At 38.9% G+C, this 72089-nt stretch overlaps 1 protein-coding gene, 1 long non-coding RNA gene and 1 other non-coding gene across 3 annotated transcripts; 2 read left to right on the top strand and 1 right to left on the bottom strand.

Annotated features, from left to right (window-relative positions):
• Nucleotides 1-22747: 22747 nt before the first annotated feature.
• Nucleotides 22748-38328, bottom strand: CLDN1 (claudin 1). The gene is made up of 4 exons (NM_001001854.2): nucleotides 37885-38328; nucleotides 27878-28042; nucleotides 24986-25070; nucleotides 22748-23281 (listed from the first exon to the last, which is right to left on the bottom strand). The coding sequence occupies exons 1-4, from the start codon at nucleotides 38105-38107 to the stop codon at nucleotides 23119-23121; spliced, it is 636 nt and encodes a 211-aa protein (NP_001001854.1). The 5' UTR covers nucleotides 38108-38328; the 3' UTR covers nucleotides 22748-23118.
• On the top strand, nucleotides 35646-35718 carry TRNAG-CCC (transfer RNA glycine (anticodon CCC)). Its single transcript has one exon. It is a non-coding gene; the product is annotated as a tRNA-Gly (tRNA).
• Nucleotides 38329-49973: 11645 nt separating the features above from the next.
• LOC104970909 (uncharacterized) lies at nucleotides 49974-63154 on the top strand. The gene is made up of 3 exons (XR_003035020.2): nucleotides 49974-50311; nucleotides 57616-57699; nucleotides 63107-63154. It is a non-coding gene; the product is annotated as an uncharacterized lncRNA (long non-coding RNA).
• The last annotated feature ends 8935 nt before the right edge of the window (nucleotides 63155-72089 follow it).

The raw sequence follows: 72089 nt of genomic DNA, 5'->3' as shown, positions 1-72089 counted from the left end.
ATAGAAATCTTGATTTTAATTTTTTGTCTGGTGGTTGAAGGAGGAATATATTTGATGTTGAGGGGAGACATTTTCTAATAAAAGTTATACAATATAAGTAGACATATTATGAATAAAAATAATAATATTAGTATAGCTAGCATCTATCAAACTCAAGTGTCAAACATTGTAGTAAGGTTTTCACACAAATATGTCATTAATTCTCATAATAATTCTATTCTATTCCTACTGTAGAGAGGAAGAAACTGAGGTACTGGGAATTCAACTTACCCAGGGCTCTCAAGCTTAGAGGTGATGCTCTAACCACTCACTTTCTGGCATTACCTCACCAGAGGCAACACTGAGATGAATTTACTTTTACCTAGAAAAGTTATGGTGAAAATACTTCTTGGAAAAAACATTTCTTTCTCTGAAAAACCCAGCTTCAAATGAAGGTAGTTAGTAGTAGAATCAGAGCCCAAGTTAAAAAAGACTGTTTTCCCCTCTTAAGTATCAAATTATAAACATTATGGTAAATCTAATTGAATACAGTTCAGGGCCTTTTTGCTTCTTTCCAATTTAGTTGTAATGAGCGTACATCAAATTAAATCTATAAGGAAAGGAGACCTAGCCAGACCCAAAGTATGGTTTCCACAGGATATAATACAAAAACCTGTATATTTTAAAATTATGCTGTGGTTCAAAGTATTTGAACTGTACGTAGATTTTTGACCACCAGCATTGTTGAGAAATTGCTAAGACTGCAGAAAGGGAATTGTGTGTACTGCAGAGAAATCTGGCAATTAAAGATGAAGTACATACTGGGACCCATTGCTCAGTGATTGCACAATCACAGAACAGAAAAGGAGTCCTCTCCCAAGAGACTTTCATCTTAACAGCATTTGCTGTATCTGCACCTACCCTTACATCATCTGTCTAGCCAGTGCAGATGTTCCCACCCATCAACATATTCAAAAAGAAAGAGTTAAACAGCCAGAGAGAATCCACATGATAAACAATCATTAGTGGTCTATGTGGGTAGGGAACATTCATAGTCAGAGTTTTTATTTGTTTGTTTTTGGTGTATGTTGCTGATTTTCCTTCGAAACACGCCTTATTCAGTTTCAGTGGTATGCTTGTCTTCTTAGCTCTTGCCAAAAAACATTAAGCAGCAAATGTATAATAATAGTTTTGTTCTTTTGTGCCCCTGGAATGGATCTTGGTCTTAAGTAGGAGAGCAGTGCTGGGCCCTAAAATTCTTTGATTATAGTGGCATAATTTTTCTCCCTGGCAATTTCCAGTCTGGGAAGAGTCAGCTGACAGTTAACAGTAGATGAAGTGGACTGCAAAAGTCAACAGATAACAGCAAGGTAACCCAGAGTTAAAAACAGCTGGGGTTCTCTAATGCACCTAGGCTGGAGGGGCCAAGGAAGAAGGTGGTAAACTGGTGCCCGGGGTTCAGGGTCTCCTAGCAGAAGCTGGAATCACGAGGGAGGGGAGCGAGATCAGCGAAGAGATGCAGACAGAGCCAGAGATGGTTTACAGGGTAAGGAAGGAAGAGGGAAATAGCTGGCTTTATTCTTGCATCTCCTGTCACTATCTCCCATTAGCAAAAAGCCAGCAGACACGTAACCTGGTTATTACAGTCTGCAAGCGTTAGCCTTGTTTCAATGTCAAACAGCCCATGGGAAGAGTGAGGGACTGATCAGAGGATAAGAAACCCAGAATTGGCAAAGGAAGTAGAAATAGACGGAAAAGGAGGGCTTTGGAGTGGCTTAGATCAAAGAAGCGGCAGAGAAAATAGAACAATTTGAGGTATATTTAGATTAAAAAGAAATAAAACTTAGCATGACTTAGTGACAGATTAGGTTTGAGAATTAAGGGAAAAGAAAGTGCTGTGAACAATTTCAACCATTTTCATGGTTTGGGTTAGTTTTATAATTTCTGCAGAACGGTAAGTCTGCCACTTAAAATAATCCCTGTGTGTTTAATCAAACTGTTCCCCCAGTTATTAATAAGTAAGAAAGAGTCATCAGCAGTTGGCTAGAAGTCAGCCGACAGAGAAGGAAGGAGATTGGCTGATGCCGTGGGTTGCCATGGTTATTGTTGTTGGTTATTGTCATCAGGAGGCACAGGAGAGAACAGAAAGTTATATAACCAAGGAACAGAGGATTTATAGGATAATACAGCCTCTGGATATCATTTGAGGCTGAAAAGAAGTATTGTTTTACAATATTGAATTACAAAGACCAACTCTCTGGAGAAATGAGAAGGCTACTATAGCAAGCAGTTCTGGTAATAACTGCAAGAAGTGGATGTATAATATGTGAAAAATACTTTAAGAATTTCTACAATAAGCCAATTAGCCAGTCCAAATACAGGATTTTAAATTCGAACTATTAGAACAAAGATGGAGACTAAGATGTGGTGTATCAGAACAAATGTGGAGGCTATGATGTGGTATAGAGGAATTCATGAGTCAAGACATGAATGACCACAGACTCATCTCATGCAGTTGCCACTGCATTTAAGGGGGGACATGAGGGACCCGTAGTCACTAGGCCTGCCCTTGGCAGCTATTGCTGTAAACCATCAGCAAAGAGCTAGAAGCTTGACATCAAACGCCTTGGTTACCATTAGTTTATAAAATTTTAACTTTAGTAATAATGTAAGAAAAAGAAAAAGAGATCAATGTCATTAATAATAATCCAATTCCATTATGATAAAGTATCTTTTTGGCCCAATGAAGAAGAATTACTTAAGTGTTTACCATAGTTTCTCTTGCCTGGAGAGTCCCATGGATGGAGGAGCCTGGTGGGATACAGTCCACGGGTCGCAAAGAGTCGGACATGACTGAGCGACTTCACTTCACTTCACTTTACCATATGTAAGGCTTTGTGCTAGTTCTTGAAAAGACTACAGAGAAATATAGGGCATGTTGTAGCACAATCACAGGATCCTTTCATTTTTAATTTTAGTAGCACAATTAATTAGCTCCAGCAACGCTGAATTCCAAGCAAATTCACTTTCCTGGTACATACTGACATTTTGCATATACAAAAATCTCTAAATTCATGGGGGGAATGTCCATATCAAGAACCATAAAAGGTTAATATATAAATATATACATCCCAGGATCTGAATAGATAATTATAAAGTGAACATTATCAAACTAAAATGGAATGAAAGTTTGATATAGACTACAGAGTTATGCATGCAGGTCAAGATGTATGGAAAGAGTAACATGGAAACTTACTATATGTAAAGTAGATACACAACAGGAATTTGCCCTATGGCTCAGGAAATGCATACAGGGGCTCTGCATCAACCTAGAGGGGTGGGATGGGGAGAGGGGGTGGGAGGGAGTTTCAAAAGGGAAGGCAATATATATATATATATATATATATATATATATATATATATATATATATATATATATGGCTGATTCATGTTGAGGTTTGACAGAAAACAGCAAAATTCTGTAAAGCAATTATCCTTCAATAAAAAATAAATAAATTATAAAAAAGAAGCAACAGTTAGAACTGGACATGGAAAAACAAACTGGTTCAAAATTGGGAAAGGAGTATGTCACAAATGTATATTGTCATACTGTTTATTTAACTTAAATGCAGAGTACATCATGCGAAATGCAAGGTTGGATGAGGCTCACACTTGAATAAAGATTGCTGGGAGAAATACCAATAATGTCAGATATGTAGATGACATCACCCTAATGGCAGAAAGTGAAGAGGAACTGAAGAGCCTCTTGATGAAAGTGAGAGCTATGCTATGCTATGCTAAGTCACTTCAGTCATGTCCAACTCTGTGCCCATAGCTCACAGCCCATAGATGGCATAGACGGCAGCCCACCAGACTGCGCCATCCCTGGGATTCTCCAAGCAAGAACCCTGGAATGGGTTGCCATTTCCTTCTCCAATGCAGGATAGTGAAAAGTGAAAGTGAAGTCACTTTGTCGTGTCCAACTCTTAGCGACCAACAGACTGCGGCCTACCAGGAATAAGCGTCTTCTAATTTCATGGCTGCAATCACCATCTGCAGTGATTTTGGAGTCCAAAAAAATAAAGTCAGCCACTGTTTCCCCATCTATTTGCCTTGAAGTGATGGGACCAGATGCCATGATCTTAGTTTTCTGAATGTTGAGCTTTAAGCCAACCTTTTCACTCTCCTCTTTCATTTTCATCAAGAGGCTCTTTAGTTCTTCTTCACTTTCTGCCACAAGGGTGGTGTCATCTGCATATCTGAGGTTATTGATATTTCTCCTGGCAATCTCGATTCCAGCTTGTGCTTCCTCCAGTCCAGCATTTCTCATGATGTACTCTGCATATAAGTTAAATAAGCAGGGTGACAATATACAAAGAAGTCCCTAAATGTCATCTTGACCTGTATACAGTCTCTGAAAACTGATAAGTAAACTATTAGGAGATATATTCTTGTACCAGAAATAAGAAAATAATGGAATGAGTAATAAAATAACAGTGTAGGAAAAAAGAACCAAGTGTTCTACATAGGAAAATAATTAAATACCATTTAGGAAACAATCAGATCAGCCAGAGCTGGGACCCTGAAGTTGTTGTTGTTCAGAAAAGCAGGATGCAAATAGCTGTATAGAAAATATATGAGGGGCAAATTGACCAAATATTGCATCTCATCAAGCAATCCCACAGTTCAGTAGTTATCCAAGAAATAGAAATCAAGATCTCAAAGAGATAGCTGCACTTCCATGTTTGTGGTAACATTACTCATTATACTCAAGATATAGAAACAAGCAAAACATCCATCAGTGGATGGAAAAAGAACATGTGGTATACACATAAAATGGAATATCTTACTGTTTGAGTTACTATGTGTCAGAGAAAAATATAAAGACTACAAATGCATTTTGATGTCAAAGCCTTTATTCATTTTTAGATACCAGAAGTTTCACCAGCCAGTGTGTTTGCACCTTCAGTGGAAATGGCACATGAAATCGGAGGAGTATTATAAAAATAGTTTTTACTTCAGAAAACTCCTGAGTAAGTGTTAGGCTTCCTTAGAAGATTGAGCATCTAACTTTGATACCTCTAAATTTGGGTGATTGTACTGCAGAACCATAAAAGACTAACTGTATGATTCCTTTTATAACATTGACAAGACGCAACGCATTTGTCCAAAAATTCAATCTCACATCTGAGATAACCAGTGTTACCATAAGGGTAAATGTTTATTTTAATATCAAAGTTATCAAATTGTCTAGATTTTGTGTTATTCTTATTAAGTGAAATGTCTTCAAGTACCTGATTACCCTTTGCTAGAAACATACATTTGAAAAATATTTTATAAAAATTATATTTAAATTATTAATAATTCAAAATTGTATACCATGAGAAGTCTTACCCTTTAGTTACTTTTGCTTCTAAGTGAGAACTTTGGATAAATAATAACTGTTTTGCAATCCCACAGACTGTAGCCTGCCAAGCTCCTCTGTCCATGGAATTTTCCAGGCAAGAATACTGAAGTGGGTTACCAATTCCTACTCTAGAGGAATCTTCCAGACCCAGGGATTGAACCAATGTTTCTTGTGTCTCCTGCATCTGGCAGGCAGATTCTTTACCACTGTGCTACCTGAGAAGCTGCACAAAGAATAACTGATAGTAGGTAATGTCACTGACTACTAGAACTAAGAAATATAATTATTTATTGAATACTAACAACAATCCATGAATTAGGTAGTTATTACTCTCAAGTAAAGCCAAGGAAATTGAGTCTTAGAGAGGATTAAGGACCTCACTAAGGTAAACAGAGGTAGTAAGTGGAAGAGAACATAATCGTGAAGCTATTTAAGTGTCATTGTGAATTCCTGACTTGTTAGTCAAGAATCTCATGTCAAAGTAGGGCTCCTCATTCTTGGAACTGTAAGTGGTTTGACTATTCATGAGCACTGACAAGACTCACACATAATCTACCTTTGGTGTAGGTTCATGACAAAAGAGCTTCTCTTGGAAGGTTCTTAGTGTCTCTTGCTGTGATCTGTGAGCTGAGTCACAGTTACATAAAGTCTGACAATATTGCCTAAAGGCCTTGAGGCTGGCAGAGGAAGCAGTACCTGATACTGAGCTTAAAAGCTACAACAGATTTTACACTGGATTACGATCCAGACTGAACGAGGATCTAGAAGTTAGTTCTTTGGGGGTACTTTATAAGGAAAAGTCTCTAGCAATAAATGGAAGATAACCTCTGAAAAATACTCCAGAGAATGGCGATTATTTGGGAGAATCTGACTTATGCTATCTGTGACCCTGTATTTCAGTATCTTGGTATCTTGTCTTCAGAAGACCTGGGTTCCATCCCTGGCTTGGGAAGATCCCTTGGAGAAGGGAAAGGCTACCCACTCCAGTATTCTGGCCTGGAGAATTCCATGGACTGTATATCGTCCATGGGGTCACAAAGAGTCAGACACGACTGAACAACTTTCGCTTTTACTTTTGTCTTCAGAGGTAGGAGAGATGACCACTTGTCTAGGATGCTTTTTCTGATAGAGGTGATTGTCTCAGATCTTAAGGACTGTAAAAATTAAGCAAACTATCCTGCACATTTTTACAGTATTCTACACAGGACACATGTTTGTTTGTACGTAAAGAATAGAAGATTTCAAATATCTACTGTGTTCCAGGTACTGAGCTAACATTTTCTTATAATTATCTGACAGTTTCACAATTGAGCTTGTGGGTTTTGTCAGATCCACAGTAGTGCACAAAAACAATGATTGGGTTACATTAAAGTGGTTACAGGGAATTAAAAGATTTGTGACTTGCAATAAACTGTGGGAGAAAAAGTATGAATGTTACCAGTTTTATGAGAAAAAAACCAAGTCTTTATAAAGGCAATTTTTCTTTCTCTAGCCAACATATAGCTTAAGTTAGATTTAGAGGATTAACCCTGATATTTTCCTTAAGGAATTTTTTTTTTTCCTTTTTTTTTTTCTGAGCTGGACTCCCCCACGGTGAGGTGGCAGTTTAAATTTAAAAAGATTAAATAACTCAGAAACTTCATCTCAACCTACTTAATTTCCTAGGATTCCTGGCCTGAACACTAGGCAGTTTTGTAAATATACAACAACCTGAGATCATGGGCGGATTTAAAGCTATTTTGCAGCAGTTAATAAAGTGGGAAAAGACCAGGACTTGGGCTCAGAAGATCCAAAGTTGTCTTGGCTTGAACATAATTTGTGAGTTTGGTCAAAATTCTTCCTTCTTCCAGATCTCAATTTACCTGTGTTTATCTGAAGAGATTGATTATTATATCGATCAGGACTCTTTTAGAAGCAAATGTCAGAAATTCAAGTCAAGTGCATAAAGAAAACAAGACAATTATCAGTGCACTTACCTGAAAAGTCCAGAGTTACAGCTAGGTCTAGGTCTGGCTAGATCTAGGGGCTGGAATTATGCTGTCTGGCTGTTTTTCTACTTACTGCCCCCAGCCTACTTCGTAGTGTTGGCTTTTCTGTTCATTTATTTTTGGCTCTAGACTTTTCTCTTTTAATCTAGCAACTTCTAAAGAAAGAGTTTTTCCTTTCCTAATAATAATTACAGTAAAAGAATGGAGTCTCTTTAGTCCACTTGGTTTGTGTGCTCTGCCTTAAATGGACCACAATTTATTGGTTTAATGAAGTTGATTACTCAATTATTATTTGAACTTTAAAATGAGACAGTTGCTATGGGGTTTTAGATATCTGTGATAAGATGTGAACAAACTTAAAATATATAACTATATAAATACCCTGCCTCCATAAACAGAGTGGGACAAAGCAGGACAAGGAAAGAGAGTGATAGGGTCTATTTTGCATATAGTGATCAGACAGGTCTTTTCTGATATGGTGATATTTGTGATTCTTCTGGGAAAAAAAGTGATGCTGGGAGAAAACAAATCAAGAAACTTACTGTGCCCTGGGAATAGCAAGGGGACTAGGGTGGTTGGAGCAGGATGACTTAGGAGGAAAGTGGCAGTATGAGGATAGGAAGGTATTGCCAGGTTTTATTCTTAGACATTCTGGAAGACTGATAACAGTAGAGAGACAAGAGAATTATCCAACTTATATCTTTAAAGGATCACTCCTGTTACTATTTTGAGAATAAACTCTGGTACACAGGACTGGAATATAGGGACTTACTAGTTTTGGTAGAAGATGATTGTGATTTAAGCTACAGTAGCAGGTGGAAAGAAATGGTAAGATTCAGGATGAATTTTGAAAGTAACGGGGTTCACCGATGGATTTAAAAAATCTTCCTTTAGTTGAGAGATCAAGAATCATGAATGTTATTCATCAGACTCGCTCATCTTCCTTGGCATGTAATGTATGTATGAGATTGAATATACTTCTTTAAGTGATTCTTGAATATTTTTCTATATTCTATGATAACATTCATAATGATATTTACAACTCTGTTACGGATGTGGACTATATTGTTGTTTCTCTCCCCCACTGGGAGTGGGTAGTAGGGCAGACTATTTGAACCACACCTACTTAGAGTCATGTAGGTTATTCTCTGAAACTAGACATCATGCTGATACTAAGGGAGAGCGAATGTTGGACACACACACAGAAATCACAGAAGATTTCTAGTATAAAAGATGTTTAGTGTAAACTTTTCTTAAACTCTAGGGCTTATACCATATCTTTCCATTAATTCTCAGAAAAAAGTTGTTTTAATTTTTATTGACAGTGAAGCATGTCCTCAAATTCCTGAATCTGAAATTTGAATCCTTGCATGTGCCTCGTCTCTGTTACACTTTCTCTTCCACTTTTGCTTCAAGTAAACTGAGTCACTTTCCACAACTTAGACATTTTGGTCACTGCATGCTTTTTCCCCAACACCTCTGTACACCCTTGTCTCTACCGGGAATGCCAGTGCTTCTTTTGTCCACCTGGTAGATTCTTGATTCCTCAATGTTTCCCGCTCTATCAACTGTCTCAGCCTCTCTACAGCTCCTCCCTCCTCTGGGCTCCCCTTAGCACTCCAATATCAATAGTTTCACCTCTATTCTACATGGTCATATTATCCACGTGCATTAGTTTCTCAAGGATATAGATCTCAGGTTGACATTGCTGAATCACAGTGGAAGGATCAGCTTTTACTAGCTATTTTAAAATTGGCTCTCTAAAGTGATTTAGCAATTTACTCTTTTAAATGAGGGTGAGAACCCCTTTGTTCATATCCAAGCCAAATCTTGGCATGTAGATTTTAAGACTTTTTCCAATCCAAAGAATATGAAATGAATGATTTTCCCCTTGAGTGGTCATTCAAGGTTCTTCTCACAAACCTGATTTGTATCCTATTTGACTTATGTTTCTTTCTTTCTTTCTTTTTTCCCATTATTTCTGTTTTTAAGGTCCCTGTGTGTAGGCACTGCCCACAGGGGGCATCATTCATGTAAACTACCATGGTTACAGTTTGGGTTTCTGCAAAAAGTTGGCCCTGAGCAAAGACAGTGTTTTACTTATCTCTCTATACCAGTTCTGTTTAGGTCAGGATTTGGCACAGACTAGGCGCTAAATAAATGTTGAATTGAATAGCAAATTGTTTCACTGAATATTTCGGCAAAATTATTTTGCTTCCAGCAAAATATGTAGTAATATGACTGCATCTAGACATTATTTTTATTGTATCTATTTTTTCTGTTTTATTTATTTATTTTTAAGGCACATTATCAGAAGATGTGCTTGTCTGTATGATGTGTTGAGCTTTCCAGGTCATGCTAGTGGTAAAGAACCCACCTGCCATTGCAGGAGGCAGAGGGGTTTGATCCCTTGGTTAGGAAGATCCCCTGGAGGAGGTCAGGGCAACCCACTCCAGTATTCTTGCCTGAAGAATCCCATGGACAGAGTAGCCTGACAGGCTACAGTCCACAAAGTTGCACAGTCAGACATAAATGAAGAGACTTACCATGCACACATGTATGATGCATTATAATAACCTGCCTTCTTAATTCTATAATATGGAGCTCTCAATGCTGAGTCTGTATATTATTCTGGAAGACAAACACTGAGATAGGTTCATATATGAAATCAGAGACTCTACCCAATCAACTGTGTACTTGAAATTGTCAAGATTAAGATTTTCATTTTCCCAAAAGAATTATGCTTGAGAATCATAGTCCTTTACGTTTTTTTTTTTTTTTTTTTTTTAGTATTTTTAGTTTACAAAGAACATTCATGTATATTTATTTATGGATAGTGTATCCAATTGGATAGTGTATCTAATACAAGTTTAGTGTATTGGATACGCTAAAATGAAAAAGGTTAAGGGGAACTCATATTACTGAGCCTAAGAGATGTTAAAGATGCTTACTCCTTGGAAGGAAAGTTATGACCAACCTAGATAGCATATTAAAAAGCAGAGACATCACTTTGCCAACAAAGGTCCATCTAGTCAAGGCTATGGTTTTTCCAGTGGTCATGTATGGATGTGAGAGTTGGACTATAAAGAAAGCTGAGCGCCAAAGAATTGATGCTTTTGAACTGTGGTGTTGGAGAAGATTCTTGAGAGTCCCTTGGACTGCAAGGAGATCCAACCAGTCTATTCTAAAGGAAATCAGTCCTGGGTGTTCATTGGAAGGACTGATGTTAAAGCTGAAACTCCAATACTTTGGCTACCTGATGTGAAGAGCTGACTCATTTGAAAAGACCCTGATGCTGGGAGGGATTGGGGGCAGGAGGAGAAGGGGACGACAGAGGATGAGATTGTTGGATGGCACCACCTACTCAATGGACATGAGTTTGAGTGGACTCCGGGAGTTGGTGATGGACAGGGAGGCCTGGTGTGCTGTGGTTCATGGGGTTGCAGGGTCGGATATGACTGAGTGACTGAACTGGACTGAACTGAAGAGATGTTAGCAACTTGGTCAGGGTGATATAGTTAATGAGGCATGCAAAATCTGATTTTCATGGGCAGCAGTGTGCCTATCTGTGAAAATAAATATCCTGACTTCACTTGTTGCTGGATGTGACCATAGAAACATCACTTTATCCAGTGAGACATAAAAATGGAAATTGGATTTATTTGTTTTATAGCATATTTCTTTATTATCTTTTCTAACGCACTATTTGCTACAATCCAAAGAATATATATGCAATATATGTAAGTTTTAAAGAATAATGATTATGTAATGAAACCACTTACTATGTAATTCAAAGATTAGAGTATAACCAACAACCTCCAATTACCTGTAAGTTCTTTATCCATCCCACTGCTTGTCTTTTTCCACAAGTAACATTATATTGAATTTTGTGTTTATCACTTCTGGTTTTCTTTTTCCATAGTTTTCTCTCTTAGATATAATGCCTTCAGATCAGATCAGATCAGTCACTCAGTCGTGTCCGACTCTTTGCAACCCCATGAATCGCAGCATGCCAGGCCTCCCTGTCCATCACCAACTCCTGGAGTTCACTGAGACTCACGTCCACCGAGTCAGTGATGCCATCCAGCCATCTCATCCTCTGTCGTCCCCTTCTCCTCCTGCCCCCAATCCCTCCCAGCATCAGAGTCTTTTCCAATGAGTCAACTCTTCACATGAGGTGGCCAAAGTACTGGAGTTTCAGCTTCAGCATCATTCCTTCCAAAGAAATCCCAGGGCTGATCTCCTTTAGAATGGACTGGTTGGATCTCCTTGCAGTCCAAGGGACTCTCAAGAATCTTCTCCAACACCACAGTTCAAAAGCATCAATTCTTCGGCGCTCAGCCTTCTTCACAGTCCAACTCTCACATCCATACATGACCACAGGAAAAACCATAGCCTTACATTATTTAGTTTTTCTAGCTTTAATTTTTATAAAAATAATGTTATGCTTAATGTGTTTTTCTGAGGCTTTCACTCAAAATCATTTTTTAAAACATTCATTTTATGTGTAACTATATTCTATTAATTTTACAGTCATAAGATATTCCAGTGTTTGAATACACCAGATTATTTACCATTCCCCTACCAACAGACATTTGAGATGATTCCATTGTTCTCAGTTGTTTTCCTTGTATGTGTGTAAGAGTTTCTCCAGTAGTGAATTTTTATATGAATTTGGATGTTTACAGGATAATGCATAATTTCAAAATTTGTTGGAGAAATTGAAAATTGTTTCTTTCAATTTATACACATTCCCTTCAACACTGGTATTATCAGACTTCTTGCTGCTCCTGCTGCTGCTAAGTCGCTTCAGTCATGTCCAACTCTGTGTGACCCCAGAGACGGCAGCCCACCAGGCTCTGCCGTCCCTGGGATTCTCCAGGCAAGAACACTGGAGTGGGTTGCCATTTCCTTCTCCAATGCATGAAAGTGAAAAGTGAAAGTGAAGTCGCTCAGTCGTGTCTGACTCTTAGCGACCCCGTGGACTGCAGCCTACCAGGCTCCTCCATCCATGGATTTTCCAGGCAAGAGTACTGGAGTGGGGTGCCATTGCCTTCTCTGATCAGACTTCTTAAATGTTGCCAGTCTAGGAAATATGTTTGGGTCTAAATTTGCATTTTTTAAAATTTTATTAACAATCTTTTATTATTAAGATCATTAATGAGATTAAGCATATTTTCATACTTTTAATGACATTATAATATTTATCTTTTTGAAATGACTTTGCATGATTTTTGCTTATTTTTCTATTACGTTGTAGTTTTTGATTGATTCATTGGAGTTCTTTTTATATTCTTTATATTAAATCCTTGCTTATCCTGGTTATCTCCTCCCTGTTATAGACTGTCTTTTCATATTTTTATTATGTCTTTGATGAACAGATGTTCTTCATTTTAAAGTAGTTATATACATCCTTTTTAAAAAATATGGTTTGTTTGTGTTTTATCTAATAAGAAAAATTGCTGTAATTCATCTCCCCATGTGGATACCATTTCCCTACAACATATTATTGAAGAATCTCTCATTTCTTCACTGATCTGCTATACCTCCATGTCTTATATCACAGTTCAGTTTTTTATATGCTTGGACTGTATTGGACTATTAATCCCATTATTCCTATCCCACTAGTCAGTTGCTCCTTGTAGTGGGGATTTCTGAGAAAGTTTTGGTTTTCTAATACGCTTGCTATTGTTTCTGCTTTCTTTCTTCCTCTTTTTCTTCTTCATCTGTGTATATTGAATAAGGTAATAAGGATGAAAGAAGAGAGGCATTCTTGAAGCCATAAAGTAGCTATGAGAATGGAAGCCACATGCTAAGAATGATAAAGAAGACAGAATATGCATGGTTATTTGGCTATATTACATATTCCTCATGCCATCCGTGGATTATCTACTTCTGGATGACTTGTTACATGAGATGAACAAAACTCTATTTGGTTAACTCTCTGTATTTTTATGTGAAATCCAGGAGGTGCACTATTTATATTTCTCTTCAAATAGGAATTTGCCATAGTGGGAACAGTTTGCAAACAGCTTTCAGCTGCAGTGCCATTGGGATCTGCTGCATCCTTCCAGTTGAAGCCACACTCTTGCTGGACAGCTCTCAGATGAAGACTAAGTGCAGCAGGGGTACTAGAGCCTGGCCATTTCTGCCCAGTTCAGGACTCTTCTATGGACTTCCTTTACACAGCTCCCCATGGGCTGGCTCCAAGACTTTCTCAAAGCTACACAGCAGGTTGAGGCTTTTCCTACAGAATTTCCCCTTAATGCTCCTCTTTTGCAGGTGTTAGGCCAGGCTGTGTTGATTAGTTATGGTCCATGGACCAAATTTGGACCACAGCTTTTTTTTTTTTTTAAATTTCTATGGTCTATAAGCAAAGAATAGTTTTCGCACTGTAGACAGTTAAAAAAAGAAAAAACAAGGAAGAATATGTGACAGAGACTATATGTATCCCATAAAGCCTAAAATATTTACTATCTGGATTGCCTGCCCCTGTAAAGACTTTCCTGTCTTTTCCTGCTTTCTTTACCCTTTCCAACAGGAATTAACATTCCATCTCTTGCAATACTAACTCTATCTTGACATCTTGCTCCGCAGAATACTTACACTGAAACAATTAGCCTTTGCTACTATATGAAATTATTAAAATGTAACCATTAAAAATATTAGTAAAGGGCAGAATTGGGACCAAAATCCAGGGCAGTCCTATTATTCTAATACACCAGACTTCCATGAGGATACTTTTGAGAATACTAAAATGAAATATTTGGAAGGTAATAACAGATTCAATAATAGGTAAAATAGATGTGGTTTCTACTTTTATGGACTTTTTAACCTAGTGATTATAGGTATCAACTTAAGTGTCGACAGTTTGGGGCATATTTTCAACTTCTGAAGTTATATGAAAATAATGATTGATTACACTCTTCTTTTTATTTATTTATTTTTTAACTTTATTTTATTTTTAAACTTTACATAATTGTATTAGTTTTGCCAAATATCAAAATGAATCCGCCACAGGTATACATGTGTTCCCCATCCTGAACCCTCCTCCCTCCTCCCTCCCTTCTTTTTAAAGTCCTTTCTTCATTTTAGAGTTCCACACCCCTGCCTTCTTCCACTGCCTCCTGATCATCTCTACTTGAATGTGCAATAGGCATCATAAACTTAACATGTCCAAAATAAAACTTCTGATATTCTCTTCCAAATCTACTTTTCTGCAGCCTCCCATCTCTGGTTTTTAGCAGCTCCATCCTATCAACTGCCTGGGACAAAAATCTTGGAGTCATTTTTAACTCTTATTTTAACTTGCCATCTCACATTCAGTCAATTAGCAAAACCAGCTGGCTCTACTTTCCAATATTATCCAGATTATAATCACTTCTTACTACACGGCTATCACCAAGCCCTATCTTGCAGGATTATTGGTAATAACTTTCTATCTGAACTCATGCTTTTCTCCTTACCCTCCTATAGTCTATTCTCAACACAATAGAAAAAAAGATACATCTTATTTTAAATCTCATGTCTTCTCTGCTCAAAACCTAACATCATCCTTTCCTTTTATTTAATGACAGATGAAGTCCTTACAGTAGTCCACCATGCCGTATAGTTTAAATTCCCCTTCCCTTCAAGCCTTCGTCTCCTATCAGTCTCTTCCTAGCTTGAAGCATTCAAACTACACTGGTGCCCTTACTCTTTCATCCCTGGTAGCTCAACTGGTAAAGAATTTGCCTGTAATGAGGGAGGCCTGGGTTCAATCCCTGGGTTGGAAAGATCCCCTTGAGGAGGGCATGGCAACCCACCCCAGTATTCTTGCCTGGAGAATCCCCATGGACAGAGGAGCCTGGCCAGCTGCAGTCCATGGGGTCACAAAGAGTTGGAAACAACTGGGTGAGTAAGAACAGCACCACCTTAGAGCATTCAAATGGAAAGATCTTTCCCCTATATAGTTGATTTTTTTCTTATTCTCCTATATATTGTTTCTTAAAAATAACCTTTTCATTGAGGACTTCCATGACTTTAATTATTTTATTTCAAAAGGATTTATTGGAGTATAGTTGCTTTACAATGTTGCGCTTCTGCTATATAGAAAAGTGAATCATCTATACATATACATATGTCCCCTCTTCTTTTAGATTTCCTTCCCATTTAGGTCACCACAGAGCATTGAATAGAGCTCCTTGTGCTATACAGTAGGCTCCCATTAGTTATCTATTTTACACATAGTAGTGTACATACTAGTAGTGAGTAGCATGGCAACCCACTCCAGTATTCTTGCCTGGAGAATCCTATGGACAGAGGAGCCTGATGGGCTACAGTCCATAGGGTTGCAAAGAGTCGGACACAACTGCAGGGACTTAGCACTGTGTATATATGTCAATCCCAATCTTCCCGTTCATTCCACTTCCTCTTCCTTCCTTGGTGTCCATAAATTTGTTCTCTACATCTGTGTTTCTATTTCAGTTTTAGTTAATCTGTATCATTTTTACAAATTCCACATATAAGTGATATTACACAGTATTTGTTTTTCTCTTTCTGACTTATTTCACTCCGCATGGCAGTCTCTAGGTCTATCCATGTCTCTGAAAATGGCACTGTTTTGTTCCTTCTAATGGCTGAGTGATATTCCACTGTATGTATGTATCACATCTTCTTTATCCATTCCTCTATTGATGAGATTTTTTAGGTTACTTCCATGTTCTGGCTATTGTAACTAGTGCTGCAGGGAACACTGGGGTGCATGTGTCCTTTTGAATTATGGTTTTCTCTGGGTATATGCCCAGAGTGGGATTGCTGGGCTATAATGATGGTTCTAGTTTTAGTGTTTTGAGGAACCTCCATACTGTTCTCCACAAAGGCTGTTCCAATTTACATTCCCACCAACAGGATATGAGTGTTCCCCTTCTTTCCACACCCTCTTCAGCATTTATTATTTTTAGACTTTTTGATCAGAGTCATTCTGACCAGTGTGAGGTGATACCTCACTGTAGTTTTGATTTGCATTTCTCTAATAATTAGTGATGTTGAGCATCTTTTCTTGTGTTTGTTGGCCATCTGTATGTCTTCTTTGGAGAAATTTCTATTAAGGTCTTCTTGTCCGTTTATTCATTGGGTTATTTGTTTTTCTGATATTAAGCTGCATGAGCCCTCTGAATATTTGTAACACTTGTCCAAGCTTCCCAGTTCTTGCCTACTTTAGTTGTGATCTATATAGTTTATTATCATTTCTTATACCTTATGTTTATCATGTTTATCTGATTGTCTGTATTCCCCATATAGAATGTATGTTCTAGAAGTGAAGGTTTTTTTGTCTATTTTATTCATGGTTGGTTACTTTGTACAAATCCAGGCCCACTGTTTCTTTTGTGGCAGAAAATACTTGGCTTCTTAAAAATATTATCAGAATGAGTGAATGAATGTTTATGAACTCTGAATGGTAACAGTATATTACCATACACTTGAACGGAAGAAGAAAAAGAAACCAAAATTATTTTTACTTTGTGATACTATGAAAACAGTGAAACGATAACAACCTCCAAAGCTTATCTTTGGGAAAGAAAATATGATTAGAGAAGATTGCATTAAACTATTAATTTTGCTTTTGAGTAGCACAGCATAGTATGGCTATTACAATATTTAAGATAATTATTTCTACCTTTCTATATTTTTCTACTTTATTATTAGTATTAGTTTTAATCTGTATTAGTTTTAATTTTATTATCAGGAAAAATAAATATTGTTGTGAAAATAATCCTCAAAAATAAATTCCTTTGTCCTCGCTCTATTAGAGGTCATTTTTCTACTTGTATTCCATTCTCATCTAGAAGGAAATGTTCTCTGCTACCCCTGACCCTTGTTTCAGATCTCTCTTAGGTTATTAGATTTTTTTTTTAAATTAAGCAGCATCAGTAGCTACCTGAGGAAACCACAACATTAATGGAAACAGGAAACTTAATAGACAAAATGATTAAAAGAAGAAAACGCCCCTTTGGGAGAAGAAAGTACTCTAGTTCAGGTCATCTCATTTAAGAAATATTTGTGCAGTTTTCAAACTTTCTTTCTGCAATTGGTTTGTGTGTGTGTTTACTTTTTTCTTTTGGGGGAAACAGACAATCGGAAGAATAAGTTAAAGAAATTATGACATAAATAAAACCACAGAAATGTTATACAATTAAAAATAAATGTAGTAAGATTATGCTTTGGCTAAGGACTTTTCTAAAATTTTCATATAACAAAGGAAAACAACTCAGTGATTATAATACAATAATACAATAAACAGTTACCTCCTTGAACTAATATTATTTGTTAAACAGAAGGCTTTCTTTAAACGAGAATTTGCTTTGCATTAATGACTATTACATGAGTTTGAGTGAACTCCGGGAGTTGGTGATGGACAGGGAGGCCTGGCGTGCTGTGATTCATGGGGTCACAAAGAGTCGGACATGACTGAGCGACTGAACTGAATGACTATTATGGTGAGTGATTTAAAAATAATAGAAAATGACAAGAAAGAAGGTTATTTACCAAAGAAATATGACAATAGCTCCTGAAGACTACCTCCTTTTAACTCCTTCCCTTCTTAAGTGAGAAGGACCTCTTGGGGTCTTGGGGACAGGGACAGGTCCTTCCCCATACCCTCTGCTTTAGCTCCTCTCTGAAGTGCCTAGTTTTTGATGTGATTTCCGGAGTTGTTTTGCAGATGAGAAAATCCCTCACCAAATAGAAAATGTTAATTACTCGATGACCAAGAGCACATAACCCAAGGCCTCCTGAAGCCTAGAGACTGTCAATATTAACCTCTATTACACCACCCTGTTACCTCACCATCAGCCAATCAGAGAATTGTGTACAAGCTGATCACATACCCTGTGACCCCTATTTCCTCATCTGGCTTTTAAAAGTGCTTTGCTGAAACCCTTCAGGAAACTCAGGGGTTTTAGAACAGGAGTCACCCTTGCATGGCCCTACAATAAAACATTCTCTGCTCCAAACTCTGATGTTTCAGCTTGTTTGGCCTTACTGAACTTGCACTAATACTCTCACCAGAACAAACAAAAAACACCTAGAATCATGAAATAGAACCATGACCTGAGAGAAAAGGTAAATGTACAACATTGTCATCTACATGTGTGTTTACACAGAAAATTTTTTGAGCACACTTGGCCCTGAGAGATAACATAGCCCAGTGGTTTGCAGTTCAGAATGTGCATTAGAATACCCTGGGAAACTCATACCTAATACACATTTCTCAGAAATTCTGATTCCCTTAATCTGGGTTTAAGTCCTTGGAAGTCAGAGGTTTCAGAAACCTCCAATGGTCAAAAGCTTCCATGTGGTTATGGATAAGAACCACTGAGTGGGGCCAATCTCTTCCTTTTACAAATGAAAAAATAGTGAATAGAGAGCTCTATAACTCACTGAAGCTGATCATTGGCAGAACCAGTGCTAGATTTCAAGTTCACTTTTCTTCCCACTTAATACTTTTCACCCTGCTAGGGCCTAGGAAAGAGTCTTATTTATTTCCGATACCCTTTAGCCTTGTCTGCATTTAATAGCACTAGTCTATGGTAGGTGTTTAATAAATATTAGTTGAATAAATCCATATCTCTTGCTAATTGCTGATATTAGCCATATGGGAAAAACCTGTCAGTGGAAGATGAATATTCAAAATACCATGAGTTCCCCAGAATTTCAGAGCATTGAGAATGTTTCTCATTGTGTTTTTAAATCCAACAAGCTGTCCTTACATAACCCTGGAAACTGCAGTGACTTCTGCCAGTTTCCATGGTACCAGCTAATTGTAGAGATTTTAGGGCAGGTTGGGGATGCTGCTGCTGCTGCTAAGTCGCTTCAGTCGTGTCCGACTCTGTGTAACCCCATAGATGGCAGCCCACCAGGCCCCACCATCCCTGGGATTCTCCAGGCAAGAATACTGCAGTGGGTTGCCATTTCCTCCTCCAATGCATGGAAGTGAAAAGTGAGTGAAGTCACCCAGTCGTGGCCGACTCTTAGCGACCCCATGGACTGCAGCCTACCAGGCTCCGCCATCCATACCTAAGGGTATATCTGGGGTTGGAAAGGAGACTGCAGAAATCTTACACCTGAGCCACACTCAAAAAGAAGGAAAAAAATAAAAAATCCATTACCAGATTTTACTAGGACCTACAGCAGGCTTTCAAATGTGGGAATATGGGGATGGCATGGAGTTTTTCCTGGACTTAGACACAGATCCACATAGAAAGACTAGTTGATGAGGAGGAGAGACAGCTTGGTTTGCAGGACAGTGGCATCCAGAAAGAGCCTACACAGGGGTGGTGTCTACTTGGTACGATTGACAACCCAGCTTTTCTCTTCAGAGTTCTTATCAGCACTTAGGGATTTTATTTCCTCTCAAATTTCATGGGCCTGAACCCATCCAGGAGGATTTCAATTCTGTAGAAAGAGTGGAGATCTGACACATCTGAGTAATTTAAAGAGACTGACAATAATCTTCATCTCTCACCCTTAAAGTTAATGTCCCCATAGAGCTCCACAGAGAGCTCAATCTTATGTTTACTAGCCTGTCTCTGTATTATGTAAATTGCTTAAGAAGTGGTTACAACTAAGGTTGTATCAATCATTGATATTTTTAGATAATGAGTGAATAAGTTTCATCACTTGCTTTCCTAAAAAGTAGTTTTGGTAATGCGTGTGTGGTCATGTGCTCAATCCTACCCAACTCTTTGCAGCCCCATGGTCTGTAGTCCAACAGACTTCTCTGTCCATGGGATTTCCCAGGTAATACTGAAGTGGGTTGCTATTTTCGCCTCCAAAGGATCTTCCTAGCCCAGAGATTGAATCTACATCTTCTGCATTTCCTTCATTGGCAGGCAGATTCTTTGCCATTGTACCACCTGGTAATTATTACAAAAACAATAATGGATTTCTAGCTGTCTTTCACTCTGCCAACTTGTAGGAAACACAGCAACTTAAGTTTTCACAGTGCTTTATAGTTGACTACTTTATCACTTAGTCATTTATTGTAGTATGTCTCCTTTCTATGGATGAGAGAAATGAAGTTATCTCTCCTGACATTCTCGTCTATCATCACCCTTGATGAAGAAGAAGCACAGTTGGAGAGCAGTAGGTCATTCCAGTGGGTGGAGTTACTCAAATACTTGACAAGTGGCCCAGAGGCACCATAGCTATTTCCCAGGAATACATGGTAAGTTGGATCCTATCCTGAGCCATCTTGTCTTCTATGCAAGGCAATCTTGAAATAAATGATTAAAAAAAAATAAACTGACTAAAGATTTATATTAAAAACAACAATTTATTGAAAAAGAGTAATGCTTTATACAAATTCCCATTACAAACCCCTGAAATATCTATCCGTTTCCAAGTAGGGTAGTAGAGTACAAAAATATCAAAGTCAGACAGATTCTGGTGTCACAATTCTGTTGCCCATTTTGTACTATGGATATCTTTTCAGAGTTTACCAACTAGTAATCACATGTATTAATACTTGCCCATCAGTAGGATCTATGAAGGTAGCCGAGATTCTTTGAATTACACATTCTAGGAGCACAGACTTTCAGGTTTGGACGACACACTAAAATTTACTAGGTTCAAGTACTATGATTCAATCCTTTGGATAACTTCCCCTAGGTGGTTTCACTATGAGTTATATTTCTAAACTACCTATCCTAGCCATGTTAGCTGCCAGCTAGTAGCAATACCTCTGATGACATCACTTAACCAATATCCATCTTGTATACCCTTACAAGTTATTAAAACTCAAAAAATCTTCCATTCTTTGGTCAACACTTACACTTCCATTTTACCCATTACATCTGCAAACTTGTTCTAGGTCAAGTCTGCATTCCTGAAAGGAGAAAATCTTAGCCACGCAAAAAGCATCAGGCCACCTTGATCAAAGAAAACTAAGACTTCCTTAAAGTTTTTTTCACTTAGCAAGCTGAAATTCATTTGTCTCCTCACTTATGAGGTTGGTTAAGACAGGAAATCAATTTCTTAAAATTTCTCTTTTCAGTCATTTGAAAAATAGTCTAAAATCTATGTGCTTAAATTCTTTCCCCCAGTACAATACTTTTCATCTTACAAAATCACATTTACGTGTATCCTGTCTCACTGGATCCCCTCAATAGCCCTGTGAGGTAGGCAGGTCAGGCATTACAATCCTCTCTTTAGAAATGAAGCAATAAATCTAGGGCAACCTGTGCCTTGCCCAAACTCACACTGTAATTGATAGCACCAAGACTCATCAAGTCTCCAGACACGGAAGTCAACACCCTTTCCATGACAACATTTTGCTGAAGTGAAGGAGTTATTTTCCACAAACTGGAAAACTAAGAGCAATTGTTAAAATGGAACAGAGTGCCAACAAAATGGTGGCCACAGCTGAAAGGAAGGTACAGGCCTGAGGAGAGAGGAAGGTGCCTAACCACGAGAAGGCCTGTGTGTAGGTTCGGTTCAACGACTTCTTAACAGCCAATTTAGCAAACAGAAACACTACTTAGGCATATTTCATGTTCAAAGAATGAGCATAATATCAACTAATTAATACTTACACCACTCTACCAGCTGGTTAAGTATCATTATCTCAATTTGACAGATGGGAAAAGAGGAGAAAGATTAAGTGACTTGCCTATAAGCTACAGAGAGAATATTTGTCATCAGAGTATCACTATAGAAATTCGAGTACTTCATTCAAACAGTCTGTTCCTCTCTGGGAAGAGGTAAGCTATACAAGAAAACAATACAGTTAAGGAAGGGGACAAGAATAAGGTAGTTTGGGAGGGCATATAACTGAATAAGTAGCTCAAAAAATTTAATCAATAGAATTGTGTTACAATACTTGGAAAAGCAGCACACAGTTCCTCAATGGGACAAATATTTTCAAAGCAAATAAGTGTGTTACAGGTCAGGGTACAGGAGGCGTATGGGAAGGTCAACAGGAACATATCATCTAGTCACACACAGAAAGATTTGCTCCCAAAGCTCTGGTCTGCAAGAGACTCTTATTGACTTTAGGAATTAAACTATAGGCATATAAAATGTGTTATAAGATTCAAGAGTTAAGCTCAACCTCACAAAAAACAAAGGCATGAAGAATGACTGAATGCTGAAAAAGCAAGTGCTAAAAGATCATGGTAATAAAAAAATATGATACAAACATTTAAAGAGGGCACATGTGAAGAACTGAAATAATTCATACTTGGTAAAGCAGGTCAGGTCTTCTGTGAAAGACACTAAAAGCTGATGAAGGAGGGTAAATGATATTTGACCTATTATGTATGTGTACATAAAGAAAGAAGAATTTGAAAAATAGCAAATAAATGACTTAATCAAGAATTAATTTTTTTTTTTTCACTTTTTAGATATATTTTAAGAATGCTGGTACCAATACAATGAGAATAAGAATTCTTACTAATTTTTTTATAGAAAAAACATGTTTATGTACATATCTATATATATTTAAGGAATGCTATCTCCCCTCATTTGAGATGATTACTCAGTGGGAAGCAGTAATACAAATGGAAAAGGCTTCCCTTCTGTATTGAGGAAAGGAGATAAGGCTAAGTCATTTTTAGCAATGGATATTTAAAAAAAATATGTTTTTTGTTGTAATACCACAGTTCAGACTACAAGAGTCAAAAGCTAAGATCTTAATGTCAATGCCAGTATTTCAATGTCCATTTCTTGTTGGTTCCAACAGGATTGTCAGCTTTCGCTTCTGTGTCACACATAGTCTTTCCCACTGGAAGGTGCTGGCTTGGGATAGGGCCTGGGTGTTGGGTAAGATGTTGTTTTCCGGGGACAGGAGCAGCACAGCAGGGCGCCTCCCAGAAGGCAGAGAGAAGCAGCAGCCCAGCCAATGAAGAGAGCCTGACCAAATTCATACCTAAAAAAAAAAGGTGATTCATTTGCTTAATCAATGAACCATTGGAAACTTCTCTAATTAATTAAAGAATGAAATCAATATCACACTCAGATTGTTTTCCACTGGGAAAAAATCCCCTGTGATCCCTTTAAGTTTTATGAAGTACTTTAAGGTTTGTGAACACACACACGAGAACATTCACATTGCAGTTGTTGACAATTTGCAACAGTAGATCAGGCAATTTGGCATGTAACACCAGGTTAATTACACAAATATTTCCAAAGACTTTTCCATGTGTAGGAGACTTTTAAAGTATGCTACATACCTTAAAAGTCAGGTTTGGAATATGGTTCCTAGGCTAAAACAACAAGTCATGCTATCACCAAGTAACAACAGTATTCTATAAAAAATAAAACAAAAAAACTACCAGAGTGTTTTGGAGACTATTAGACTTTTCAACAGTTAACCCCTGATAAACACTGAAATCTGATCTATGGTTTTGCAGAAAAAACTCCTAAACAACCCATAGATTGTTCTAGATTAAGTTGATGCAGGTGGATGTATTAAGCCATACTTCTGGGAGAAGATCTGTGACCGACGGTCGACAATAAGGAAAGAGAAGGGTCAGATCTAGAATGATAAGGTCTGAGTTTGAATCCTGATGCAAACTCTCAGCTGCTGAATTGTGGGTCATGAACTCAATGTGTCAACCTCAGAGGCTGCTTCTCTTAAAGCCCAATGATCCCATCTTCCTCACTGTACTGCTTTTAGGATCATGTGAGACAGTGTAAGTAAGTATACAGTGCCTGGCAATTTATAAAGTGCTTTCATATCCATTACTGGTAAACTTTTAGCCTATTGACCTCCAGCAGTTTCTGTCCCTACTTTGTAGTCTTACGGGATAGGTTCCAACAACATCCTGGCAGTATGTGTTTTCTTATACATGAGTGACTATAAACAAAGAAGCACACCTTATCTCTCCACCACTAGCATTTTTCATCCATTCATCTTAGCACTCAACAAACAATAATTACATCTTAACATCCCAACTCTGAATATAGTTATTAGGCTTTAAAGAAGTGAACACAGTGACACAAAGAGCCTTGTCTCTGATCAAAGGGTGTCATTACATGAGAGCCAAGTGTCAGCTCTTTAACTTCCCAAACTTGCAATATTAAGAAGGATGATCTTTCTAAAATTATTTTATGGACGTGATGAAACACAAAATTTCATAGTGGTAACATCCTTTTCATAAATAAAATTGTTTTTTCCATAAATAAAATTGTTAGGAATGAAGTTTCTGTTAAAGGTTATTAACCTCTATAATAGAACTGTTTTTTTGATCAGTCATAAACTGTGTTTAGTTACAAATAATCACAATTAAGTGTTGTATCAGAATATACTTCAAAAGTGAAATTTCAAATCTATTGGCGTCTTTATTAATATTAAAAAAATTAAAAAATATGAAAAAAGGTCTAGCATACATTTGGAAAGTATACACCTTTTCTACTTTGAGGTTTATTTTGTCATCAATACATGCGATTAAAGTAATTATCAAACTATTTTTAACATGTCACAGGCCATTCAAGTTATTTTCAATTTTGGCAAAAATTCCATAAAATGCTGGATAGCAAGTCTGGGAAGTTACCATAGTAACTGGACTTTGCAGAACATAAAAGGGTATTTTCTCAGAGAACAAACAATTTTATATGTGACTATCATTACCTGGCATTGACCGGGGTCATGGGGTCATAGAATTCTTGAACAATTCTATTGCCATACCATGCTGTGGCAACTAAAATAGCCAGACCTATGGAAATTCAAAACAAAAGACTGTTAATCCCCATGGAACACTGAGCATAAATGCATGGCTCATTAAATTTATAAGTATTTTACAAGAATAACATTTCATCAATAATGCTGACATTTTAAATTTAGTCCATTTTAATTCAGACGACATTAATTTAGGATGAACAGAGGTTCAAACATGATTTTGTATAAGTGTTTTCTTAAGACAGACAAAAATACTAGGTTGGAGTTAGGCACTTGACTGTTCATGTCATCTTATTCACTTACAGTTTAAGGTCCCTGGCACAAATAACATTCTTTTGAAAACATTCAGGAGATACATGTCATTTAAGATCTCTTTAAAATAGATTGTTATAAATTAGTGTGCTAGACTACTTTTGATAAAACCAAAGTCCTTATTAGTAAAGCTTACAAAAGGGAAGATGAAAACTCCTCTACATTCTTCTTGGCCAAAATGCAAAATTCACATTTCTGAAGGATCAAAATGAATGTAAATAGCTAGATAGCAGTAACACATTGGACCTGGCTCAGAGTACACCAATCACCTAAATCCCTACACCCCTATTGGCCAGATGTTCCAGGTCTTGCCATGAGATTCACTGAGGTGCCACATCAGATCAATGTATGCAGCACACTCTCAATTTCTCATGCCTCTCACATTTCAGTGCATGTGTGCATGCTCGGTCTTTGTCTGGATTGTAGGCTGCCAGGTTCCTCTATCCATGGGATTTTCCAGGCAAGAATACTGGTGTGGGTTGCCATTTCCTCCTCTAGGAGATCTTCTAGACCCAGTAATTGAACCCGCATTTCCTGTATTAGCAGGTGGATTCTCTACCATTGAGACACCTGGGAAACCCCACAGAAACCACTTAGTCAAAATAATCTACTGTATCATTTATTAAAATAAGTATGTAGTACCTCAATCTTTTTATCCAAAGAACTTGAATAATTTATTTTTATAGTCTGGGCTTAGGGGGCACTAGTGTTAAGGAAAATGCCTGCCAATGCAGGAGATGTAAGAGACACAGGTTTCGATCCCTGGGTCAGGAAGAACCCCTGGAGGAGGGCATGGCAACCCACTCCAGTATTCTTGCCTGGAGAATCCCATGGACAGAGGAGCCTGGCAAGTTATAGTATATAGGGTCGCTATAGGGTTGCAAAGAGACACGACTGAAGTGACTTAGCACACAGTCAGTCTAAAAATTCATCAATTTAGACAGATTAATATTTCTATGCTACACCCACTGCCCTCTTCCTCCTACAAAAAAAGTGGTCCAACCTAATTGCCTCTAATACTTGAAAGAAAACACTGTTGCTTTTGGCTGCTCGAGTAGAAAATATGAATACTCTGGAACTTGCAACCCTCACTCCTAGGGAGTCTGTGAGACTGCACAGTGGTGGACAGGAGTAACTAGAAGATTAGCAGAGGACAGGTTCTACTCAGTAAGTGTGTTCTTAGCCTTTGGTGTAAAACCTAAGTGTTGGGAATAAAATGCTCTGCAGTAGTAATTTGAATAGTCTGTAACCAAATGTTTAGTAAAGCCACAGGCATTCTTCCTTCATTGTTCATGAAACCCACATACTTTTCTTAAAGAGAAAATGAGGAAAAAAATCTAATTCTAGTTTTTCCTAGTGGTAGACTATACTACTAATGTCATTTCCAAAAACAATAGACTCCCATATATAGTTTATGTAATAGTCTTATTGTTGCTGTTTAGTCTCTAAGTCATGTCTAACTCTTTGTGACCCCATGGACTATAGCTTGCCGAGCTCCCCTGTCCATGGGATTTCCCAGGCAAGAATACTGGAGTGGGTTTCCATTTCCTTCTCCAGGCAATCTTCCCATCCCAGGGATCAAATCCATATCTCCTGCATTGGCAAGCAGATTCTTTATAGTTGAGCCATCAGGAAAGCATATGTAATAGTCTATTTCAAAACAATAGACACCTACTATATATGACATATAATAGTCTATTATTTTATATACACACACAATTTTATATGCACACATTATCTTATTTAATATTAACTTTATTATAAGACTTTACAAATGAACTGTCATGTCCTGTTCTGGCTCTCATTTTCTCAAAGGTCACATAATAAGATTTGAATAAAGCAATAAATACATATTTATTTTCTATGGAGAATGTAACCTCACTCTTTTATCAAGGTTTTTATTCCAAGACTTTTCTGTATTATTTTCTTTTTTTAACTCATTTTTTCTCATTTCCTACCATTCCAACATTCCACCTGAACTCCAAATGCCCTTTCTCCTCATTGATCTATGGGTAAAACCTGTTCATTCCAGAATCAGTACTGCTTACATGGAATAATGTCCTCCACTTCCTCCAATAATCCCAGCCCTATTCATTCCATTCATTTATACCTGTATGATTACACCTTCTTCATGTTCTCTCTCACCATTCCCCATCTTTCCCATGTAGTATCAGTAGATACACCACAGAAATTTTCTGAATTACACAGAATTGGTTCTCAGTATTTGCTAGATAGAAAAAAATCTCTCCCTTCACTTAAGGAGACTGTTTCTAATGAATCAGTTGGCACCTGAAACCTCAGGGAATAGACCTATCCACTGTGAATGTAGATCTCAGATTTTTATGCAGTTCCCATTTGAGAAAGTGAAAGTCAACTGGGTTTAAAGTTTCTATGTCTTCATATTTTAAAGGAACTGAATTCAATTGATTCAAGAGCAATAAAGCCAACGTGATCTAAGGAAGCCAAAAACTAGACCTTAAAAAACATCAGAAAGAGTTTAATAAGGTCTAAGAGGGACAGGGCCTCCCTTACCTGAAATAAGAAAGATCACGCCCCCAAAGACAGCCATCCGCATCTTCTGTGCCTCGTCGTCTTCCATGCACTTCATACACTTCATGCCAACGGTGGCCACAAAGATGGCTATTAGTCCCAGCAGGATGCCAATCACCATCAAGGCACGGGTTGCTTGCAAAGTGCCTGACAAAAAACATTTTAGAACATGTAACAATCATGCCTAGACCAACAAGAGAAGAGTTGTAGAAGACCACGTACATTTCAATGTTGTATGGAAGACAGAAAACAACCAGGAGTCAGGAGACCCCAGTTCTAGTGATGCCTTTGCAGGAAACCCGCACAGTTTCTCCTCCGGAAAAACAACTATCTGGCTGAATGATGAATAAGAATTCCTCCAGCTCTAACAGTTTATGTTTTCAACATTAAATTCAAAATCCTCTGAAAAATAATTAATGATTTGGTTGAATAGGCTTATAACACATTGTTAATTCTTACTACTGGAGAATTTTAATTCTGAAATAACAATCATACATTATCCTTAATGTTAAACCATTTATACTTTAAACGGTTTACAATATATCTTGGTAGCAGTCAACAGCTTTACACTCCAGTCATCAAGCTGGGGAAAATCTGGGTGGGTGAATTTGGAAGACAAGAAATGAATTTCTCATAGATTGTCTTGGCTGGATAAGCAACACATAAATCCAGTAATGGGGGTGGGGTGGGAGATCTGAAAACCATTTTCTCAGAACAAAACATAATAGCCTTTGAGATGTTATTTTGGAACACAGTAGGTTTATATTCAGAAATATCACTGGTGTTTAAAACCATTTAAATTACTATGTTGTAAAATGGCTGACAATTCAATGTAGCACTTCTTAGGATTCCACTAATGTTCTAATTTCTTGTTCTTGTCATTGGTATACTAAGTCATGATCAAATATATAGGGTTAGGTTTGAGATATGCCAGTAAATATATTAAAGAGTAAAAGCGTGTTGCCATCCCTATGGCATAAATTCTCAAAGAAATTCTCAAAAAAATCTGAGGCACAGATTCTCAAAGAAAAGTGAGTTGTAACTACACTGGTTAGATGAGTTTAACTTTAGATTTATTTCCACCATCAAATAAAGATCATTATCTCTTTGACAGTGTTAACATATGACAAGTCTTTATGCAAATATAAAAAATATTTACATTGTAATAACAAAGTGTGCTATTTTATGGGTAAGCCAGTTACTATTCTTTGGGACCATGTTTTTATTATGTAAAGTATGAATGATGATATCTGTAACCAAGAAGTTGGAACAATTGACTTCCTAATGGTCTCAAAACTAGATGACATGATAGAAAGGTTTTCTATCTCAGTATCTAATTTAGACTTAGGCTCAGTGTCAGTATTTTTAGGGTTGAGAATTTAGGCTAAAAATCATAATTAATGGTAAAGATTTCTAAAACATCAATTTATTTAAATTTGTTAATATTTCCATCCTTGCCATAGTCAGGCAATCTATGATAAAATCATAGTAACCTCTTTCTGAAAGTATTAAAGACATTTTTTGACTGTATATGAGAGATATTTGGGAAGCCAAGATAAATTTTTACTTGATTTAATTACAAAGCAAACCAAAGGCATTCTCATGCTCCCCTCATTGATTCACTTCCCCATAAATGCATGTGGGCAAGTGTGCACCCAACTTATACACTTATTTGAAGATTGAAGGTTGGCACACGAACTTCTGAATCAAAACACGTTTCATGGATCATGGGTTACCAGGAACTATCAGTTCAATTCAGTTGAGTCGCTCAGTCGTGTCTGACTCTTTGTGACCCCATGAACCGCAGCATGCCAGGCCTCCTTGTCCATCACCAACTCCTGGACTCCACCCAAACTCATGTCCATCGAGTCAGTGATGCCATCCAGCCATCTCATCCTCTGTCGTCCCCTTCTCTTCCTGCCGTCAATCTTTCCCAGCATCAGGGTCTTTTCAAATGAGTTAGCTCTTCACATCAGGGGGCCAAAGTATTGGAGTTTCAACTTCAGCATCAGCCCTTCCAAAGAACACCCAGGACTGATCTCCTTTAGGATGGACTGGTTGGATCTCCTTGCTGTCCAACAGACTCTCAAGAGTCTTCTCCAACACCACAGTTCAAAACCATCAATTCTTCAGTGCTCAGCTTTCTTTATAGTCCAACTCTCACATCCATGACTACTGGAAAACCATAGCCTTGACTATATGGACCTTTGTTGGCAAAGTAATGTCTCTGCTTTTTAATATGCTGTCTAGGTTGGTCATAACTTTCCTTCCAAAGAGGTAAGCGTCTTTTAATTTCATGGCTGCAATCACCATCTGCAGTGATTTTGGAGCCCCCAAAAATAAAGTCTGACACTGTTTCCACTGTTTTCCCATCTATTTACCATGAAGTGATGGGACCAGATGCCACAATCTTCATTTTCTGAATGTTGAGCTTTAAGCCAACTTTTTACTTGTCTCTTTCACTTTCATCAAGAGGCTTTTTAGTTCCCTTTCACTTTCTGCCATAAGGGTGGTGTCATCTGCATATCTGAGGTTATTGATATTTCTCCCAGCAATCTTGATTCCAGCTTGTGCTTCCTCCAGCCCAGAGTTTCTCATGATGTACTCTGCTTATAAGTTAAATAAGCAGGGTGACAATATACAGCCTTGACGTACTCCTTTCCCTATTTGAAACCCGTCTGTTGTTTCATGTCCAGGAACTATAGCTGCTTATAAGATTATTGTGAAACCTCCCTTGGAATCACAAACGATACTCTGGTATGAAGAGAAAAGTACCAAGGACTCCATAATTATGGTGTGTCCTTCCTTCTGGTTTGCCAACAGTTTTGCAAAGGCAATCATGCTCAGAAGGAAAATAAAAAATAAATAGCCTCTTCTACATAAATAACCTCTTCTACAGAAACAGAGATTTCTTATCGGGTCCTAAGTGCCACTCAGAAAGAAAGCATTTCAGTCAAAGGAACACTGGAAAAGGAGATGCTGAAAGTCACAGAGATGATTCACGTGGAGGACAGGGTGACCACTCATCCATTTTGGCTGACTCTCTAGGTTTTAAAACTACAAGTCCTGCCTTCTGAGGCAGTCTTCAATCCTGGCAAACTGGGAAAGCTAGCCACTATTGGAGGATGTTTGGATGTGGAAAGTAAAATGAAAAGGGTTAGCAAGGTAAGCAGAAGGCATTTATCAAGTACGATTTTGCAAGCTAGGGAAAGGGTTTTGGAGTTTATTCTAAATGTGAGCAGAAGCCATTTAGTGTCTTAAAGGAGGAATGAAAAGATTTTTTACCCTGTCTTCCTCTGACAGGGTAAAAAATATGTATAGCGTTTTACTTCTTTCAACTACCTTTTGCTCTGTCTGTCTATTAAGCTCAATTTTCCAACCTTTATTCACCACTTTGGTTGCTTTCTCTGATGTCTAAGTTTTCTACTTTGAGTTGTAGGGCTTCAAACCAGATCCAGCTTCTATAACCGTTCTGATCTTTACTTCATGTATAAACAGCAGGCCACCAGCCCAGCAGGTCTGAGCGCTTGGATCACAAGGTACTCTTCACGAGGAGTCTGCTGGGCCTCAAGCTCCTGAGTCAGGCCTGCATAAAACCACCCAGACAGAGAGCGTACGTGGATCAACCACTTCAGGGCTCCACCTGCACTCGCCTGGGATTATCTCGTTTTCACAGTCTTCATCTCGGAGTCTGTTCTCCTTTCAGTTCTCAAAGAAAACACATTTAATTCACACCCCATTTATTCTTTCCACTACTTTACAAAATTTCTAAGGGGAAAGGAACAGATATTTTGTTCTGTGTGCTACAAACCCTAGTAAGTCTTATAGTATAAAGAATTATATGCATAATGCACAAAAATAACGGAGAAAATGGGGGAAAACCTATACTCAGGAATCATATAAACCATATATTGCAAGGAGATCATATTTCATTTTAAAAAATCTGATACAAAGCAATACTGTTATTTTGTGAAGCAGTATTTTTTCATTTACGTCCTGACATCCACTGGCTTAGGAGATGTCTGTATTTTACAATACTAGATGGGCATCAAACACATAATCTCATCTTGCATCACTGGAGATATTTGGATGAATTCTTAACTATAGTGATATGTGGGGGGAATGTAAACATAGGGAAAAAAGGCTGAGAATCATAACAGCATCAAAACTCACTAGTTGGGCACATGTAATGGTGGATTACAAGTCAAAGTAAGCAAGTGTTACAAGTTATGAGGGTTTTACATGCAGATAGAATCTAAATTGCACAGTTTTAAGCTGGAACCAGATGAATCCTTCAAATTAACGTTTTATAGAAGTCTTTTAAGTCAGAGAGCTAAAATATGTAATTGTGGGCTCCTTGATAACTTGGCCAAATATTTGTTCATATTTCTATTCAAAGGACTTAACAGTACCTCGCAAGCTTCATGGATTATTCAATCTGGGATCAATTAATTTAAATTTTAATATGTCTTTATCTTTAAAAAATTCATATATAATAGGTAAAAATACCTTTTGTGTTAAGCTTAATTTTTGAAATAACACTGAGAAACACCTCTTAGAAAGCCTCAAGATACTAAAATCTTGCTACATAAAGCCAGATCTAGTTTAGATTATTAAAAGCTAGAAATTCACCTACAGAGAAAAAAAATCATACTTTTTGTTTAACCAAATCTAATTTTAAAAAATTTTCTAAATTATGCATCTAATGAGCTTCCAAGATGAAGTTTTTTTTCTGGTGGAACAATGACCAGCAGGGCAGAGAAGTTGAGAAATATTTGAAGGCTACCAAATATTTTAGGCCAGAGAGATAAAGTCTTGAACTATTAACTCTGAATTGACCTGAGTGGCTCCAGTCTGAAGCAAGTATGTTTCTTTCTGGCCCATTAAATTTGCCTCTACAATATTATTACCACCGATTAAAGCTGTCTTTGGAGAAAATGGTTAGCGAACATTCAAAAAGGTACACTATTTATTGTTCTTCATAATTATTCAGCAGTACATGGAGAAGGCGGTCTTTTAATTACACTTAGCTAGACTGATAATCTTGAGATTAAAGACTCCCTAAGGAGTTCTTAACACTTGCAACCTGAAAGTATAATTTGAAAACATACTTACAAAGATCTCTACTTACGAGACAAGAAATGAGTTAGAAGTTACTGATCTACTACAGTGAGGTTAATCTACATAAGCGTAGAAAGACAAGCAGAGACAAGTCAGTGGAATTTTTTTTTTTTTTCTAAAGCATTTCTAAAGTCTTACTACACAAGCAGCAGAACTTCTTTAAATACCTGGCATTGTTCATGCTATTTACTAGCCATATTACTATATTATTACCCTATTATATGTCATAAATAAAGAAGATTTTAATTATATCTCTATCTTCATGCAGTCCCTCTTTGTATCAAGTTGCTTAACAAGTATGAAGTAGATAAACTGACCACTGGGTGACTAGAACAAAAATCCTCTTTTCTCTTCTGCAATTAAATGAACTCATCACAGACTGTTACAGAGCTATACTCCCATGACATCTTCACTTATTAAATTGTTCACTTTTAGTCAAGTTCAAAGTTTCTCAAGAGTCTTCACTGTTAGCATTTCCATTTGATTGATGTATGAACTGGTGGCCACTGGGTGTGCCCTCAAGACTCCAGCACAGTCAATAACTGTGGTCTGGGATAAGGCAGGACTTAACCACTTTTCAGGATGTTCCAAACATTTTTGCTATCTTTGTTTCTTAAGAGAAATTGTCTCATGATTAAATGTACACTTCTCTGTTAATTCTGTGCCACTTAGTCATCACTCCAATCAAGGAAGCCTAAACTCTGCCACTTGCCTATGTCCTTTGCATCACTGAAATTGGTAACAAAGACTGTTGGCACTGAAAGGAATCAACACTTGCACATTATCCATCATCTTAGCTGCATTTCTAGGAACAAGGATAGGGCCTGGCTCATGCTGGTTGAATGGATGAATGACTCATGGATTCATCTCCCTGTTCCGCCCCACTCTGCCCTACTTTACAAGTAGGGAAACTACAGTCCAGAGGGATCAAGTGGCTCACCATTATAAACATGGCTAGTTAGGGTAGAACCAGGGTCAGAACTGAGTATTCAAGTTTGCATTTGGGTTTTGACTTTCATCATTCCAAAAATCAGAACTAATTCTCAAAACAGATCTGAACACAAATGGCCCCTTAAACACCAGTGGTTCAGCAGGCCTCATGCAGTCTAGAGAAGTGTAAGGAGGTGCCCTCATCTCTGCCTCTGCATCAAAGACCGTCCAAGTCAGTGATTTTATTATTTGATTGAGTCTGACATCATGGTGAGAGTTCTGGGAAACTTCACCGACAACCAATACTCATTAAAGCACACCTACACACATGTGGATTCACGTAAAGCAAGTTGAACAGGCCAGAGGAGCTTGTAAACAAATTACAGAATCCTAAGTTTAGATGAGACTTACAGAGAGTCTAGCCTAACCTCCCATTTGTCTGGGACTTGGATTTTCCCTACAGCATTCCTTCAAAATACTTATTTATTCCTCTGCCTGCACACCTCCCACCATGCAACCTCCTGGGGCAACCCAATCTTTGGACAGCTCTAGCTATTAAAGTCAAGCCAGGAGAAGCAATTAACTAAGCACATGAAATAGGAACTAGCTTGCCAAAAGTTTGAAAAATGAATCAAAACAAGGCAAGACATACAGTTTAATCAAGAAAATCAACTCTATCTGGCACTCTCTTTTGCATATTCCAACTATCAGTCATCAGTGTCAATAAACATCCATTCTTGGATGGAAGTGAAACTGTCTTAGCCATGGTAAAACCACAATCCATGGTGTATTATTTGCTTACCCAGGAAATTCCCCAGTTACATTTTCATAAACTGCTTTGCAAGAACCATCTAAAGAAGCCTTGCTGTATCTCACTTTTGACATTGCCTTAAGTACACTGTATCCCTTTAGACACTGCCATGAGCTCTTTGCAGCTGACACTAGTTAGAGAAGGGGAACCAGGGATTTTTAACACATCTAGTGCTATAACCTTTATAAATCCCAGAATCTGAGCTGTAAATTGCCAAGTGGGCTCCACTGGCAAAGAGAACAAACTACAATTTTAAGAAACTTCTAAGTTTTTCACCTAAAAGCACTTTGTGGAGTGCGACTTGTTTCAAGGAACACTAGTTATATGTACAGATAAGCCTGTTCACCTCTGAATATCACAGTACTAAACCAAAAACAGCCAGTGAATCACCTCCCAGGTCTCTACATCAGGTGGGCGTGAGCACAACTGTCCAGGTGGAGAACAGAGACAGGTAGGTTCTCTGGGCTCCATCCAAAGGCATCTAGTGAGTCACTGGCAGGTTGGGAAGTATACCTGTGAGTCAAGGCTCTCTCTTCTGGGAGCCAGTTTTGAGAGAAAGGCCTCAGCCCCACCTTTGATAAACTCTGGCATTAACCAAAAGGAAAATAGGAACTGACATGGAGTTAAAAAAAAAAAAAAAATTCATCAGAAAGCAATCTCCAAAATTGGTAGAGGAAAGGTAGTGTTCATATCTTCCATCATAGCTTTAAAAATCATAACAGTTATGATAACTAGGTATAAATGAAAATAAAACATTTTAACACATCATCATGTGTAGGGATAACCTATTTCAGTATTTACAACATGGATTGATCTGATTTCATTTGGCTGTTTAAGGAAGGTAAAGGAAAGTCTATTTGCACACGTTGAAAATGAACTACTAGTACTTCCCTGGTGGTCCAGTGGCCAAGACTCTGCACTCCCGGTGCAGGGGAGCCAGGTTCGATTCCTGGTCAGGGAACTAGATTCCACATGCCACAAGTAAAAGATCCAAGATGCCCCCCAAAAGATCGAAGATCCTGAGTGACACAACTGAGACCCAGGGAAGCTGAATAAATATAATTTGAAAGATACTTAAAAATAAGAAAATAAATCATTTTGATCAGAGGAATCAGAGATCTATCTGGAATTGTCCTTAGAACCATCTCCATCTGGCAGTGCTTTAATTTGACATGCCAAATGCCATACAATTCCTTACACGTATTTATCCATCCATGAGGAGAGTCAATGATTATATAAAGTCATATACTTAATGTACTCCTTATATTTGGCATAAAAGAATCCTAATATGGGAACTCTGAAAAGCTGAAATGGCAACACTAAAAACCGCCATGTGTACACTGACTCACAAATTCCACAGGTACTCGAGAGTTTTAAACAGATTTGGAACAGAGTGAACAACTCTAAAGGGCATGGCTTTTGACGAAACCACACACAGCAGGTGGACAAAGCAACTGAATACACTTGAGCAATGACTTGAACACTGCTTACTGTCAGCACACAAAGGGGACTGGTGGGCAGGCTTGTTTGTCTAGGCAAAGGCTAAGGAAGCTTTTATTCAAGTTAGTTCAAGTGCATGACAGACACAAGTTCAGGACAACTAATGTCATATCTCAAGGAAGCTACTCTGGCCATGAATTGTTATTACCTAAGTAAGCAGGAATTTAGTGAATTTCTGACAAAACTCAGAAGTTTTTTGTTTTAAAAAACAATAACAGAAAAAAATCCATCCAGTCGCTCTTCCCTCCTCCATATCTAGGACTATTTCTCTCTACATAATCCTGTCCAAACTTATGAAAGAAAGAAGCCAGCATTCGTTACATAGAAATTCCTCTGTGGAAGACAGAAACTCACAGAAGACCCGCCCTCTCTCTCCTGACCTCTGCATTCATCAGCTGTATCTCCTTAGTGGCTTCATTTTCTCCTTTATCTAATGAAGGGAGATAATTTTGAACTTCTCTTTCTTCTCATCCTTTTTCTACCTGCCACCCACCTTCACTTTCCAAAATAAGACTATACAATCCACCTCCTCTGAAGAGCTAAACCTTCTGGGGAATCTTAAGAGACTTACTTCTTCAAGGAGTCTTTGGAGGGAAAGACTTCCTCACACTTGTTTAGTCCCTCAGTCGTATCTGAGAGTCTGCAGCCTCATGGACTGTAGCCTGCCAGGCTCCTCTGTCTATGGGACTCTCCAGGCAAGAATACTGGAGTGGGTTGCCATTTCCTTCTCCAGGGGATCTTCCTGACCCAGGGATAGAACCCAGGTCTCCTGCACTGCAGGCGGATTCTTTACCACTGAGCCACTGGGGAAGCCCCCTTCACACTACCTGGATCTCAGAAGTCAAAAGAATCAGAGGATTCAAACTCAAGTGTGAGAAGACACTAGGTTGAGACAGTCTATGTAGGAATCTGATTTCTTCTCATGATAATTCATAGTAAAGATAGAGAAAAAAGCTATATCTAATAACTGGCATTATCTATTTAATTTTACAAACTGGAGAGGCTTTCAGGCTCCAAACTTTTCAAGGCACATCATTTTCTTGTCCTAACCCTACAGTTCTTCAATTTTCACAGAATCTGAGAATGTCCAGGAAAGGCCTAAGAGCTCAAAATCGAGTTTGGCTCCCACTGGCTCAGTTGCCACCCCACTCATGGGTATGTAAGATGAAACTCACACCTTGAGAAGAGCGTCACCTAGGGAGTTGGAGGAAAAATTAGAGCTTAGGTCTGGTTGTCCCTTTCCCCAAACCAGGGTTCTCTCTGCTACCTTATGGCGGGGCACATGATCAGCAGACTTGATCCACTGAAGGTTGACAGACATGTAACCATACAACAGAACCGTTTAATAGCTACTACTCCAAAAGGGAGCCATTTGGGGTTGGGTCCCTGTAGCTCTGACAGTAAGGAATCTGCCGGCAATGAAGGAGACCCGGGTTCGATCTCTGGGTAGGGAAGATCCCCTGGAGGAGGAAATGGCGACGCAATCCAGTATTCTTGCCTGGAGAAGCCCATGGACAGAGGAGCCTAGCGGGGCGACAGTCTGTGGGGTTGCAAAGAGTCGGACACGACTGAACGGTTAACATTATACCACCCTGAGTCACAACTGGGGAGTGGGGAAGGCACTCACTGTTCAGATTCAGCAAGGAGTCGAAGACTTTGCACTGGATCTGCCCGGTGCTCTGCGACACGCAGGACATCCACAGCCCCTCATAGATGGCCTGGGCCGTCACGATGTTGTCACTAGCATAGGAGTAAACTTTCCACTGGGGCAGCGCCGTGCTGACGATGGAGCCGATCCAGCCCAGAAACGCCAGGATGAAGCCCAGCAGCTGCAACCCCGCGTTGGCCATGACTCGCTCGGGCGCCCGCGCTGGCTCAGGGGCAGCAGGTGCACAAGGCGGAGTTTGCAGGTGCGCACCCGGGACTCCCGGGCGTGACGGAGCCTAGCGGAAGAAGTTATTTCAGGGACTCCTGCTCCCTGCGCTGACGTCGGAGAAGCTCTGGGACCGGGTCCGGGTCCGGGTCCGGGTCTTGGTCGGCGCTGCGGTTCGGAGGCGAGAAGCTGAGGCTGCTCCCGAACCGCGACTGAGATGCAGACCCGCTGGGCGCCGCGATTTAAAGCAGCTCCGCCCCCGGCCTGACCCGGCCGCCGCGCAGCGCCCTCTGGCGGTTTCCGGGCGGGTTGCTGGAAAACGAGAGGGAGCGCGGGAGCCCGCGATAGGGCCCGAACTCTGGGGGGAAGGTCCTGCCAGCCAAGTAGGGACAACTCGAGGAGGATCAGGTACGCATAGTGTCCCGGTGCTGCTCGTTTCCTGTCTTTTCTCCTCTTGCCTTTTCCTCTGTGAGTCTTCCCAGGCTTTCCGTTCATTCAATCCACATTTATCCAAAAATGACTACGTATGTCTAAACACTAAAAGATGCCAAGATGAAAAATTAAGACCTCAAGGGACGCACAGTTTCATTTTCGACTTTTCCCCCGCTGATTAAAAGACATTTCTATGGCTCTCCACCCCTCTAACCTCCCTCACACACTTTCCTCCCTTTCCGTTCAGCCTCCTCCCCATTTCCCTTTCCTCCCAATGCCCTTTCTTCCCTTCGAAATCTCTTTTAGAATCATAAAAGAAATGTTGATACCTTATTTATTAGGAAACTGAGACTCAGAAAGGAAACGTGAGATCCGTAAGACCATACAGCAAGTTGATAGCATATGCAGTACTCTGGTTCTCAGCCCACTCTGCCCAACTACATCTCAGCTTGACCGAAATATATGTCCTTTGAGCTTCCCTGGTGGCACAGCGGTAAAAAAAAGTCTGCCTACCAATGCAGGAAAGGCAAGAGGCATGGGTTCAGTCCCTGGGTCTGGAAGATCCCCTGGAGAAGGAAATGGCAACTCACTCCTGCATTCTTGCCTGGAAAGTTGTATGGACAGAGGAGCTGAGTGGGTTACAATCTATGGGGTCTCAAGAAGTACCTCAGTGAGTAGGACTTGACTGAGCACACACACCCATCCTTATGGAAATACAGCCTACCCTCCCCTACCCCTACACTTGTACACACCCACACCCACACCCACACCCAGCCTACCTTCCACCATTCCTACACTTGAACACACACACACACACATCATCATCATCATCACCCTCTTTCTCACAGCACTTTGTCTTAGAGCAGTGATTCATTCTCAGAGGGACCTGGCCACCCAGACCCACTGCCCCTCCAAAGGGTGTTTCTCGGATGTTATTCATCAGAGGTGACAGCATCTAAAAAGTCCCCCCAAGTAGAAAGAGACCTGTCCTGGGATTAGAAGTCCAAGTTCTGGCTTTTGCAGTGTGACTGGCTGTGGCCAACACCTCAGATTTTAGCTTATTCAGCCTTTAGTTTTGCTCTGTGGGTCTCTAAAGCTTCTTTCTTTGTAGTTACTCAGAAGTGTACCTCAGATGCTGTGGTTTGGAATAATTAAAATGTTTTCCCAACCTCTTTGTGTGTGTGGTGCCAGTGTGGTGGGAGGAGAAGTTTTATGGTTTTAATAAAAACAGAAGCACCTCCCAGGCAGAAATAAACTTGCAAAAGGGAAAACAAGATATGTTTCAATATTTCCTATGGCAACTGCCAGTTTATAGTAAAGAGGGAGTTAAAAAATTTTTTTCATAGTGTGAATGAGAGAGGTGAAGAGAACTCTGCCACTTGGGGGAATGTTGGTGGTGCATGCTATGCATGTGTGAGGTGAGACAGAATATGAGAATCTCTGCACCTTCTGCTCAATTTTGCTGTGAGACTAAAACTACACTTTTAAAAAATATATAAAAAAGCAAAAAACCCCAAGCACCACCACCCTCATTTCCACCTGGCTATCGTCAGATACCTTAGGAAGGTTTAAATCCAAAGGACAAGTCTGCATGGAGATTTAAGGACTAGCAATGAAGAGGGTAGACTTCCTTGGTGGCTTAGTAGTAAAGAATCCTCGTGCAATGTAGGAGATGCAGGTTTGATCCCTGGGTCAGGCAGATCCCCTGGAAAAGGAAATGGCAACCCATTACAGTATTCTTGCCTGGTAAGTCACATGGACAGAGGAGCTTGGTAGGCTACAGTCCATGGGGGTCTCAATGAATTGGACACAATTTAGCAACTAAACCACCGCCACCACCAATGAAAGGGGTAACGCATAAGCTAGATGAAGAGATTTAATTTGGGATAAGCAGGAATTAAGCAAGTGGTGTCCTTTCTTATCTGAAAGCCTCCTCAGACCCTGGGAAGGCTCTCAGGCTGCTCTGTAGGGCAGGACCGCATCCAGGCTAAGTCCTCAGAGTCTGGGCCCACAGTTATTAATACTTTCTATACCTAGATGAATGTTCTGTAGGGTCCTGTGAGACATATCAATCACATTTGATTTATTTATGTGTTAAGGACTGTTAAGCTCAGGGGAGGTTCTCAGACTTTGCTTAGGACTACACCACCATCATGTGAATCAAATAGTCTTATCTTTTTGTTCCAGTCAATTCAGAATTAAGACTATTAAATTTTTGTCTTTGTTTTTTAGATTAGAGTAATAAAGACATGATTTTAATTCAGTGAGTGTATTTGTGCACAGGCCTTTTAATGTACATTAGGACCTGTTTTTATCAACCAACAGTTGTCAGGAATTAGAGGGATGAACTCAGTGGCCACTATGGCCCCATGTTTTTTGTTTTTTTAGTCCAGGTCTGTGTGAGACTGATTACTTCATGCCCACAGCATATTTGTGAGGCTGTGGTTGATGCTGTTTACTCCACTGTGATCCATGCCATCTCTGGCATATCTAATCCTGTCTAGTTTTTTGTCCTTCCCTCAGAGCAGATAGATGAGATAATGGCTCACCAGAAATCCATCAACTTAAAGAGGAAAAACAACTTACAGACATTGGTTTTTAAATATGAAGTATAAACAGAGGTTTATATATACCATCTCCTATGTGAGGTGACCATTCAGGTATGACCTAAATCAAATTGCTTATGACTATACAGTAGAAGCGAGAAATAGGTTTAAGGGACTAGATCTGATAGACAGAGTGCCTGATGAACTATGGACAGAGGTTCGTGACACTGTACAGGAGACAGGGAGCAAGACTATCCCCAAAAAAAGAAATGCAAAAAAGCAAAATGAGTGTCTGAGGAGGCCTTACAAATAGCTGTGAAAAGAAGGGAAGTGAAAAGCAAAGGAGAAAAGGAAAGATATACCCATTTGAATACAGAGTTCCAAACAGCAAGAGATAAGAAAGCCTTTCTCAGGGATCACTGCAAAGAAATAGAGGAAAACAATAGAATGGGAAAGACTAGAGATCTTTTCAAGAAAATTAGAGATCAGTTCAGTTCAGTTCAGGTTTCCCTGGTGACTCAGAGGGTAAAGCGTCTGCCTGCAATGCAGGAGACCTGGGTTTGATCCCTGGGTCAGGAAGATCCCCTGGAGAAGGAAATGGCAACCCACTCCAGTATTCTTGCCTGGAGAATCCCATGGACGGAGGAGCCTGGTGGGCTACAGTCCACGGGGTTGCAAAGAGTCTGACACGACTGAACGACTTCACTTTCACTTTCACCTTTCAGTTCAGTTTAGTCACTCAGTCCTGTCCGACTCTTTGTGACCCCATGAATCGCAGCACGCCAGGCCTCCCTGTCCATCACCAATTCCTGGAGTTCACTCAGACTCACATCCATCGAGTCAGGGATGCCATCCAGCCATCTCATCCCCTTCTCCTCCTGACCCAATCCCTCCCAGCACCAGAGTCTTTTCCAGGGAGTCAGCTCTTCATGAAGTGGCCAAAGTACTGGAGTTTCAGCTTTAGCATCATTCCTTCCAAAGAAATCCCAGGGCTGATCTCCTTCAGAATGGACTGGTTGGATCTCCTTGCAGTCCAAGGGACTCTCAAGAGTATTCTCCAACACCACAGTTCAAAAGCATCAATTCTTCGGTGCTCAGCTTTCTTCACAGTCCAACTCTCACATCCATACATGACCACTGGAAAAATAATAGCCTTGACTGGACAGACCTTTGTTGGCAAAGTAATATCTCTGCTTTTCAATATGCTGTCTAGGTTGGTCATAACTTTTCTTCCAAGGAGTAAGCGTCTTTTAATTTCATGGCTGCAGTCACCATCTGCAGTGATTTTGGAGCCCCCCAAAATAAAGTCTGACCCTGTTTCCACTGTTTCCCCATCTATTTACCATGAAGTGATGGGACCAGATGCCGTGATCTTCGTTTTCTGAATGTTGAGCTTTAAGCCAACTTTTACACTCTCCTCTTTCACTTTCATCAAGAGACTTTTGAGTTCCTCTTCACTTTCTGCCATAAGGGTGGTGTCATGTGCATATCTGAGGTTATTGATATTTCTCCCAGCAATCTTGATTCCAGCTTGTGCTTCTTCCAGCCCAGCTTTTCTCATGATGTACTCTGCATATGGTGACAGATATACAGCCTTGTGACAATATACAGCCTTGACGTACTCCTTTTGCTATTCGGAACCAGTCTGTTGTTCCATGTCCAGTGCTAACTGTTGCTTCCTGACCTGCATATAGGTTTCTCAAGAGGCAGGTCAGGTGGTCTGGTATTTCCATCTCTTGAAGAATTTTCCATAGTTTATTGTGATCCACACAGTCAAAGGCTTTGGCATACTCAATAAAACAGAAATAGATGTTTTTCTGGAACTCTCTTGCTTTTTCGATGATCCAGCGGATGTTGGCAATTTCATCTCTCATTCCTCTGCCTTTTCTAAAACCAGCTTGAACATCTGGAAGTTCACGGTTCACATATTGCTGAAGCCTGGCTTAGAGAATTTTGAGCATTACTTTACTAGTGTGTGAGATGAGTGCAATTGTATGGTAGTTTGAGCATTCTTTGGCATTGCCTTTCTTTGGGATTGGAATGAAAACTGACCTTTTCCAGTCCTGTGGCCACTGCTGAGTTTTCCAAATTTGCTGGCATATTGAGTGCAGCACTTTCACAGCATCATCTTTCAGGATTTGGAATAGCTCAACTGGAATTCCATCACCTCCACTAGCTTTGTTCATAGTGATGCTTTCTAAGGCCCACTTGACTTCACATTCCAGGATGTCTGGCTCTTGGTGAGTAATCACACCGTTGTGATTATCTGGGTCGTGAAGATCTTTTTTGTACAGTTCTGTGTATTACTGCCACCTTTTCTTAATATCTTCTGCTTCTGTTAGGTCCCTCCCATTTCTGTCCTTTATCGAGCCCATCTTTGCATGAAACGTTCCCTTGGTATCTCTGATTTTCTTGAAGAGATCTCTAGTCTTTCCCATTCTGTTGTTTTCCTCTATTTCTTTGCAGTGATAGCTGAGGAAGGCTTTCTTATCTCTCCTTGCTATTCTTTGGAACTCTGCATTCAGATGCTTATATCTTTCCTTTTCTCCTTTGCTTTTTGCTTCTCTTCCTTTCACAGCTATTTGTAAGGCCTCCTCAGACAACCATTTTGCTTTTCTGCACTTCTTTTCCATGGGGATGGTCTTGATCCCTATCTCCTGTACAATGTCATGAACCTCCATCCATAGTTCATCAGGCACTCTATCTATCAGATCTAGTCTCTTAAATCTATTTCTCACTTCCACTGTATAATCATAAGGGATTTGATTTAGGTCATACCTGAATGGTCTAGTGGTTTTCCCTACTTTCTTCAGTTTAACTCTGGATTTGGCAATAAGGAGTTCATGATCTGAGCCACAGTCAGCTCCTGGTCTTGTTTTTGTTGACTGTATAGAGCTTCTCCAACTTTGGCTGCAAAGAATATAATCAGTCTGATTTCAGTGTTGACCATCTCGTGATGTCCATGTGTAGAGTCTTCTCTTGTGTTGTTGGAAGAGGGTGTTTGCTATGACCAATGCCCTTTCTTGGCAAAACTCTATTAGTCTGTGCCCTGCTTCATTCCGTATTCCAAGGCCAAATTTGCCTGTTACTCCAGGTGTTTCTTGACTTCCTACTTTTGCATTCCCATCCCCTATAATTAAAAGGACATCTTTTTTGGGTGTTAGTTCTAAAAGGTCTTGTAGGTCTTCACAGCGTTACTGGTTGGGGCATAGACTTGGATTACTATGATATTGAATGGTTTGCCTTGGAAATGAACAGAGATCATTCTTTCATTTTTGAGATTGCATCCAAGTACTGCATTTTGGACTCTTTTGTTGACCACGATGGCTTCTCCATTTCTTCTGAGGGATTCCTGCCCACAGTAGTAGATATAATGGTCATCTGAGTTAAATTCACCCATTCCAGTCCATTTTAGTTCGCTGATTCCTAGAATGTCGACATTCAGTCTTGCCATCTCCTGTTTGACCACTTCCAATTTGCCTTGATTCATGGACCTGACATTCCAGGTTCCTATGCAATATTGCTCTTTACAGCATCAGACCTTGCTTTTATCACCAGTCACATCCACAGCTGGGTATTGTTTTTGCTTTGGCTCCATCACTTCATTCTTTCTGGAGTTATTTCTCTACTGATCTCCAGTAGCACCTACTGACCTGGGGAGTTCCTCTTTCAGTATCCTATCATTTTGCCTTTTATACTGTTCATGGGGTTCTCAAGGCAAGAATACTGAAGAGGTTTGCCATTCCCTTCTCCAGTGGACCACATTCTGTCAGCCCTCTCCAACATGACTCGCCTGTCTTAGGTGGCCCCATGGCATGGCATAGTTTCATTGAGTTAGACAAGGCTGTGGTCCTGGTGTGATTATATTGACTAGTTTTCTGTGATTATGGTTTCAGTGTGTCTGCACTCTGATGCCCTCTTGCAACACCTACTGTCTTACTTGAGTAAATTAGAGATACCAAGGGAATATTTCATGCAAAGATGGGCTCAATGTAGGACAGAAATGGTAGGGACCTAACAGAAGCAGAAGATATTAATAAGAGGTGGCAGTAATACACAGAACTGTACAAAAAAGATCTTCACGACCCAGATAATCACAATGGTGTGATTACTCACCTAGAGCCACACATCCTGGAATGTGAAGTCAAGTGGGCCTTAGAAAGCATCACTACAAAAAAAGCTAGTGGAGGTGAGGTAATTCCAGTTGAGCTATTCCAAATCCTGAAAGATGATGCTGTGAAAGTGCTGCACTCAATATGCCAGCAAATTTGGAAAACTCAGCAGTGGCCACAGGCCTGGAATAGGTCAGTTTTCATTCCAATCCCAAAGAAAGGCAATGCCAAAGAATGCTCAAACTACCACACAGTTGCACTCATCTCACACGCTAGTAAAGTAATGCTCAAAATTTTCTAAGCCAGGCTTCAGCAATATGTGAACCGTGAACTTCCAGATGTTCAAGCTGGTTTTAGAAAAGGCAGAGGAATGAGAGATGAAATTGCCAACATCCTCTGGATCATCGAAAAAGCAAGAGAGTTCCAGAAAAGGATCTATTTCTGCTTTATTGACTATGCCAAAGCCTTTGACTGTGTGCATCACGATACACTGTGGAAAATTCTTCAAGAGATGAGAATACCAGACCACCTGATCTGCCTCTTGAGAAACCTATATGCAGGTCAGGAAGCAACAGTTAGCACTGGACATGGAACAACAGACTGGTTCCAAATAGGAAAAGGAGTATGTCAAGGCTGTATATTGTTACCCTGCTTATTTCACTTATATGCAGAGTACATCATGAGAAAAGCTGGGCTTGTGGAAGCACAAGCTGGAATCAAGATTACTGGGAGAAATATCAATAACCTCAGATATGCACATGACACCACCCTTATGGCAGAAAGTGAAGAAGAACTAAAAAGTCTCTTGATGAAAGTGAAAGAGGAGAGTGAAGAAGTTGGCTGAAAGCTCAACATTCAGAAAACGAAGATCATGGCATCTGGTCCCATCACTTCATGGGAAATAGATGGGGAAACAGTGGAAACAGTGTCAGATTTTATTTTTTGTGGCCCCAATATCACTGCAGATTGTGATTGCAGCCATGTAATTAAAAGACGCTTACTCCTTGGAAGGAAAGTTATGACCAACCTAGACAGCACATTAAAAAGCAGAGACATTACTTTGCTGACAAAGGTCCATCTAGTCAAGGCTATGGTTTTTCCAGTGGTCATGTATGAATGTGAGAGTTGGACTATAAAGAAAGCTGAGTGCAGAAGAATTGATGTTTTTCAACTGTGGTGTTGGAGAATAGTCCTTCATTGGAAGGACTGATGTTGAAGTTGAAACTCCAATACTTTGGCCACCTGATGCGAAGAACTGACTCATTTGAGAAGACCCTGATATTGGGAAAGATTGAGGGCAGGAGGAGAAGGGGACGACAGAGGATGAGATGGTTGGATGGCATCACCAACTCGATGGACATTGTTTTGGGTGGAGTCCAGGAGTTGGTGATGGACAGGGAGGCCTGGCGTGCTGTGGTTCATGGGGTCACAAAGAGTTGGACACGACTGAGCAACTGAACTGAACTGATGTGTGGTGACAGAGACATAGGGATGTCAGATCACATTCCCAGGACTGGATTCAGTCAATGCTGGGGTTCCAGACTATACACTTTGACTCTAAAGATTGCACCTTTAAACACTGTCCTACAGGAGTTCCCTTGTCAATTAAATCAAATAAGGGTCCTTGGCTTTTAGGGATTAGGCATCATTATCATGTGTTTTTCTCCACACTATAACTGACTTCCTGCTTTTTCCTGTCTCTTCTTAATCTCTGCTGCTGCCCACTAAGATTCTGCACTTTGGGGATCTGGAAGCATGTGGGTAGAGTGTTGCTGTCAAGGAGGGAGATATGAGTGAAAACAGCCAGTAGTCCATATGCGACTAATACTTGAGCTCAACCATGATCCTGAGAACAGGAATTAGTACAAGACACACACAGAGAGATGGAAGGAAAGCTGAGACTATGGGTGAGAGAAGAGACAAAGAAACACAATCCCAAGAGGTAGCATCCCAGAAATGGTGAATGATGAGAAATGCAAAAGTTGTTGCAAGGTAATTGTTTCACTTAGGGACAATGTGTGTTACTAATGACTTTTCAGGGCTTCTCAGATCATAAAAGCAAAGTGGATGAACATATTTCTAAGTAAACAATTGACTTTAGAATTATTCAGCACTCACGAGAAAAATCAGAGCACAATTGTGAAAGTTTAACATGCATTCTAGTATTAGAACATGAAGATTACCAATACTAAGAACATTGGTGCTTTCCTGTCATAACCACTACTTAAAACAGTCCTTTGAATCCCCTTGGGGTTTTAGAGGAGGTAGCAAGGTGTATGGTTTAAAACACAAACATATGAATCCTAGTTCTATCACTTAGGAGCAGAATAACTTCAGAAAATTTATGCAACATGTTTCAGCATTAGATTTTTCCTCTTTCAAATGAAGAAGTAAAACTTTACTTTATTGTGTTGTGATGTTAGGTAAGCTAATATGTGTACATTACTTCTGACAGTAGTTAGTACATAGTAGGTGAACTCTGGGAGTTGGTGATGGATAGGGAGGCCTGGCATGCTGCAATTTCATGGGGTCGCAAAGAGTCGGACACGACTGAGCGACTGAACTGAACTGAACTGAAGTGCATGGAATGATGGTTATTATATCAAGTAGAACAGATATATTTATTAACCCAGCCACTTATAAATGATACATTTGTTCAGAAAGACTCTTTTTCTTGCCTTCATTCTATTAGAATCTCACTTAATGTCATTCATAGTTGAATCATGGTGACAGGATATGAACTGTTTCTAGCAGGCAGGTATAATTTTATGTTCAGAAGTTGAAAAGGCAACAATGAGAGGGGTGGGGGTTTTAGATGAGATGTCTAAGCTCCGTCTCGTGGCCCTGGACAGTTTTCACCTCCGAGTCCTTGGCAAGTGTCCTTGACATACTTGTCCTTGACTAAAGGCCAAGGGGCTTTTTCTACAATGGGGTGAGCCAGGAGCAGAGGGAGGATGGAGTCATGGTACCAAATGACTGCAGATCAGCATAGTTCTTCAAGTATTATGTGGGAAAATCCTTAGTTTGTGAGTTGTAACAAGTCTTTGTCTTGTTATGCGGACTTAAGTTTATTTCTTAGGTCCCCCCATAAGCTCCCAGCCTCAAAGATCTATCTCCTTAGAGAAAAAAAGAGGGAGAGAGAAAAAAAGATGGAATTCTGCTATAAAATTGATTCTTTGAATCATAAAAACTTACTTTGAAGCAAGTTGGTGAAGGACTATTCACTTACTTTATTTGTTTGTGTTCTTCCCCTAAACGGGGAAGGTTTCCTTTTAAACATCAAGGATGTTAGAAATAACCCCCTAGTTTGATAATCAATAATCAAGATCAAATTGTGATATTTTACTTTAAATCTCCTTAATGTAACACTAACTGTATAAGGCAACATTCTCCAGAGAAACAGAATCAATAGGAAATATAGATATAGGTAGATAGATCATCCTTATATTGAACATAATGTTTGACAAGTTATAACATGCTCATGTGTGTTGACTTGTATCTGACTCTTTGTTACCCCATGGACTATGGCCCATCAGGCTCTTCTGTCTATGGAATTTTTCAGGCAAGAATACTGGAGTGGGTTGCCTTTTCCTTCTCCAGGGGACAGATCTTCCTGATCCAAGGATTGAAGCTGTGTCTCTTGTGTCTCCTACATTGGCAGGTGGATTCTTCACCAACTGTTCTAACTTGGAAACAGTAAGATATTAATAATATCTTATATATATTATAATATTATATGTATATATAGAGAGAAGGATAGATGTATTTCAAATAATTATTTATTTATCCTTTATTCACTCTAATTATTCTTTATTTTAGAGTTGACTCATGAAACTATGAAAGCTGCCAAGACCAAAATTTGTAGAGTTAGGCCAGCAAACTGGAGACTCAGATAAAAGTTGATGTTGAATTCTTGAGTTCTGCAGTCTTGAGGATTCCTTTTTTATCCCCTGAAAAATTAGTTGTGTTCTGAAGGCTTTCAACTGATTAGATGAGGCCTGCCCACATTATGGAGAGAAATCTGCTTTACTCAAAGTTTAGTGATTTAAACGTTCAGTTCAGCTCAGTCATTTCTAAAAAGGAGCTCCCCTGGTAGCTCAGCTGGTAAAGAATCTGCCTGCAATGCAGGAAATCCCAGTTCAATCCCTGGGTTGGGAAGATCCCCTGTAGAAGGGATAGGCTACCCACTCCAATATTCTTGGGTTTCCCTGGTGGCTCAGACAGTAAAGAATCTGCCTGTAATACGGGAGACCTGGGTTCAATCCCTGAGTTGGGAAGATCCCCTGTAGAAGGGATAGGCTACCCACTCCAATATTCTTGGGTTTCCCTGGTGGCTCAGACAGTAAAGAATCTGCCTGTAATGTGGGAGACCTGGGTTCAATCCCTGAGTTGGGAAGATCCCCTGGAGATGGGAATGACTACCCACTCCAATATTGTGGCCTGGAGAATTCCATGGACAGAGGAGCCTGGCACGCTACAGCCCATGGGTTCTCAAAGAGTCAGAACATGACTGAATGACTTGCACATCTTTAAAAAATACCTTAACATCAACATCTATACTGGTGCTTGACCAAACAACTGGCTACTACAGCCTAGCCATGTAGAGACATAAGATTAATCATCACACTAAATAATACTAATTTATTTGGATCCTAAGAGCTTTATTTGTATAAACTCACTTAGTACTCAAAAAAGCCAGTAAGTTAAGTTTTGGTCACAACAGATAAGGAAACTGAGGCCCAGATAAGCAAAGTATTAATAGTTTGCCCCAAGTTACACAGCTGGTAAGGGCAGAATTGGCATCCAAACTCAGTAGATCTGGCTTCTGAGGCAGAGGGCTTAGGCGGTGGCCTGCTCTAACCTGAAGCCCATGTTTATATTTATCTCCTTTGTGACTCTTCCAACCACCCATACAGGGACATCCACAGACTGAGCCCTCAACAAGTCTCCAAGTCAAAGTCATATCAGAGTGAATAGCAGGTGCTCAGAAAGTGTTGGATAATTAAGTAAATGAATGAACAGATGAATAGACTGAAGGAGGAAGGATCTGTAATCTTGACGATTAGGGATCTGAAGCATTACCATGCAATGGTGAGTAAAATCAGTTTTGACTCTCGAAGAGATCCAGATTTTTTGTGGTGTTGGTTGGAGATCAAAACAAAAAGAAATTGCAATGTGATAAAGACTGTAATTTTTAATACCTTGGTCTTTGGGATAAGACTAAATTGATGTGAGACTGCTTTCTTTCTTCATTAGACATAATACTAGATAAGTTAGTTTGTCTCTCCATGCTTATTCTTTGCCATATGTAAAATAAAATAAATAGAGGTAAAGCAGAGAGTTGTGGAAAGGAAACAGATTGATTGAGATTGTGTCTATTGTATGCTGAGCCCTGTACCCAGAACATGGACAACATTTAATCAATGACAGCTATATCGTAAGAACCTTGGTGAGTGTCCCAAGGCCAAAGACTAGAGAGTGTTAGGCTGATTTTATCAGGCTGAACTAAATATTTGAACTAAATTCCCAAGAATTTATACCAAAATGTAGAGCAGAGTTACAGACTGGTGAGCAGCATTTCAGATTTGGCCTGAAACAAAAGTTTCAGATTTTTTGTTTGAAGTGCCCAGGAGTTTTCCAAAAATTAAATTCATTTTACCTTTGAAAAATTAGAAGATTCCTCTTTAAAAAGTCTAGAGTCTGATCAAAAAGAGATGGCCATACTGCATAGCTCTAGATAGGCTCTCTGGTTTCCTATTTCTCCACAATGTCTGCTGTTCTTTCTTCATTCATTTATGTGACTTCTCTGGATACTGTAGGCTCTTGATGCCAGTATGCACATAGGAAGTACCCGTAGTAAGTAGCTGAATTGACAGGACCTGTACGCTATGCTAAGGAATGTGGGGTTTATCATATCCTAGGCAATCAGAAACAGTCACAGAATTTTAAGCATGGACTTGAGCAGATTTGTATTTTAGACAGATTTTTCTGGGCTGCAGGAGCCAGAGATAGAAATCAGTTAATGAAAGGCTGTGGAAATAGTGCAAGAATAGGTTGGTGAGAGAGTTTGGTTAGTGTCAAAAACAGCAACTTGGAAGGCAGAAAGTAGTGTGTACCTGCCAGTGATGAGTTAAAATGCCTCTTGTATGCCTTTATGTGATTTAAAATGTTTATGCTGAGCCAAGAGTGATAATTTTTGAAAATGCTGGATGGTTTTGTCCATCAACACAGGACAGAAATATTATACATGTCCTTGCATTCAATGGGAAACAGAACTCTGATTTCCTCTCTAAGTTTTAATCATTTCAAAGATGGAGGAGAAGCTGGACATTTTGGATTGACACAGAATAAGTCTTTACTATGGCTCCTTCCTAAGAGATTATATTATGCATGACTGTAAACTGTAAATTGCAACTCTGCTTGTTGTAGAGGAATAGGATTTGGGAAAGGGAGAATTGATGAGGAAGAATGGGTATTAATGATTACTTCCAATGAATATATAGATGTGAATGATTAATTTTACTTGGGATTTTTTGGGTTTTTTTCTTGAGGACGATAGAAAGACATGAAAAGGTTTTAAGTAGGAGCAAGATCTGGTCAAGTTTGTTTGATAATGTTTTTAACAATGTTACTCTGAAGAGTAAGGGATGGATGATGGAGGGGAATTGTGGGTAGGATACTGCAGTACATTCCAGTTCAAAGAATGTGACTGTGATGTGGATAAATGCTGGAGGCCAGGACTTGGAGGATCCAAATTAAATGGGAATAACTCATTGAAAAAAGTATGATGGGATTAGTTCATTGGTATGCTTACACCAGTTAGCTATCAAATTAAGGGAGAAATTGAAATATTATAGTGAAGAAATTTCAACTCCCCCCTCCCACCCTCTTAATCATATGTACTCAGTTCAGTTCAGTTCAGCTGCTCGGTCCTGTCTGACTCTTGGTGACTCCATGGACTGCAGCATGCCAGGCTTCCCTGTTCATCACCAAATCCCGGAGCTTGCTCAAACTCATGTCCATCAAGTATGTGATGCCATCCAACCATCTCATCCTCTGTCATCCCCTTCTCCTCCTGCCCTCAATCTTTTCCAGCATCAGGGTCTTTTCAAATGTCAGTTCTTCACATCAGGTGGCCAAAGTATTGGAGTTTCAGCTTGAGCATCAGTCCTTCCAATGAATACTCAGGACTGACTTCCTTTAGGATTGACTGGGTGGATCTCCTTGCAGTCCAAGGGACTCTTCGAGTCTTCTCTAACACCACAGTCCAAAAGCATCAGTTCTTCAGCACTCAGCTTTCTTTCTTTCTTTCTTTTTTTTTTTTTTTTGAAGTTTCTAGTCTTTTTTTTTATTTATTTTTTTTAAACTTTACAAAATTGTATTGGTTTTGCCATATATCAAAATGAATCTGCCACAGGTATACATGTGTTCCCCATCCTGAACCCTCCTCCCTCCTCCCTCCCCAGTGCACTAGCCCCAAGCATCCAGTATCGTGCATCGAACCTAGACTGGCAACTCGTTTCATACATGATATTATACATGTTTCAATGCCTCTCACATCCACACATGACTACTGGAAAAACCATAGCTTTGACTAGCCAGATCTTTGTTGGCAGAGTAATGTCTCTGCTTTTTAATATGCTGTCTAGGTTGGTCATAGCTTTTCTTCCAAGGAGCAAGCGTCTTTTAATTTCATGGCTGCAGTCACTATCTGCAGTGGTTTTGGAGCCCCTAAAAATAAAGTCTCTCACTGTTTCCATTGTTTCCCCATCTGTTTGCCATGAAGTGATGGGACCGGATGCCATGATCTTCGTTTTCCGAATGTTGAGCTTTAAGCCAAGTTTTTCACTCTCCTCTTTCACTTTCATCAAGAGGCTCTTTAGTTCCTCTTCACTTTCTGCCATAAGGGTGGTGTCATCTGCATATCTGAGGTTATTGATATTTCTCTCGACAGTCTTGATTCCAGCTAGTGCTTCATCCAGCCCAGCATTTCTCATGATGTACTCTGCTTATAAGTTAAATAAGTAGGGTGACAATATATAGCCTTGATGTACTCCTTTCCCGATTTGGAACCAGTCTGTTGTTCCATGTCCATTTCTAACTGTTGTTTCTTGACCTGCATACAGATTTGTCAGAAGGCAAATCAGGTGGTCTGGTATTCCCATTTCTTGAAGAATTTTCCACAGTTTATTGTGATCCACACAGTCAAAGGCTTTGGCATAGTCAATAAAGCAGAAGTAGATGCATTTCTGGAACTCTCTTGCTTTTTCAATAATCCAACGGATGTTGGCAATTTAATCTCTGGTTCTTCTGCCTTTTCTAAATCCAGCTTGAACATCTGGAAGTTCACGGTTCACATACCGTTGAAGCCTGGCTTAGAGAATTTTAAGCATTACTTTGCTAGTGTGTGAGATGAGTGCAATTGTGAGGTAGTTTGAATATTCTTTGGCATTGCTTTTCTTTGGGATTGGAATGTAAACAGATCTTTTCCAGTCCTGTGGCCATTACTGAGTTTTCCAAGTTTGCTGATATATTGAGTGCAGCACTTTCACAGAATCATCTTTTAGGATTTGAAATAGCTCACCTGGAATTCCATCACCTCCACTAGCTTTTTTTGTAGTGATACTTCCTAAGGCCCACTTGACTTCACATCCCAGGATGTCTGGCTCTTGGTGAGTGATCACACCATCATGGCTATCTGGGTAATGAAGATCTTTTTTTTATAGTTTTTCTATGTATTCTTGCCACCTCTTCTTAATATCTTCTGCTTCTGTTAGATGCATACCATTTCTGTCCTCTATTGAGCCCATCTTTGCATGAAATGTTCCTTTGGTATTTCTAATTTTCTTGAAGAAAGCTCTAGTCTTTCCCATTCTGTTGTTTTCCTCTGTTTCTTTGCGTTGATCACTGAGGAAGCTCTCCTTGCTATTCTTTGGAACTCTTCATTCAAATGAGTATATCTTTCTTTTTTTCCTTTGCCTTTTGCTTCTATTCTTTGCTCAGCTATTTGTAAGGCCTCCCCAGACAACCATTTTGCCTTTCTGGATTTCTTTTTCTTGGGGATGATCTTGATCACTTTCTCCTGTGCAATGTCACGAACCTGCATCCATAGTTCTTCAGGCACTCTGTCTTTCAGATCTAATCCTTTGAATCTATTTCTCACTTCCACTGTATAATTGTAAGGAATTTGATTTAGGTCATACCTAAATTAGGTCTGGTGGTTTTCACTACTTTCTGCAATCTAAGTCTGAATTTTGCAATATGGAGTTCATGATTTGAGCTGCAGTCAGCTCCCAGTCTTGTTTTTGATGACTGTATAGAGCATCTCCATCTTTGGCTGCAAATAATATAATCAATCTGATTTCAGAATTGGCCATCTGGTGATGTCCATGTGTAGAGTCTTCTCTTGTGTTGTTTTAAGAGGGTGTTTTCTATGACCAGTGTGTTCTCTTGGCAAAACTCTGTGTCTTTGCACTAACATATCAGATGCACCAACATATCAGATATATGATATACATATATGTGTATATATAATATACATATAATATAGTGCGTAATCATATCCACTAGCTGTAAATATTTTCCAATTCAAAAATAAGATGCCTAACATTTACTGAGTCCTAAGTGTGTGTCCTCTACTTGAGACTTTAAAAAAATTAATTAATTTATTTGACTCTGTGAGTCTTCAATTTTTGTTGGGGCATGTGGTATCTTTAATTGCAGCATGTGGGATCTTATTACCTGACTAGGGATTAAACTAGGGCCCCCTGCTTTGGGAGTGATAAATCTTAGCTACTAGATCACCAGGGAAGTCCCTGCCTGCGACTTTTAGAAGCATAAATTTGAATTATCTCCATTCTGTTGAAAAAATATTATCTCATTATCCACTGTTTTTTCAAGGTATAAACTAACTAGCTATTAAATTATTAGATTAACTGCTCTATTTTATAATACTAGCACACTAATTATGATTTGCCTTCTAACACAGCTCAGTGATGCTGTGTCCTGTGAAGTGGTTGAAGTCAATCTGACCACAATGGCTGACAGCAGTGGTTGTATCTCCAGATTTCCTTCATTCCAGTCCTGGCTTTGCTGGTTGCTATCTGTATAACATAGGCAAGTTAGCTATTATCCTTTAGATGCCTCATGTCTTCATCTTCAAAATACAAATATTAGTATTACCATCATCATTGAGTAAAGAGAAGGGTGTTAGAAAAGGGTCTGGCACATATTGACTGCTTATAAGTCTTTTCTTTTATAATAGTTGGTATTAGAGGAAGATGGTGGGAATCTGAATCAGCACTAAACAGTGAGAATAGAGAGGGGAGGTGAGAAATTCCGCAATGGAAGAAGCTGTCTTATTGTGCTATGAAATGAAGTTTAAGTGCATACTTGCAATTCTATAACCCACTGAAAAATAATCAAAACTAACTGAAATTAATTTTCCAAAGGCATGTGTGTGTATACTTTTTGCCTTCAAATATATATATAATTTGTATATATATATATATATATATGTATATATATATATATAATATGTATATATATATATAATATGTATATAATTTGCCTTCAAATTAAAAACTTAACTCTCAAAATAAAATCTGCTGCTGTTTCAGTCCCCCCTCCCATCCCTTTTTTCTTCCACCTGTGAAAGCCTTAGAAAAGACTACTTATTCTATGAAAGTTGCACAGGGTAGAGGTTAAACCAGGTGGAACCAAACTCAGTGAGTAAACAGGAGAAATACAAAGAGGACAAAGAACAGGACATTGCAAAAGTCTGACAGTTGGGAGTGAATTTTAACTGATTTTCTGTTACTCTGCCCTGTACTATCAGACAGCTGTGTGGGGTCAAGGCCACACTGGGTATGTGCAGATTGCTGGTTGGATACCCTTGACCTTGTTGCTGGCAAAGGCCAAGCCTGCTGGAATTCGGCTGGAAAAAGTTACCTTCCCTGTAGTAACTGTCTTCCTCTACACTAACCCTCCTTGGTTTTAATGGTGGTTGCCACCACATTCCCACGAACTTCATTAAATATTTACCGAGTACATAATCTACTAAACATGACTTTCGTACTCAGAGCAGGCAAAGACTTGTTTCTGACTTGCTACCTTATTATTTTGTGAGAATTGTCTTTGAGTCCCTTGGCAGGAAAGAGGAGAAACATTAATTATAAACCAGACAGTAACCATAATGTTCAATTTATTAGCCACACCTGGCTATTTAAATTATAATTTAAATTAAATTTAAAAATTTAGTTTCTCTGGTGTATGTTTCAAGATCTCAGTATAGTGAAAGGCTACATACTGGACAGTACAAATGTGGACTATCCCATTATCTCAGATTCTTCTACCATTTAACACTGTACTAGAATGCTGATCACTCTTCTACAACTGATTTGACCAAATGCGCAACTTCTACATTTAAGAATGTTCTTTTTATATTCCTCCTAAAAATTTGTATATTCATTTTCTATGGATACTGTAACAAATTACCACTAATGTAATTATATGTTTATTGTCTTTCAGTCCTGTGGTTCGGGAGACTGTAATGGGTCTCTCTGGGCTAAAATGAAAATGTCTCCAGGGCTTCCTACTGCTCTAGAGGCTCTGTTCCTTTTTGCAGATTTTCCATGCCACCTGCATTCCTCGGCTCTGGCTCTTTTCTTCCATCTTCAGAGTGAGCAACTCTGAGCTAGTCCTTTTCTCACTGCTAACTCTCTTCTTCTCCCTTTTTTTTTGCCTCTCTCTTGCACTTATAAAAGACCTTTGCGATAACATTGGTCTCATTCGGATAATCCAAAATAATGTCCTCCACTCAAGGTGAGTTGATTAGCAACCTTGATTCCCTCTACAACCTTAATTCTTCTCCCTTTGCCATGAAATATGACATATTCAGGTTTGAGGAATTAAGGTTCAGATATCTTTGGGAAGGGCTCTTATTCTACCCACCTTAATGAGTTTTTATGAAGCACAGTGATTCTCCTTGAAGGGAGAGGCAACGTAAATATATTATAGACAATTATTCATGTGGTTCTGATTTAACAAAAATTCTAATTACCTATAATGAAATAATTAAATGATAGTTAATTATAAGAAAAATAAGACATTAATAAATATTATGTGCAGCAGGCACTAAGATTCTAAGAGCTTACATATATGCACTCATAAAGGGATGGGTGAATAGACATTAATAGTGTCTTAATAGTAGTGTGGGATAAATGGAGACTCAGAGAATATTAATCAGGAAAACAGAATTCTCTTCCTAGCATAGTCACCTATTCACTTGTGCAGTTTCTCTAGATTTAAATTGTTGACACAGATAAAAGTAGAAAACCAGATAAATCTATCCTATGGTTCTTTCCAACTCTTAAAATTTTCCTTTATATTTTAAGGTAGAAGAAGTCATAACATTGGGGGAAAAAAACGGACAATATTGAGCAATGCAGAACTGCCCCACATAACTTCAAAATAAAAGAGTAAGTACAGGAAAACTAAACAGAGGTGATTTAATTATAGAAAATACAGCATGGTTTTATTTTTGTTTCTGATAAGATATAGAATGATTGAAGAGGTAAAGAAATTGGATAAAAATAATCAAACTGAGCCTGGGAACTGTGTGTGCATACTCATTGCTTTACTAAGAATCAAGATAAGAAAGAGGAACACCAAAAGAACGCTCTTGTCTTTCCAGTTAGTTTAGACTGGCATCATTAATTAGTCTGAAACGTGTTTAAATACCTTTTCATCTTCTCGCTTTATTTTAATCAGGTGCTTAGAGAAACAGATGACTGTTTTGCCATTAGAAGAGCTACAATCTTGTCAAAAGCTATTAGACTTTATGCAGATAAACCTTTGCTCTCAACAAAGTTCATAAACACTGAGACTCTGTGCTGTAGCATTCACACATGTGGTATGCAGCAGCTCACTGAAAGATGACGCCAAAGAATAACATAAAGGCTATTTCTGTAAGAGAAGCTTTTTGAATTAAATAAACCTTGAATTCGTAAAGCCACAACTTTCAGATCAAGGTGTTTAAAAGCTATTGTATCTAAAGGCTGTTATTCTAGAGATTAATCAGATACTGAGAAATCTTTGTGCCAATAATACTCTAAATATATTAACAAAGTAGCAGTATTGAGGGCATTAAACACATTAAATTAAATGTTGTTTCATTGCCAAGTTGTGTCTGACTTTTTGTGACCCCATGGACTGTAGCACGCCAGGCCTCCCAGTCCCTCACCATCTCCCCGAGTTTTCCCAAGTTTATGATCATTGAATCAGTAATGCCATCCAACCACCTCATCCTCTGTCACCTACTTCTTCTGCCTTCTAACTTAAATGTATCCTTACTCCAAAACTATAGTTGATATTACATATACCATAAATTGGGAAAGTTCTCTGATTGGAATTGAAAACCAACAGATAAAACTATCCTAAGTCTATCTCTTTTTCTCCTTTGCCTTTTGCATCTCTTCTTTTCACAGCTATTTGTAAGGTGTCCTCAGACAACCATTTTGCCTTTTTGCATTACTTTTTCTTGGGGATCGTCTTCATCACTTCCTCCTGTACAATGTCATGAACCTCTGCCCATAGTTCTTAAGGAACTCTGTCTATCAGATCTAATCCTTTGATTCTATTTGTTACTTCCACTGTCTAACCATAGGGATTTGATTTAGGTCATACCTGAATGGTCTAGTGGTTTTCTATACTTTTCTTCTATTTAAGTCTGAATTTGGTGATAAGGAGTTCATGATCTGAGCTGCAGTCAGCTCCTGGTCTTGTTTTTGCTGACTGTATAGAGCTTCTCCATCTTTGGCTACAAAGAATATAATCAATCTGATTTTGGTGTCGACCATCTGGTGATGTGCATGTGTAGAATTTTCTCTTGTGTGTTGAAAGACGGTGTTTTCTATGACCAGTGCATTCTCTTGGCAAAACTCTATTTGCCTTTGCCCTGCTTCATTCTGTACTCCAAGGCCAAGTTTGCCTGTTACTCCAGGCATTTCTTGACTCCCTACTTTTGCATTCCAGTCCCCTATAATGAAAAGGACATCTTTTTTGGGTGTTAGTTCTAAAAGGTCTCATAGGTCTTCATAGAACCATTCAACTTCAGCTTCTTCAGCATTACTGATCAGGGCATAGACTTGGATTACTATTATATTGAATGGTTTGCCTTGGAAACGAACAGAGATAATTCTGTCGTTTTTTGAGATAGCATCCAAGTACTGCATTTTGGACTCTTTTGTTGACTATAATGGCTAGTCCATTTTTTCTAAGGGATTCTTGCCCATATATAGTAGTAGATATAATGGTCATTTGAGTTAAACTCACTCATTCCAATCCATTTTAGTTCCCTGATTCCTAAAATGTCAATGTTTACTCTTGCCATCTGCTGTTTGACCACTTCCAATTTGCCTTGATTCATGGACCTAACACTCCAGGTTCCTATGTAGCATTGCTCTTTACAGCATGGGACTTTACTTCCATTACTATCACAACCACAACTGGGTGTTGTTGTTTTGGCTCCATCTCTTCATTCTTTCTGGAGTTATTTCTCCACTGATCTCCAGTAACATATTAGGCACCTATTGACCTGCGGAGTTCATCTTTCAGTGTCATATTTTTTTGCCTTTTCATACTGTCCATGGGGTTCTCAAGGCAAGGATACTGAAGTGGTTTTCCATTCCCTTCTCCAGTGGACCACGTTTTGTCAGAACTCTCCACCATGACCCATCCGTCTTGAGTGGCCCTACATGGCATGGCTCATAGTTTCATTGAGTTAGACAAGGCTGTGGTCCATGTGATCATGGCATCTGGTCCCATCACTTCATAGCAAATAGATGGGGAAGCAATGGAAACAGTGTGAGACTTTATTTTGGGGGGCTCCAAAATCACCTCAGATGGTTACTACAGCCATGAAATTAAAAGACACTTGCTACTTGGAAGAAAAGTTAGGACCAACCTAGACAGCATATTAAAAAGCAGAGACATTACTTTGCCAACAAAGGTCCATATAGTCAAAGCTATGTATTTTCCAGTAGTCATGTATGGATGTGAGAGTTGGACTATGAAGAAAGCTGAGTGCTGAAGAATTGATGCAGCTCCCATGGACTGAAGCGTGCCAGGCCTCCCTGTCCTTCACCATTGCCCAGCGCTTGCTCAGACTCATGTCCATTGGGTCAGTGATGCCATCCTATCATCTTGTCCTCTGTCGTCCCCTTCTCCTGCCTTAAACCCTTCCCAGCATCAGGATCTTCTCTAAGGAGCCGGCTCTTGCTGGTACCCAAATTCATCTTGTTTGTCAGAATGGTACAGTCATAGTCATCACCCAGATGCTGCAGGTGTTGATTTCTGACAACTTATATTTTAGCTGTAATGGGGAGGGCCTTTGGGCTTCCCAGGTGGTGCGGTGGTAAAGAATCTGCCTGCTAGTACAGGAGATGTGGGTTTGATCCCTTGGTCAGGAAGATCTCCTAGAATAGGAAATGGCATCCCACTCTATTATTTGGAAAAATTCATGGAAAGAGGACCGTGGTGGGCTACAGTCCATGGGATTGCAAAGTGTCGGCCACTACTGAGGATGCATATATGAGCATGAGCAAGGAAAGGAGAGCCTTTAGCTAGTAAGCACTGCCTAGAAAGTTATGCAACCCTCCATTTTAGCAGTGTTCAGTAGTCAGTGGTTGACTAATATAAGGGTATAATAGCTCAACACCCTTGGATATAAGCAGTGAAACCTCTGTAAACAGTTGCGACTCCAGAGCTCTTCATGAGTTCAGGTTGAGGATTAATTTCTCCTGAAGCCACATCTTTGTCTAGCTTCTTCTCTTGCCCTATCCTCTTTCCCTCCCCTCTTTAAATGTTGACCTCGAGAGCACTCTAAATAAATCACTTGCTGAAGATTCTCTGCCTAAGACTCTGATTCTAGGGAACCCGTTTTAAGATAACTTATGTCAGAAATGGTCCTGTCAAGCAAATTCTAAAGATGTAATTTTGGAGCTGGATCATAAACCAACTGGATGGCAATGAAGACCCTGTCCCTAATGATAAATGGTGACTTGATAGTTCCTTGGATATTGTAGCAGTACAGTTGTCAAGATGATGGAGATGTGCTAGCTTTTACAGGGTCATTGGCATTCAAAACATATAGGAAAAATAGTAAAATTAAGGAATATGGAATTGGGTGGCTACTGGTGAATGTCTGCTGGTACAGTAAGGAGACAAAATAATTAATCATCTATTTAAAGATAAGTGTGAAAGTGAAAGGTCCTCCTTGGCAGTCTTTAAAGAGATCCTTGTCACCTGTAGCTGGAGAGCATACTGAACTGGTGAATAGGCAAATGTCTTGATAGTGAAAGAAGCAGAATTTCAGAGAAAAGGGAATACACAGCCTAGGTGACTGGATGCCATGATAAGACACACGTGCTTCAGAGAGTAGGAAAGATATATGACAGTCTGGTGGCTTGTCACATCTGTGACCCTTTTAGCAAGCCAATGATCTGGGGCACTAGTCTAAGGTAAAGGGGAAATTAGTATACCTTGTGTGTCCTAGCCTTAAATAAGAAGCAATGAGCAGCAAACATCACTGTTTGGTGCAAACTGTGCATCAGCGAACTGTACTGAATGATTGAGCAAGTGATGTGGAAAGCTGCCAGGTTTCAGTAGGGGCCCTGGGCAAGACAGGACCTGTGGAGGCTATAGTACGAGTAGTCATACCACTTGGGTCATGTGACCCAGATCTTACAATGGTGCATGCATTGTTTGAACATGGAGTCTCTGGCAGATAAGAGGTGCATGGAGTCTCTGGCAAGCCCCAACAAAATAGTTTCAAACAGGCAACTGACATTTTTGGAGAAAGAGCATGCCAGCTGCAGCAGAGAACATTTTTCAAAATGCAATTGCTGGAATGCTGCTGGACATGGTGTATTAGTTTGTGTTCTTTGGCGAAACAGAACCAATAGTATACAAAATATATTTATATTTACAAATATAAATGAAATTATATATATATATATATATGTGTGTGTGTGTGTGTGTATTTATAATAGGACTTGGCCTGTGTGATTGTGGAAGCCAAGAAGTCCTACAATCTGCCATCTGCAAGCTGGAGACCCAGAAGACTTGGTGGTATAATTCAGTAAAAGTCCAAAGCCCAGGAAAATGGGAGCACCAGTGTTTGAGGGCAGAAGAAGATAGATATCTTAGCTCAGGCAGAAAGCAAATTAACTCTTTCTTTACCTTTGGATTCTATTTAGGTCCTAAGTATACTGGATGATGCCAACCTGCATTGTTGAGGAATATCTTCTTTACTCAATTTACTGTTTCGAATGCTAACTTCTTTAGAGGTACCCTCATAGACACACCCATAAATAATGTTTTACAGATATCTGGGCATCCCTTAGCCCAGTCAAATTGACACACAAAATTAACCACCACAAGCCCACCTCTGACAACGTGGCATCTGTACATGTGTTTAATTTCAATTTTATTTTATATTTTTATTGAAGTACAGTTGATTTAAATGTCATATTAGTTTCAGGTATATAGCATGGTGATCTAATATTTTTTAAATTATACTCTATCTAAAGTTATTATAAAGTATTGGTATTGGCTATATTCTCTGTTCTGAGCAATATATTTTATAGCTTATTTATTTTATACATGATAGTTTGTGCCTTGAAATCTGCTACACCTATCTTGCCCCTCCTTCATTCCCTCTTCCGATTGGTAACCACTATATTGTTTTCTATATCTGTGAGTCTGTTTCCATTTTTTTATATTCATTCATTTGCTTTATTTTTTTTAGATTTTACATATAAATGATAACATACAGTATATGTCATCCTCTATCTAACTGATTTCATTAATCATAATACCTTCCAGGTCCATCCATGTTGTTGAAACTGGAAACATTTCATTAATTCGTGTGGGTAAGTAATATTCCATTGTCTATTCAGGTTTCTTTCCCCATTTTAAAATTGAATTTTTTTTCCACTTTAAGTTGTATGCGCTCCTTATATATTTTGGATACTAATCCTTAATCAGTTATATCATTTGCAAATATTTTCTCTAGTAGTTTGTTTTTTCATTTTGCTGATGATTTTCCTTGCTACACAAAAATGTTAAGTTTAATTAGGCCACTTGTTTATTTTTCCTTTTCTTTCTTTTGCCCTAGGAACAGATACAAAAGAAATATTGCTATGATTTTTGTCACAGTGTTCTGCCTATGTTTTCTCTTAGGAGTTTTATGATTTGCAGTCTTACACTTAGATCTTTAATCCATTTTGATTTTACTTTTGTATGTGGTGTGAGAAAATATTCTAGTTGAATTATTTTACATGGACTTGTCCAGGTTTCCCAGCACTGCTTATTGAAGAGATTGTCCCATTGTGTATTCTTACCTCCTTTGTCCTAGATTAATTGACCATGGTTGCATGTGTTTGTTTCTGGGCTCTCTGTTCTGTTCCATTGATCTATGTGATTGTTTTTGTGCCAGCACTATAATGATTCAATTACTGTAGCTTTGCACTATTTTCTGAATTCAGGGTGTGTGATATTTCCAGCTTTTTTTTTTTTTTTTTTTTTAAGATAGCTTTGGTAATTCAGGGTATTTTGTGGTTCCATATAAATTATTTGTTATAGTTCTGTGAAAAATGTCATGAGTATTTTGATAGTAGTCACATTCAATATGTTGTTTGTTTTGGGGTAGTATGGACATTTTACCAATATTAATTCTTCTAATCCAAAAGCACAAAATACTTTTCCATTTGTATCATCTTTAATTTCCTTCACCAGTGTTTTATAGTTTGGGGCGTATAGTCTTTCATCTCCTTGGTTAAGTTTCTTTATAGTTATTTTATTCGTTTTGATGTAATTTTAAGCAAAATAGTTTTATTCCTTCTCTTTCTGATAGTTCATTATTAGTATATAGAAAAGCAACAGATTTATATGTATTAGTTTTGTATCCTACAACTTTACTGAATTCATTTATTAGTTTTAATAGGTCTTTTTGGTGGAAACTTTAGGATTTTCTATATATAGTATTGTGTTATCTATAAATAGTGACAGTTTTACTTCTTTCCTTCCATTTTGGATACTTTTTATTTCTTTTTCTTCTTCGATTGCTGTGGCCAGGACATTTGCTGCTGCTAAGTCGCTTCAGTCGTGTCCAACTCTGTAAGACCCCATAGATGGCAGCCCATCAGGCTCCCCCGTCCCTGGGATTCTCCAGGCAAGAACACTGGATGGAGTGGGTTACCATTTTCTTCTCCAATGCATGAAAGTGAAAAGTGAAAGTGAAGTCGCTCAGTCGTGTCCAACTCTTAGCAACCTCATGGACTGGAGCCTACCAGGCTCCTCCGTCAATGGAATTTTCCAGGCAAGAGTACTGGAGTGGGTTGCCATTGCCTTCTCTGCAGCTTTTCACTAATAGTATGTTATTAGCTGTGGATTTCTCATAAATGGCCTTTATTATGTTGAGATATGTTCTGTCTATACCCATTTTGATCAGAGTTTTATCAAATGATTTTGTTTACATCTGTTGAGATGATACTGTTAGTTTTATCCTTCTTTTTGATGACATGGTTTATGGAATTGATTGATTTGTTGGTATTGATCCATCCTTGTGTCTGTGGAATAAAGCCCACTTGATCATGATGTATGATCTTTTTTATATACATTGAGTCATATTTGCTAATTTTTGTTGAGGATTTTTGCATCTATATTTATTGGAGATATTGGTCTGTAACGTGGTCTTTTGTAGTGTCTTTGGTTTTCATATCAGGGTAATGTTGACCTCATAGAATGAGGTTTAGAGTGTTCTGTCCTCTTTGATTTTTTGGAATAGTTTGACATATTAGCTTTTATTTATATGTTTCATATAATTCACCTGTGAAACCATAAGGTTCTGACCTTTGATTTACTAGAAGTTTTTTTATTCTAAATTCAATTTCACTACTAGTTATCAGTCTGTTCTGACTGTCTGTTTCTTCCTGGTTCAGTCTTGGAAGATTGTATATTTCTAAAAATTTATTTATTTCTTCTAAGTTGTCCAGTTTATAAGCATGTAACTTTTCTTAGTCTCTTATGACTTTATACATCTCTTTAATATTGGTTTTTATTTCTACTGTTTCATTTCTTATTCTGTTTATTTGCACCCTTACTCTTTATTTCCTGATGAACCTGGCTAAAAGCATATCAATTTTGCTTATCTTTTCAAAACACTAGATTTTGATTTCACTGATCTTTTTATTGCTTTTTTTTTTTTAATCTCTATTTCATTTATTTTTCTCTCTAATCTTTATTGTTTTCTTATTTCTGCTTCTTTGGGCTGTGTTTGTTCTTTTTCTAATTCTTAATGATGGTAAGTTAGGGTTTCTTTTTTGTTGAAGTTTTTCTTATTTCTTGAGACAGGCCTGTTTTGCACAAACTTCCCTCTTAGAATTGCTTCTGCTGCATTCCATAGATTTTGGAAAGTTGTATTTTTATTTTCATTTAAGACTGCTATTTCCTTATTGATTTGCTGTCTGGATATGTCAATTGTATCAGGGGTGATAAAGTTCCATATTATTATTACATACTTATAAATCTCTCTATGTCTGTTATAACACGCTTTATATATTTAATACTTATATATTAGGTGCATATACACTAACACATTCTATATTCTTTTCTTGTACTATCTGTTTATCATTATATAAATCCCCTCTTTGCTCTATGTTGTAGACCTTGTCTCAAGTCTGTATTGTCTGATGTAAGTACTGCTCTCCCGGGTTTCTCGGTGTTTCTGTTTGCATGAAATGTCTTTTTGCCATTCCCTCACCTAAATTTTGTGGGTTTCTTTAGCTCTGAAGTGAATATCTTATAAGCAGCATATTTTTTTTTCTAATGGGTCACGCTTTGTCTTTTGATCAGAGCATTTAATCCATTGACATTTGAAATGATTATTGATAGCTATGTGTTTACTGCTATTTTGTAACTTAGTTTCTGGTTGTTTTGTAGTTTTCTGTTCTCTTAGTTTCTTCCTTTGTGGCTGATAATTTTCTTTATGGTATGTATACTTGGTATATTTATCTTTAATTTTTGTGTATCTATTGTAGGTTTTGATCTGTTGCTACCATTGATTTCATATATGTTGACCTCTAACTATATATATTTGTTTTAAATTGGTAGGTGTTTAAGTTCAAGCACTTATATGTAGATATTCTAAGATATATGTAGATATTCTAAGATATCTACATTTTTTATTTCCCTCCCACATTTTGTGTTTTTAATGTCATATTTTACATCTTTGTGTTTATTCTTTAATTGTTTATTGTAGTTATAGTTGATTTTACAGTTTTTGTTTTTTAATCTTTCTACTAGATTATTTAAGTAGTTGATCCACAGCCTTTACTATATAGTTAGCCTTACTAGTGGGATTTTACCTTTCTATAAAGTCTTACTTCTGTTGTAGCCTTGTTTTTCACTTAAGGAAGATCCTTTGACATTTCTTCAGTATCAGTTTGGTATTGATGGACTGCTTTCGTTTCTGTTTGTCTGAGAAGTTCTTTATCTCTCCTTTAATTCTGAATGTAATTTTGCTGACTGCAGTGTCTTAGGTTGTAGATTTTTTCCCTTTCAGGATTTTAACTACATCAAGGCACTGCCTTATGGCCTGCAAAATATCTACAGAAAAATCAGCTCATAGCCTTAGAGGGTTCCTTTATGTGTTACTTTTTGTTTTTCTCTTGCTGCCTTTAGAATTTTCTCTTTATCTTTAACATTTTCCATTTTAATTACAATACGTATGATGTGGATTTGTTTTGGTTCATCTTATCTGGGACTCTCTGTGCTTCCTGTGGGCTTCCCTGATGGCTCAGACAGTGAAGAATCTGCTTTCAATGCAGGAGAGACCTGGGGTTGATTCCTGGGTTGGGAAGATCACCTGGAGAAGTGAATGGCTACCCACTTCAGTATTCTTGCCTGGAGAATTCCGTGGACAGTGGAGCCTGGAGGGCTACAGAATTCCTTCTTCAGATTCAAGAAATTTTCAGCCATAATTTCATCAAATACATTTTTGATCCTTTTTTCTCTTTTTTCCTTCTGGGATTCCATATTACAAATATGGTATTGATGTTGTCCCATGGGTTCCTTAAACCATTTTCCCCTTTTTAACTTGGTTTTCCTTTTGCTGTTCTAGTTGAGTGATTTCCATTATTTTATTTTCTAAATCACTTATAGAATCTTCTGTTTACCTAGTCCACTGTTAATTATTTCTAGTGTGTTTTGTATTTCAGTTATGATCAGTTCTTTTTAATATTTACAGTTCCTTATTAAAATGCTCACTGTGTCCATCTATTCTTTTCCAAAGTTCAATTACCATTTTATTACTAAGTCTTTGAACTATTTATCTGGTAAATTATGTATCTCTCTTTTGTTAGTTGTTTTTCAGGTATTTTTCTTATTCTTTAATTTGAAACAAATTGCTTTGTCTTCTCATTTTGCTTAAATTAGTTTTTGTCTCTTGAAATTAGGTGAGATAGTTATCTATCCTGATCTTGAAATGGTGTGCTTATGTGCGAGCATCCCTATTGAGTCTGTATGTGTCCAGTGACTTTGGTGGGCTAACTGAATCTGAACTGAGCACGAGTCATGTCTTCCCTCACTATGTGCTACCAGCCATCACCTTAGTGGAAGGTGGGGCTGTAGATGGGGAGTCTAGAGCCAGAATCAGGTGGGAGCTTGAGTTTCTCCTCTGCTTAGTGATCAACACTGCCTTATTGGGAGTAGGATTGGGTCTCAAGTTGCTGGAGTAGAAACCCTAAGGATCTGGTCTGAGCTATTTCTGTTCCCACTAAGTGTATTCTCTTTTAGCTCCCAGCACCAGCACCCTCACCACAGAGGTGAGCAGTTCTGGAGCAAGAGGAGCTGGAGTGATCACCTATGGAGTGGTACCAGCATACCAGTTGGAGTTCCAGACCAATCCTGACTCCACTGCGTTCATGTGCTCCAGTAACGACTGCCCTTGCCCCACTCATGTGCTATGCTGAGTCCAAACTGGCTTTGTCCCCATCAAATGCATTCTTTTCTTGATTGTGGTTACCTTTGCCCTAGTCGCAGGCTGGGGTGCACATTGGAACGATTGCAGGAAACCAGCTGAAGTCCTGGGCATTTTAAATCTGGTTCCCTCAACCTATTTGAGGAGTTAGCAAGTGTGTGTGCGCTCCTCATGACTGGAGTCTAGACTTCTTACAGATCCTCAGTCAGTCCATGGTTTTCAAACCAGATAAGGGATTTCGGGCTCCAAGTCTCTGACATATGTGCGTGCAACCACTAATTCCCCAGGCTGGCTCTCAGAGCCTGTATAATCCTCCTTCTCTTCTGTGTCACATTTTAGGGGTAAAGGTCCTGACATGATCACTTTTATTGCCTTCCTACGTGACTCCATGTGGATCTCTCTTACAGCCTTGGATGTTTAAAAGTCTTTCTGACCATCTCCAGTTCTAAGCGAACATTGCTCTACATGTAAATGTATTTTTGATGTGATTTGGGGGCGATTAGCTCTGTGTCCTCCTACTCTGCCATCCTGGTTCCTCCCCTCTACATATTTTCTTAAACCACACTTAATCTCCAAATAATAAAAAAGTCATAGTTCCACCTTACATGATATAACTACCCTGCATACAACAGAAAACGCACTAATATTTTCTCCAGCAGAAGAAGTAAAATCCTTGAGTGATGTTTACTCTTCTCCTGCTATCTCATAACTTAAATGCATGTGTGCATGCTAAGTCACTTCAGTCGTGTCTGTCTCTGTGTGACCCTATGGACTGCAGCTGGCCAGGCTCCTCTGTCCATGGAATTCTCCAGGCAAGAATACTGGAGTGGGTTGCTGTACCCTCCTCCAGGGAATCTTACCAACTCAGGGATCAAACCTGCATCTCTTTATGTCTACCTGCATTGGCAGGCAGGTTATTTACCACTAGTGCCACCTGGGAAGCTCCCCATAACTTAAATACTATGATTTAAAATTAACAATACTTAAAGACTGATAGAAAGTAAGTAAATCTGATGTTACATGGTAAGGAAATATAAGAGGAAAGAAAACAAGGCTATTTGCTTAGTATATGTATAATACACACTAAGTTTTAATGCTCAAGGTAGTTATAGTCCTTGTTTCTTATGCTAGGCATGTAGTCATAACTGGTGTTTATAAATACCTGCTTCTGCTATTCAGTCTGTATTTCTTTTGCCCTCAGCAAGCACCTCTGCTGGTCATGGTTCTTTATGTGGTGGGGTGACCCAAACCTTCATTTCCAAAGGATCTGTGCTATTGATAGTTCTGTCTGAATTACATTGTTGTGCTTTTCCATTGACCTTAATTACAGGGCATAATAATACTAAGAGATGCCGTAACAGATTTCCTGTAATTCAGACATACTCTTCCACACTTCCATTGTGGAACAGTAGTACAGTTTCTCCTTGGTAGTCAAGATCACAGGCAGAATAAATACCTGGCTAAGGGACATCAAGCACCTATGACACTAGAGCTGCTCACTGTCAATCGGTGGTTGTCAGACTGACCGAGCCATCAACTTTAGCACCTAAGCAGCAGTTACCTATAAAAATGGAAGGTTTACATCTTAGATCAGCCTTAAGTGTATAAGTAAAATGGACAAACGCATATCTGGACTTCCATGTCACCTAGCACAGTCTCAAAACATACCACTCACAAAACTCACAATTGTGGTCTCATGGGTGATTCTTTGTGACCAACTTAGGGAAAGAAGAAAACAACCCAGACTTGGTCCATGCATAGTTTAGGTTGAAGTTTTAGTTTGGATCCAAAATGGGTTGCTGTTCCAGTATATCCCAATTCAGAGGCTGCCTTGAAAGATAATAGTGATGAGAAAATTCGAACTGTAGAGAGGACTTTGGTCAGTTTTCATATTGCTATTCATATCACTATACAACATCCAATTTCGTTGAGAGATCTGTGTCTCCAAATAAAGATATACAGGAATACATAGACAGTGGTGAATAGCTTGGCTAATTGGTTGGAGGCATATAAAAACTAAAATTGCCAATTTAGGGGCAAGGATGTCCAGGGAAAAATATGGATAGACAAAAAGAAATAGCATAAAATAAGAAGAATTTATTATAATATGTTAACCAGATATGGAGGATGACTGGTCTGGTAGATTATAAACCAACTTCTGTGCTTGCTGAGTAGACTCTTGAATGGAGTGGCCATGATGACAGAGATAGGGACTGTCACTGAACTGAATAGCATGGGTTTCCTTCTCATACAAATTGATCTAGCTAATGCCACAGCTAAATGTCTGTCTGATCTAGAAACAGTTTCTAGTGCTGAATCCCTGATATAATATCATACTTTGAGAAGATCAACCAGACTTGATGATGGTAGCTGGATAACACTGATTCTCTCTTATTCTGACAAAGGCAATAATTTGTCTTTAGACACAGAATGTCTAAGAGCAGAGTGACAAATAATCCAAGTATGTGTTTACCTTTTTTGCCATCACACACCTTCTCTAGCATCATAACTAACATCACACACAAGGGCTCACAGAGTGATCCATAGAATAAGATCCCATGTATTATCTCCTCAGATCAAGATACACTTTTAATGACAAAAGAAACATGATAATGAGAACATGGCAAACAAATCCTCTAGTGTTACCATATATTGACTCATCTGGAGGCTGCTGACCTGTTTAGACCATGGAAATGCCCATTTAAGGCACATCTGCAATACCAGTTTGGAGCTGATAACCTATAATGAGGACACTATCCTTTAGAAAGGGGTGCACTTATCTTGAACCATTGACCATACATTTCAATGAGAACAGAAACCAAGAGATGGAGGAAGGAATGACTCTACTTCACAAGCACTCCAGGCCTGACTGGAAGAATTTTTGTCTCCTGTTTGCTCAACTGAAGATCCTGTGGGCCTATTTCCCAGAAGAGGGATACATGCATGCTAAGTTGCTTCAGTTGTGTCCCACTCTTTGTGACCCTGTTGACTGGAGTTACCATACTGACCCAATTGTGTTGCAGGAAGGGGGACCCCTTCCAGGGCCCAAAAGTGGGCTCTTGTCTAACACTCGGAAATGAATTGTCCTAGGAGACACATCTGCTGACAAAGCAAGAGATTTTATTTGGAAAGGGCACCCGGGTGGAGAGCAGTAGGGTAAAGGAACCCAGGAGAACTGCTCTGCCACGTGGCTCACAGTCTTGGGTTTTATGGTGATGGGATTAGTTTCCGGGTGGTCTTTGGACAATCATTCAAATTCAGTCTTTCCTGGTGGCGCGCGCATCACTCAGCCAAGATGGATGCTAGCGAGAGAGATTCTGGGAAGTGGACGGACACGCGGTGTCTTCTTTCGACCTTTCCCAAATGCTGGGGTCCAGCCCCGGCTGATCCAGGGTATTCGAAGGAGAGACGGCATAGGCGACCTATTTATTTAAATATTTATCAAAGATATAAAGAGTAATAGAATAAGGATAGCTCAGTGAGGAAATTCAGTGGAGAAAAGAGGCTGAAATAAGGATAGCTCAGTGAGGAAATTCAGTGGAGAAAGGAGGCTGAATAATTCAGCCAGAAGGTAATAAAAAGAACGACATGGTGAGACCAAGTTTCGGTGAACAAGGCCCGCACTTTATTTTCCAAAGTATGTTTTATACCTTAAGTTATGCATAGAGGATAATGGGGGAAGGGGTAGAGTCATACAGCAAGCCAGGCTTTCTTCCTGCAAACTTATCATATGCAAAAGCTTAGGTGATTTGCATCATCTTCTGGCCTGGAGGCCTGTTAACATTTTAAGACCCTTTCTTCAGAAAACTTATTTTTCTCTAAAGGTGA

Source organism: Bos taurus, chromosome 1, assembly GCF_002263795.3.
Source record: "Bos taurus isolate L1 Dominette 01449 registration number 42190680 breed Hereford chromosome 1, ARS-UCD2.0, whole genome shotgun sequence".
In the NCBI taxonomy this organism is placed as follows: Eukaryota; Metazoa; Chordata; class Mammalia; order Artiodactyla; family Bovidae; genus Bos; species Bos taurus.
The sequence above is the reverse complement of the archived record's forward strand: the minus strand, read 5'-3'. Positions and strand labels throughout refer to the sequence as shown.

Excerpts from the sequence above, each read along its gene's own strand:
- CLDN1 (NM_001001854.2), bottom strand. The coding sequence starts at position 38,107 with ATGGCCAACGCGGGGTTGCAGCTGCTGGGCTTCATCCTGGCGTTTCTG. Across the intron at positions 28,043-37,884 it reads CTCCTTGCTGAATCTGAACA|GCACTTTGCAAGCAACCCGT; the intron begins GTGAGTGCCTTC and ends GTTTTTTGTCAG. Across the intron at positions 25,071-27,877 it reads CGTGATCTTTCTTATTTCAG|GTCTGGCTATTTTAGTTGCC; the intron begins GTAAGGGAGGCC and ends GAATTTCCATAG.